Below are 72,089 nucleotides of genomic sequence, written 5' to 3'. Positions count from 1 at the left end.
AAACCACGGAAAAACATTTTCAGGGCTGCCGACAGTGGGACTCAAACCCACTATATCCTGGGTGGAAGCTCACAGCTGCGCGCGCCTAACCGCACATCCAAATCGCCCGGTCCTCAAACTTTTTGGTACTTTATAGAGTATTCTGGATGTTTGTAAAACTCTCTGGAGCCATCTAGGACAGTATTGAACTTTCTATAATTTAATATAAGTGTCTATATATTTCTAGAACAATTTTAAAATTATATAACTATATAAGCTTGTGCTTTTCTGAGTAAATCACTTGAAAAACTGAAGTAATTTTATTACCTCTCTTACGTAATAAACCAAACCCCATGGCACTACACACTACAGCCCTTGAAGGGCCTTGGCCTACCAAGCGACCGCTGCTCATCCCGAAGGCCTGCAGATTAAGAGGTGTCGTGTGGTCAGCACGACGAATCCTCTCGGTCGTTATTCTTGGCTTCCTAGACCAGGGCCGCTATCTCACCGTCAGATAGCTCCTCAGTTCTAATCACGTAGGCTGAGTGGACCTCGAACCAGCCCTCAGGTTCAGATAAAAATCCCTGACTTGCCCGGGAATCGAACCCGGATCCTCCGGGTAAGAGGCAGGCACGCTACCCCTACACCACGGGGCCTGCTTCTCTTACATAATACCAGATAGAATTTCCCAGCAATACTTTTTTTTTAACCAAAAAGAAGAACCTCATTGCTCAAGACCATTGGTTTACTCTCCAAATGTACAATGAAGATGATTATCAGAAGCTATGCAGCAACCTGCAGGGTCATGAAAAAGCATTAAATAGTGTGAAAAGATATTGAAATCAAGAATCTTGACGACTGAAAATTCCTAAATCAAATCAGTGTGCAGAACGGGCAGTCAGGTGTCTTCAAGATATTTATGACACCTGTAAAAAAAAAAAAAAAAAAAAAAAAAATCAATTCGGATTCATTTTGTCAAACAAAAATCAATGACTACATTGGTGCTGGTATTATGTTAAATACTCATTTTTAGTTATTACAGCTCAGTACAACTATTGGTACTTGTCGAGTCGATATGTTTTGTGATTCCTTAAAATTTTGAGTGTTATTCTATAACAATTAATTGTCATTTGCTTCAAAACTACGTGGTATACAATTAGTCTTTATCATTATAATTTAAACATACCACTCCTAAAAAGTTATTTTGATTTTACTACCTTATATGTGTTTCCGTATAGGGTAAAGCCAACTTTTTGTCTGCGGGGAATCTTTTCATTAATTAATTATATATAAATAATGTATTTTTCTTTACTTTAGAGCAAAGGTTCATCCATTTACGGCACAGGAAAATAGGGTCATAAAAAATCATAACGCTATTATAAAGGCTTCTTACTGTCCAATTTTGGTGCTTCCACAGCTGAAATCAAACAAAAGATCGAATCGGCGGAGCTAGAAATGATCCGCTTGATGAAACAAGAAGAAGCTTGTTTAATTTCTCGTCTTCCCCGTCTTTTTGTATGGCGCAGAATCGTCAACCATCCTAGAACGCGATCGTACACGAATAGAAGGCTTTGAAATGTGGTACTGGAGAAGATTATAAGAATTCATCGGACAGTTCATTGCACGAACATGTCGATTCTGAATCAACTTGGGATAAAAGTTCGTCAGTCATACAAAAGTCAATAGGTGGATCGTGCACTGTTTCGCCCAGAAGGTAACCTTCAAACATTTCTGTTGAGAGAAATTTTCGCGGAAAGAGACCGTGAGATTGAATGGCAATACGATAGATTGTCATGGAGAATGGGTCCTCAAGGGGAGTGAGAAAGCAATAAAAATGGCTTTTTCTAAATATAGCCTCATAAAATTATTTGAACTCAGCCGAATGAAATGTATAATTTATTATGATACGCTACTGGTAAACACAAAATATAATTTATAATAATAATACACAAGTGAGAAATTTTGCTACTTCGGGCATGTTTCTCTTTGAAGTTACCTATTTCTGTAACCGTTTGATCTAGAAGGCTGTGCTTTTTACTACTTACTAATTTGTTCCAGAACCGAGAACTTTGTGTGAAAATTTGCCGGCACTGTTATAACAAACAGTCAGATAATGCTGCCTATGGACCAGGCTGCTATTAGGTGCTGACCAGGGTAAATGTGTAAGTGAAATTTGAAATCAGTTTCTGAAAATAGACTTTTTTCACATGTCTGACCCATTATCTCAAGCAGTATACAAGCTAAGGATATCATTTTCAGGATTTCATGCCTTAATGCTGTTACTGAAGTAGAAAAAGGTATTTCGCTATATTGGTAACTAATTTCGAGCTATTTTAATGGCTTTTTGCTAAAATATGGAGCATTAAAAATTAATAAATGTACACTTCCACTTCATTCTAGTTGAGAGCCTAGAGGAAGGTTGTAATTATCAGTGGTAAAAATTTCAAAACTTTATAACCTTAATAGTTCCTAAGATTTTGGGATACCTTTCCTGTCAAATTAACATTGCCAAGATAGAGCTTTCTCACTCCCCTTAAAGAGTGTCTTCGAGTAACTACACTGAAGGCTAAGGCGGTGGAGTATGGTCAGTCAGCGAGATGACTGAATTATGATAGCCATAATACCTCGACCATACGGCAAAAAATAAGAAAAGAGAACTTCTAAGCCATGCCGTAAAAAAATTGACTAAATCCATACAAAGTACCGAACCTAGACAATTGAGATATGAGCAGAAAGAAGAAGAAATATTCCACTTATGACAGAATGGAGGGAAAAACATCGAATTCCGTCATAAACATGCAGCGGCGGTTGATCACATTACATAACAATTATAAAGGAAAGAAAATTTGGAACATAAATATAAATTTGGAATCGTAAAATCATATCATAAAATTACAATTAAACAAGGTAAAATTCACGGCAACTAACGGCAGGATGTGGACAGCAGAAGGAACCCTACGAGGTTATGGATCGAAGGACTTTTGTGGCCAAAACTTCGACCAAAGCATAATTTAATTAATTCCCACTTATAGTTAATACCTATTCATTATAGAAAACATCATGGAAAACGAAATACATTAAGGAACACTACCGGTAACATAAACACAAAACAGAAATACAAACCCTGATGTAATTAAGTTTCAGTCTTACGTACTTTCCGGTACTAGTCTTCATGGAAAATACCTCCATACCTCCACTGCGCAGAGTGGGTCGATATTCAAAGAAAATTACAAGATGAAAATATGAAGCGACCACCTTCACCAAAGAAATAAAATACTGGTCATAGTCAAACAATTTAAAGTGAATCAGCTTTACTTAGATCAAACTTAGTGAGAAATGTAACCTAAAGGTACCAAAACTGTTGGGAAAAGCTTGCTTCGAGCCAACGTGAAGATGGATGTAGAAACCTCTTTACACCATCGTAAATAACAATCGATTTCTGACAGAGATATCGACGGGTAAACTCCTGTGATGAATTAAAACGCGAAATAAAATAAAGTTACATTACGAAATTTAAGATTGCTTACCCCAAGAGAAACCAGAACTCCCGGACAACACGTCTGCTCCCAAATACAGAATATCAAGTTCACCTGTGACGGGAAATGGCACAGCACAATTGACCATTGACCGCACAGGAGTAACCTTCCGATTTATTTAAGCCAATCAAATTTAAAGTTTTAATTCGACGTTTGTTATCTTGTCCTTGGAAACTTGTCGAAGCTTGTATCTTGTGCAAGTCCCAGAAAATATCTACACATGCAGTGCAGGGTGTCCCCCAAAATTTGACGATCAAATTTAATATAATTTTAAAAGTTCCAAATTTTATCTGAACAAGGGCAAATGTACAAACTCTCTCAGCACACGTCACAAAACGTGTTAATATTATTCGAGATACAAACTGTTAGGTCGTTATTCCCAGACTGCTCGAAAAACAAGAGTCTATTTTTGACTGGAACTTTCTACGAACACTGTACTTCGGTGGTGCACCGAGATACGGAGTAGCAGACAGGAGTCTAGAACAAACGAACCAACTTTTGATTACTGTGGCCACACACACACTCTCTCACGACTTCTGCTGTATACTTCCTCGTTCAGCCAGCCAATCAATAGAGGGGCAGATGTCAGCACAGACGCTTATCGGATCTGGGATTACGATCATTAATTACATCAGTGTTCCGTCAACATTTTGATAGCATGGAAAATGAATTAAAGAGCTGTACGGTTAATTAAATTATAGCACGCTGAGCTCAGAAGAGAAAATATTTATCTTAACAGTAACAAGACCGTGCAATAAGGATTAATAAGAACACGGCCTTCCAGTAAAATAAATACTGTATATGAAGCATAGAATAAGGAATTTCACGCCCAGTTACTTTTCATCTTCATTCCTTCACTCAGAATCTAAGATACACGAGGGCAAATCATAAAAGTAGTTTTCCTGAACATATTTTTAAAGAATTTGCTCTACGTCGCACCGACACAAGTAGCATTTATGGCGATGATGTGATAAGGAATGGCTAGAAGTGAGAGGGAAGTGGCCGTAGCCTTAATCAAGATATAGACACATCATTTGGCTGATGTAAAAATGAAAAACAACGGAAAACCATCTTCAGGGATGCCGACAGTGGGATTCGAACCCACTGCCGCTTTCCTATCCCATCGTCTCCGTAAGACCTATCTGTGTCACTCCAACATGAAGCAGATTGTTAAAAAGAATGAAGATCTTCATTGGGGTAACCACATTACCGAGGTTCTTACGAAAGGTTTCAGATCTCTTCGCATAGTTATGAGGTTATTTATGGAGTTATAGCAGAGATGTAAAGGAGAGGGCGTATAATTCTCTGTTAAGACCCTACTTAGAGTATGGAAACCACTCCAGGACTACTTCATACGAGAACTAGAGAAGATCCAAAAGAAAGCAGCACGATGTGTTTCGGGTGATTTCCGACAAAGGAGCAAACTTTGGACTGGGGAGACTTTGGAGTAAGGAGACGCGATGATTGACTATGTAGTATGTCTCGAGCTGTCAGTGAAGAGATAGCGTGGAATGACATTAGTAGACGAATAAACTTGAGCGGAGTTTTGAAAAGTAGGAAACTCAGTAATATAAAGATAAAATGGGAATTCAAGAGGATGAATTCGGAGATAAAGATTCATTTATAGGACGAGTACGGGACTGGAATGATTTATCAAGGGAAATGATCGATAAATTTCTAAATTTTTGAAAAAGTTTAAAGAACAGTCCTAAATGCAGTTGATTGATTGATTGATTGATTGATTGATTGATTGATTGATTGATTGATTGATTGATTGATTGATTGATTGATTGATTGATTGATTGATTGATTGACTTCAGCCAGCCTGTACTAATACTTAGATTTACATCCTCATCGTATCCACCCAGTGTTTCAACCACGGAGTCCAGGTATTTAAAACTGCTGTATTTAGGGAGTGATTGGGATTCATACAAAATATCTAGCCTTCTCAAACATACATAACATTATCATTATAGACCATTATGCCTTTCAGCGTTCAGTCTGCAAGCCTCTGTGAATTTATTAAATGTCGCCACAATCCTCTATTTGCAACTAGTGCTGCGGCCTCATTTAGTTCTATACCATCGTCTAACCATCGTCGCCTTAGTCTACCTCTACTTCTCTTACCCTCCATAACAGAGTCCATTATCCTCCTAGGTAACCTATCCTCCTCCACTCGCGTACATGAGCCCACCACCGAAATCGGTTTATGCGTACAGCTTCATCCATCGAGTTAATTCCTAACTTAGCATTCATCTCCTCGTTCCGAGTAGCCTCCTGCCATTGTTACCACTTGTTTTTACCAGCAGTCATTCTCGATACTTTCATTGCTGTTACTTCTAAAATTATATCCTGAGTCCACCCAGCGTTCGCTCCCGTAAAGCAAAGTTGGTCTGAAAACAGACCGATGTAAAGATAGTTTCGTTCGGGAGCTGACTTCTTTCTTACAGAATACTGTTGATCGCAACTGCGAGCTCACTGTATTAGCCTTCTTTCTGAACAATAAAACAAGAAACATACTTTACTTTTTATCCTCGTAATTTTACGGTTTTTGTTCGGAACAGTGGCACAACAGCAGATTTTTTCACGTGACGTCGTACAACTCAACCAATCATGTTCGGAAAGTGAGCATCACGAAGTCTTGTTCTGAAATCCGTGGAAATTATTCTTCAAGAATAATCAGTACGTTTATAAATTCACCATTGAATAAGTCGGTCCTTGGACTGCTTGCTTCACAGATAATTTCACCGCGCTGACATTATTAGGCCGCGGAGGTCGGGTTTGAGCTGGGGAAGAGTAGTGCTTCGGAATGTCTTTTAAAACCAGCGTCTTCTATCACAAGTCTATTAGTCGTTATTAATTAGAAAAATATAATTTTGTATGAAGTAAGTTCTTAACTGCTCTAAACTTCCATCTCCGCTTCCTTTTCGCCCTCTCACTGACCCTGCCTTCGTTTGGCTTTGTTGCTCGGTCTGTCTGGACAGGGGCACGCCCAGCATCCTAATGAACTTGAAACCCACTCTTCACAGCCTTTATTGCTGTACTCACTTCTCTACTCCACAGAAAATGGCGAATATTTTCCAAATAAAATCCAAGTATATCTTGTTAAGTTGGCTGGCTACTCTTTTAATACACGCCAAGGGCCGATGACCTTAGATTTAGGCCCATTTAAACAACAAGCATCATCATCAATACAACCTAAGTCCTATTATATTAACTATCCACGTTGGTCTCGCCGGTAGGTTATACTCTACGCAACACCGATCTAAACAAAGCGTTGCATGCCTACCTTTCGTCCAGGCGTACTGCTCCTTGGAGGTTCAGAGAAGGAAGTGAATAAACAATATTATTGTCTAGTGGAGGAGATAGTTGATTGATGTTTTAAATGAACAGCCAAAAGAACGCAAGACAACTTCAATTTTTATGTGAGACTTCATAATATCATGAGTCTAACCACGAGTTACACGTGAAATCCGAACAAGGACGTGGCTACTCAAAAATCCCTCCTGCATGGTCATCAGACATAAACTCGATAAACGAAGAATTTTCGGGTTTGTTTATCAGTTAAGAAAAGAAAATATAACAAGGATGCTCTCCAAGTAAATGACGGTTTTCTAACCACTTGATTCCCAACCTGACTGTCCCGGTTTCGACTTCTGGGAATTCGGAAGAGATCAATGGAACCACCGGCGAGGTGACTGGCAGAAAACCTAGCCTTATATCCTGAGCCGAAGCGTAAGAGATTCTGGGAGATCCGTGACTCCTCAGAAACCACACGGCCAACTCGCCCGGACCCTCAGAAACGGATGTCTTCAGGTACTCCTTAAATCGGCTAATTCTGTCTCTCTGCTGTCCTGAAAGATAAGTGGTTAAGGCGATGTTGAATAATAATAATAATAATAATAATAATAATAATAATAATAATAATAATAATAATAATAATAATAATAATAATAACAATAATAATAATAATAATAATCGTATGGCCTGAGCTACCCTTGTGCCATCTATGCTGTCTGCTTTGCAATTTCGATATCCAGACTGTGCTGCTATCTAGCAATAAAAGTGGAATTCTACTGGAACAGTTACTATAGCTGAGTTTAGTCTGATGACAGTGAGTGCACCACCATAGAGCTTCAATATGCCGACAAGATTTGCGATCGTCCTTAAAACATCGACGACCTCAGCCGGGATCGAGTGTCACGAGCCGGACACGCTACCACTGATCTGCTAAGCTATCATAATGATAATATTTTAGTTATTTAATTCTTAAACTACAGTATACGTGACTAAATACACAATAAAACCGTGAAGTTCTTCATCATGCCGGCAGGCCGAAGTTTTGTGCAGGTTAAGAATGAGCCGTGGAAAATTCACACACTCGTGTTTTCTAAAGAGACACCCTCTTATACACAGTGAAATTGTTTGTTTGTTTGTTTGTTTGTTTGTTTGTTTCTTAGCTTGCTTGCTTGCTTGCATATTGGGAAAGTGTCATCCGTGAATAACTCAGTACGTATCTGTAAAGGTTGGCTCGCACTAGGCTGGTCATACAGTCCAGTGGCGAGTGATTTAATAACTAAAGGTGTCCGGGCAAAACTGTTTAGCCGAGTAGTTTAGTAAAAGTCCGCCTCTGTGGTGTAGTGGCTAGTGTGATTAGCTGTAACCCACGGAGGCCCAACGTTCGATTCCCGGCTCTGTCACGAAATGGTACGAGGGCTGGAACGGGGTCCACTCAGCCTCAGGAGGTCAGTTGAGTAGAGTGGTGTTCGATTCCTACCTCAGCCATCCTGGAAGTGGTTTTTCGTGGTTCCCCACTTCTTCTCCAGTCAAATGCCTGGATGGTACCTAACTTACGGCCATGACCGCTTCCCGGCCTCTTCCTTGTCTACCCCTTTCAATCTCTCCTCCCCCCACAAGTCCCCTGTTCAGCATAACAGGTGAGGCCGTCTGGGAGAGGTACTGGTCTTCCTGCCCAGTTACATCTCCGACTCTAAGTCTCAGGCTCCAGGACACAGTAAAATGGAACGTAGACGGTCGGGTAACACTCCCCACCCGCACCCTAACTCTTTTACCTCTAGCCCGCCACTGGTGTGGTCTGAACACAGTCTGTTCAGTAGGTCGTTAACACTCCGCATATCTCTCTGGATCAGCCATCTCTGCTCGTTGGAGTGATAATACGACCATTAGATTTGTTAACGTGGAACAGCAGTGCCTGTGGAATGTACAATCTCCTGCATAAAAATAAAGAAACCAAGGCAACCGCAATCGATGAGTTGGTTAAGGTGATGGGGACACCACAGTCTCCCGAGAACGAGATAAAACATAATTAAAAACATCGGGTTAATATTTTGTATTTGTAATCGGGAGATTGTGGGTTCGAACCCCACTGTCGGCAGCTCTGAAGATGGTTTTTCGTGGTTTCCCATTTTCACACCAGGCAAATGCTGGGGCTGTACCTTAATTAAGGCCACGGCCGCTTCCTTCCCATTCGTAGGCCTTTCCTATCCCATCGTCGCCATAAGACCTATCTGTGTCGATGCGACGTAAAGCAAATAGCGATATATATAGTGTTTTTGATAACATTTTAAATTTATTCTTCCACCTCTTCCAACATTATTGCTCGATTCACCCTTGCTCTCCGGATCATCTTGCAGTCCACAGTAATTGACACTTGATTTTCAACTAAACTGTGTCTGCACACACACACACACACACACACACACACACACACACACACACACACACACACGTCCCCCACATGCTACTTTCTCTTTTAGTAGAGCTACTAATTCACCCGCTACTGGACTAGTGCGAAGTAACTTTGAGTGACTACGTTCTCCACTCCCATTCAAAATATTCCAATATTCTAAGAATGTTTTTCATTAGTGCATCGTAGTCTTCCTCTCGAAGAAAATTGTTTCTCTGCCTTAGCTTTATATTCTTTAAATCCATGTAGTCCAAAATAACAGAAGGACTTAATGACTTAATTTCTTACTTATCATATATTGTATGTCTTAACCTTACTGGATTTGGTATCTTTATTTTTTATTTTTTTATGTTTCATGTTTAGTTTAATACTTTAATATTATAAAAATCTAGTTACTGTGATCATAAATCTGTATTGTATTATAAGAAGACGCTACATAAAGGGGCTTTTCAGCCTCAGTGGCATGTAAATCATGATCAATAAATTCAATTCAATTCAATTCAGTACCTTGATGCCTCCAATAGACTCCAGTCGGTTTCCACGACATATTCCCGAACCACCACAATTGACTCTATTTATTTGGTACTTTTGCAAATGGTTGAAATCCGGCTTCTTGGTAAAACAATCAGCGTAGTGAACTTGGATTCAGAGACACCTGTCTTATATTTCGTGCAGTGTCGAAGTTTTTGATTGTTTGAGTAATTGCTCTCGGAAAGGTATCAAGCCGTAAGACTAATCCAGGTTCTGATTTGCAGCACAGATCATACCCGCGACCCCATCAGGGTACAGGAAAAGTCGTGGAAAGAAGTAATAATAATGATATTAATAATCGAAAGAAGAATCAGTTACTCTTCACAATTCTTCGATGGACATTCCACTTCCCGAAGTGTACAAGCGGTAATTCTTGGACCTAAGACGAAACTTCAATAGGCTCGAAGACGAGACTAGTCCTGGTCTCATTCCATTTATGGCTTGCTCTTCCTAATGATTCACATTTCTAGTGTCTTTTAAATCACGCAATATATGCTCCTTTTCGGTCTGTATTTCATTGCGTACTTACCGATAAAATTGATTAATTGGTTTTGGCCGTGTATTTCTTAGCTTGTATTCGAGAGGTGGTAGGTCGGCAGTAGTAGTCTCGTCTTCCGGCAGCTTAAAGTTTCATCTTAGTTCCAAGATGTACTGTACAGTATGTACTCTTCAGGAAATGGTATGTCCAACGAAGAATTACGGAAAGTAACGCGTCATTCTCCTCCTCTTCTTCATCCGTTGCTCCCTATTTTCAAACCTGGCAAATACTGGGGTCATACCTTAATAAATGTCAGTCGGGAATAGTGCGCATTCGTATCCCTGAAATATCATTATAAAATTTGTCACAAATGGAACATAATAATTGTTTTTACACATATCAAGTGATGAATCTGCGGCAAATTAAGAAATATTTGAATTTTGGAGAATATTATGTATACGTACTTTACCACTTTACAAGTACATTTGGTGCTACACTCACGGTGACACACATATGTTTTTTGTCTTACACTTTCAACAATTTCATGTGTGATGTCTGTGTTCACTGAAGTTCTTTGCTTTCGTTTCATTGCTTCACTTGTCAATGACATCATTTCCTGAATTGTATCGCGATATGCAATATTTAATAGGCGACAAAATGGTATGGCCAATGTACGTAAAAATAATTCTGTGGACTAGTGATTTATAGGTCCAGGGATCATGCTATTTTTCTGTTGACCTCCATTTTGCTGTTTGAACTGGCCGCTCTAGTCATATGGACAAGGATCATGAGAATCTACAGACATAGCACTCCCATTCCACGGTGCTAGCCCTGGACCTGAAGAAAGTAACAAAAGACGGCGCCAGCAGCGGAGTACGACATAAACCAGTCCTGTCTACAAGCCTTAAGTATGTTTTCATATTTCTCAAATAACGACGGTATTTCTTAATTTGCCGCAGATTTTTCACTTGATATGTGCAAAAGCAATTATTATGTTTCATTTGTGACAAATTTTATAGTGATATTTCAGGGATACGAATGCGCATCGTACCCATGTCAGTCGCTTCATTTCCAAGTTCTAGCCCCGTTCTATCCCATCATCGCCTTAAAAAACTGTCTGGGTTGGTGCGACATAAAAACCAGTAGGAAAAGAAATGAACCTACATTTTACTAGCCGGACTGAGTGGCTCAGACAATTAAGGCGCTGGCCTTCTGACCCCAACTTGACAGGTTCGATCCTGGCTCAGTCTGGTGGTATTTGAAGGTGCTCAAATACGTCATCCTCGAGTCGGTAGATTTACTATCACGGGAAATAATTCCTGAGAAGCAAAATTCCAGCACCTCGGTGTCTCCGAAAACTGTTGAAAGTAGTTAGTGGGTCGTAGAAATAATACCATTATATGTCTCGACAACGGGAACATGGAAATAAAAATAGTAAGACGCTTTTAGTGTTTGGGTAGAATGCGTATATCGCTGAGAGTGTTTAATGTCTCAATTGACAGATGAAAGAGGAGGCGACCTGTTAGAATGAAAAATTGAAACTTAGTTTTCATGATACAGGGCTTCAAAGGAAGTAAAGCAAAATTTGTGCTAAATATGTGACGTCGTACGTATACTTTTTACAAGTTGGAGCAGTGTTGACTCGCGCGCCCAGTTGGAGGTTAATTGGAGTCGTGAATACATCGCACCGTGGTCAGTTGTATGGAATGTGTGTACTGTATGTTGGGTATTTAGCCCGAAGACTGGTTTGATCCTCCACAGGTACGCCAACAGCTGTCACTGAAGAGACATACTAGGGGAATGAGGAGTGAAGTAGTTTCCCGTTACTTTCCCCACTGAGCCAGAAGTTGCTGTTACTTATCAGTCTGCCAAGTCCACTGAAATGCATGCACCAACTGACCCTGCTGCATAAGGAATGGTATTACTAGCATCTCTCATACCTCGGTCACTTTCATATTGTCAAAGCCAAGGATGAGACTGAGACAGGTCAATGAAAGTAACAGATTTCTAACCCATATCAGAAGATATAATGCACTGTAAACATTACATCTTGCCAGCATAGGGTCCTTGTATAGAGTAACAACTTAAATAATGGAAAAGAAAGATTGACATCACACGCATACTCTGTTCTAAGATAGAGCTGTGTTGATTAGCGCACTCTGGTGGAGGTAAGCTGTCGTTGTGAAGACATCGTATTCAGTTTATAGAAAAACAAATTTAATAGTGGAAAATAAATATTTTATTAGGATTCAGCAAACACGCGCAAAAGAAACAGTAGAAAAGTGAATTCCAAGTGTAACATACAATGTTATATTGAATAAAATGTATTATCCACATAATATTTGTCTCTTATTTCTAATAAGTAAGTGTATGGAACCCTCAAAACCCTGCGGCCTTTACAGTAGCGACAGCCTACCGCCAATGTTGGTATTATTATTATTATTATTATTATTATTATTATTATTATTATTATTATTATTATTATTATTACACATTTTATTATTTCATATCTTGAAAAACCAGAACAATCAGGCTTGTTCGAAATTTAAAAGTAATTTTTCTGAGCGTCTGTTAATCAGATTGTTTTGTCATTAGAAAGTGCAATCATCACCGCTACCACAATCAATAGACGCCCGATTCCAGAACTGACTGTACAGAGTTAGCACCAGCAGATATGTATTCATATAAAACTCTGGCCTCGCTAAGCTTCTGCTCCATCTGCATCGTCAGCCTTGCCCAGATGACCCCACTGTTACTCCAGTTGAATACACAAACAGTCGCCGTTTAACTTGGAGGAAAGATGTGCCTTAATTAACGATAGTCTGCCCGAATGGCGCAGTGTCGTGTTCACGGCCTGGCATCTGCGGACTGTTTAGATAACAGCCAGTACGCTGGAGCCTCGTGCAATGTCAGAATCGACTGCACAATATTGGATTGTACCTAAAGAGAGAAGCACAGTTAACGCAATTCAACCGAGCGAGTTGGCCGTGCGGTTAGGGGCGCGCAGCTGTGAGCTTGCATTCGGGGGATGAGTGGGTTCATATCCCACCATTGACTGTCCTGAGAATGATTTTCTGTGGTTTCCCATTTTTACTTCAATCAATCGCTACTGAACTGCATTTAGGGCAGTCGTCCAGGTGGAGATTTCCTATCTGTTGTTTTCATAGCCTTTTCTTGAATGATTTGAAAGAAATTGGAAATGAATTGAACATCTCCCTTGGTAAGTTATTCCAATCCCTAACTCCCCTTCCTATAAACGAATATTTGCCCCAATTTGTCCTCTTGAATTCCAACTTTATCTTCATATTGTGATCTTTCCTACTTTTAAAGACACCGGGCGAGTTGGCCGTGCGCGTAGAGGCAGCCCTGAAGATGGTTTTCCGTGGTTTCCCATTTTCACACCAGGCAAATGCTGGGGCTGTACCTTAATTAAGGCCACGGCCGCTTCCTTCCAACTCCTAGGCCTTTCCCATCCTATCGTCGCCATAAGATCTATCTGTGTCGGTGCGACGTAAAGCCCCTAGCAAAAAAAAAAAAAAAAAAAAAAATTTTTAAAGACACCACCCAAGCTTAATCGTCTACTAATGTCATTCGACGCCGCCTCTCCACCGACAACTCGGAACATACCACTTAGTCGAGCAGCTAGTCTCCTTTCTCCCAAGTCTTCCCAGCCCAAAATTTTGCAACATTTTTGTAACGCTACTCTTTTGTCGGAAATCACCCAGAACAAATCGAGCTGTTTTTCTTTGGAGTTTTTCCAGTTCTTGAAACAAGTAATCCTGGTGAGGGTTCCATATACTGGAACCATACTCTAGTTGGTGTCTCCAGGCAAGTGCCGGGACAGTTCCTAATCATAGGTCAAAGTCAATTCTTTCCACCTCCTTACCCAATATCATTCACCATAATTAATTTCGTCTTCATTAGCTCCTCAACTGAGGTTCGTGACAGATGGGCATCCGATCGTACAGACATTTCGTCTTACCTCATCCACGCCTCCGTATAGTTAACAAAATAGTGCGTAGATAATAATATTTCATGGGTACTAGAATGTCCTTCAATTTCTCACAATTCTTTTGTGGAGTCACTCATTACTTCGATTTATTGGAACTCTATATCTCCCCTGTGGGTGGAGCCAAAGCATGTAATCTGTACCCCTGCATGTTGTAAAGCAAAGCAAAGTCACCTCCGTACAGGCCATGAAGGCCCTTGGAGGGCACGTAATGGGGTAGAGTGGTTGGCTCTACGCCCGGCCGCCTTTGCCCCCAGGAATTAACCTGGTACTCATTTTGGGTGTAGGCTGAGTGAACCTCAGGGCCATATGAACCTCCGGAAGTGGAAATCTCGTTTCTTAAATTTTACGACTTCCTGACGGGATTCGAACCCACGTCCTTCCGGGCGAAACGAGCACGCCTTTACCGCCTCGGCCAGGCAGCCCCTCTGCATGTTGTAAGACGCTACTAAAAGGGGATGAACCGAATAATCTGTACTTGCTCTCTCGTCTTCTAAGCCGGTCAACTTGCCCATGATTGTATGCTTTTCCGTGTAACGTAGGAAATGTACGAGATCAAAGTTTTTATTTATTTATTTATTTATTTATTTTGGCCATCTTTAGGACTACGTAAAATCACCCACTGCATTCATTTCGGTTTGTTTCGTGCTTCCTTTCTTGCTTTTCAATAGTTATTCATTATTTCACTGTACTTGTTCCTCGTCTTTTCTGTCCCGATGTTATTCCGTTCCTTCTTTTCTTTCTCGCGGAAATCCTTGAAAGTTTGTATCAATCCCCTAAAAATTGCTCCGTCCTATATTGTTCCTGGTGTTATTCCCATCTGTGCCATAGCTCTCTTTATATTTTCCATCCACTGATTACTATTCTTACTCTTATTTATTTATTTAGCTTGCTGGTACAAACGGGTGGGAACAATGGCAGGAGGGTATTCGGAATGCGGGAGATAAAGGCTAATTTAGGAGTGAACTCGATGGATGAAGCTGTACGCATAAACCGGCTTCGGTGGTGGGGTCAGAGGCTTGCAGACTGAACGCTGAAAGGCATGACAGTCTATAATGATAATGTGTGTATTTATTTATTTATTTATTTATTTATTTATTTATTTATTTATTTATTTATTTATTTATTTATTTATTTATTTATTTATTTATTTATTTATTTATTTATATTTGTGTGTTTGTTTGTTTATAACATCTATAGTAAGCTAAGGATAACATTGTTCGGACTAGTGACACAATTACATACTTGCAGTAACGCGAATTAATAGGAGTAACATGTTGTCTTAGACTATGTAACACTGTTAATGTATAGGAAAATAAACTCTTAGAAACTACAGTTTAGAGATCGGGTGTAATTAGTGAGTAAGCGTAATTGTATTATTTAATATAGTAATGGATACATGGCATAATTTTGTTACAATTAATTAATTTATCAATAATTTGGGTTGCAATAAATGTTTATTCTTTCCCCCAGTTCCTAGAGATATGAAACTAGGGGTTGAGAGTTATTCTACTCCATTCTGTTTAACTGCTAACAAAGTAGCTGTTTGTTTTAAGTTGCACCGACACAGATAGGTCTTATGGCGACGAGGGGGCAGGAAAGTCCTAGGAATTGGAAGGAAGCGTCCGTGGCCTTGATTAAGGTATCCCCAGAATTTTCCTGGTGTGATAATGGATAACCACAGAGAACCATTTTCAGGGCTGCCGACAGTGGGATTCGAATCCACTATCTCCCGGATGCGAGCTCACAGCTGCGCGCCCCTAACCGCACGGCCAACTCGCCCGGTAACAAAGTAGCAATGAAAAGAAATAAGTGATAGAAATTCATAAAACAACAATAAAAAAGACAACAAGAGACAACAACAATGAAAGTGGCAGGCAAAATAGGTATGGAAGTAGGAAGCAGGAAACTATACCAAGGTCAAATAGGGAATCGAAAACAAGGGTAAAAACTAAGTGAATGTTCTAATGAAGGGCGTCTCGAACGCCCAAAATCTCGCGCATGCAAATCGAGGCGCAAGAGCTCCGTGAACTGTGCATCGGTTCCACTCGGCTCTGCTCGGACCAACGCTTCGTTTCTGGGCTAGTCGGCTAAGCTCGGCTCGGATATGGAGCGCTACGGAGCAAGTGAGGAAGAGGGAGACAGGCGTAGCGAGCGAGACAGGCGTGGCGAAAGAGAGAGACAGCGCTATTGCTCCAAATCGAGGAGTGGGGGTCTGCACTCTCGGCAACCAAGCGAAGTCGTCTTTTGCACCGTGCACAGTGCATGCACCCTGAGAGGCCCTGTTATAATGTTATGCTTGAATATGGTGTAGGGAGAAAATATATCAATGTTTGCAAGGGAGACCGAGGGTTGTTTGTCGCATTTAGTATAGCCGTTCATTATGTTATGCAGGTAACAAATAGGACAAGTGTAAATGGTTCCTTAGGTCAAGAACAATGAGTCGGTTTAAGATGTCTAACTTGAACAGGTGCCTTAGAGAAAGAATACGAGCCTAAACAATCGAAATCAAGAAATTAAAAATCCGCACTTATAGCCCTTCAGGCAAGAAACTGAAATGAAATGAATGAAAACCCACAGCCTGTTTCCAGTCATTTGACCATGTCAGCAATGGAATGAATGAAGCCCCCATCTAGCGGTGAAGATAGGAAATGTGCCGGCTGCCGAAGCCTGTCGCACTCCTCTGGGGCAGTGATTAATGAAATGAAATTATTTTGGAGAGTGTTGCTTGAATGAAAGATGACAGGGAAAACCGCAATACCCGGAGAAAAACCTGTCCTATCTCCGTTTTGCCCAGCACAAATCTCACCTGGATTGACCGAGATTTGAACCACCGTATCCAGCGGTGAGAGGTCGGCGCGCTGCCGCCTGAGCCACAGAGGCTACTCAGGCAGGCAACTCAATGTTGAAATCATCCTAAGGGATATGAGCTACGAATTTTCGGTAAATAAAATATAATAAAGTATGATAATATATTCCTTATTTATTCCTAAAAGTTACTATAGAGCGTTCCAACCTTAAATTGCAGTACAGCGTAGATGGAGCGCGCTGTTGCGAAATCGACTCGTGAAGATCACGCTCGAGTGTGACTCAAACAGGGCGTCACAGTTCTCCCGCTTTGGATGAACCGGGTTCGGGAAATGAACTTGAGGATGATCCGGACGATGAGGAAAGTCGTATTAAAAACTTTTCATCGTCGACATCGTCCTGTAATTCGTCTGCTTTCCACAAATCTCTTTCATTTTTCTTTACTTCGTTCACGTAATTTGCCCAATTGTCTTATGCTTTTATAGCATAAAAATGTTAGTTCAGCATTTGGAACAAAACCATGTTCATTACACGCGTGGACTAAGGCAAATCACGGTCCTCGGCTTTTCGGTGGTCTAAGTCCCGAACTCAACCCTTCGGCCTGCCGTGCACTTTTCACTGTCGTATCCTTCCATTCTTTTGTCACTGTCTGCCCAGTATTTACTCACGATTCATCTGTGTAAATTATAGCTTTATTTTGTGCCCTCAAACGTTTTATCTCCCTGAGATATCTGTGCCTCCAATTAATAATTTCATCGGTTTCAATGAAAGCTGCTTTATTACCCCGTCTTAAATAACTGAAGTCTATATCATGTAAGAAGCGATACATCGTGGTTTAGGAAAATCGTGGCAAAGAATTTCCTCAATTTACCCGACTCAAAACCACGTTCAATGTCGGTGGTATGTTACCAAATAAAAGAGAGTGAACCACCCGACGTACTCCACTTCGCACAATTTCATCATATTTAATTTTCCTTGCATTTTTCTGCCGTCCTTCTCCTTTTTGCTTTTTTGCTTTTTTTGCGGGAGTTCGCAAAGGACCATGTGTGTGTTCCTTCCTTATAGCATAGATTGTTCTTTCGGAACAACCTGTAGCTTTAGCTGTTTCACTGACTGCGCTGCTCATATTCATAGTCTTTAAAAAATAGTCCAGGACACTCATTATAATATAGCGTTCTTTTCCCCTGAGTTTACCTACGGAACGTTTCTTTTTAATTTGACGATCCATTGTACATCCTTCTGCACTTTTTCTTCGAACTAAGAACCCCCCCGCATGAGCACGAACTGACAACTACACAGACTACATAAACACAACAAACACAATCCACTTGTCCTCAAGAACTATACATTTATCACTGATCTTGTCCGGCCCCATGGCTTAAATGATTAGCTTGCTGCCGTTTGGTCCAGAGGGCCCCGGGTTCGATTCCCGGCCGGATCGGGGATTTTAACCTTCACTGGTTAATTCCAATGGCTCGGGGGCTGGGTGTGTGTGCCATCTTCAGCATTAGAATTCATCACAAGTAGGGCCACATTCTTATAGATGCGCAGGTCGCCTGTTCGGCGTCAACTCGAAAGACCTGCACTCGGCCTCTTCGGAGGCCACATCCCATTAAATATTATATATTTATATATCACTGATCTTAATCAATCTTATAATACTGATTAAATGAACACCACTGCACACGGCTGTCAGTATATTTAACAGCTCAGCCAGCGAAGTCACTCGTGAAACGTAAACAAACGAGACGTTCTCCCTGTCATAAATTAAGAGATAAAAGGGTAAGGACTTGAGGTATGATTTAAAAATAACTTCCATATCCGAAGACCGTTTGTTTTGCTTTAACCACGCCATAATCCTTCTGCACTTTTTCTTCGAAAGTAGATCCCCACGCACGAGCACGAACTCACGAACCACACAAACGAAATACGCTTTCCCTCAAGAATTGTACATATGTCACTGATACGTTTTAATCACTATTACACACACTACTGACGAAATGAGCACTGAACTGCATGCGACTGTCTAGAAATGTTAAAAGTGCATGTTTGGGAGATCATTACCGGAACTTCAGCCAGCCAGACAGATAGCCAGCCGAGTCACGCACGAAACCAAAATTCAAGGAGATATTCTTCCTGTCACAAATTAAGAACTAAGCAAGATACGAACTTCGGGATTGTTTTAAAAATAACTTCCATATCTGAAGACCATTTGCCTCGCTTTGACCCCCCGTGCAAATTCAATACGAAAGACGCTGGTCAGCGACTGACTTTTTCGTGCCTGCACATACAATTCCCTGAACATGACTGAAAATAAACGCATATACTGCATTTTGTTATCATTTGAATTTAAAAATAAACTTATCTACATCGAGCTGAAATGTTTCTTTACCAGCAGTGAAAAAATTAGGAAAATTAAGAATATAAAATAGGAGTTATGACATGATAAGTTCTACGCAAGAAGATTTTGCATTTGGCGAAACTTTCTATTATATTACCATTTTCACACTAAATTATTATTTTTACATTTTTCTTGTTAACGGCATCAAATGCGCCTTGAAATTCTGTACATAACACGATATTCACCCATTTTAACCGATAACATTCTGATTTACGGATATTTGGCAAACCCGCTGCATTAGAGTAGGACAGCGCTACCCGCAAAACATGGGAGAAGGAAAGAGACGGAATTATCCCATTACCGCTGTACTGCAATTTAAGGTTGGAACGCTCTGTATCCTTTTCTAAAGCATCTTCATCCAGTCGATTAGATTAGCAGTTTGCCTTTTTCTACCACTGCGAGCGCTAACGTGAGTCAATGCAGAGTTTCACTTAAACCCTTATAACTACATTCGGTGTAGACATTTTTCAAAAATTAAAAAACCATGAGGGTATTGAACTAAGGAACACATTACAGAATGAATTGTGTAAATAACTTAATTTGGCTAGGATATGAAATACAAAGAATCCTAATAAAGAAACAAGCGATTTTAGGCTGTTTTTCCGGAACTGCATTTAGGCCGGAAGCGATTTTCGAATTTTTTTTTTTTTAGTTCGATAGAGATATCCAAGACTCACAATTTGAAATCCTCCGGGCCCTTTTGGCACTATTGAGGAAATAGCTTAATTTTACGTTTTTCGTAGTGCGGTGACTACTTTGTCGGCTAAGAAATGTTTTCAACATTAAAGTGCTGTTCAGTCCGCTTCTGTGGTGTAGTGGTTAGTGTGATTAGCCGCCACCCCCGGAGGCCCGGGTTTGATTTCCGGGCTCTGCCACGAAGTTTGAAAAAGTGGTACGAAGGCTGGAACGGGGTTCACTCAGCCTCGGAAGGTCAACTGAGTCGAGGTGGGTTCGATTCCCACCTCAGCCATCCTGGAAATGGTTTTCCGTGGTTCCCACTTCTTCTCCAGGCAAATGCCGGGATAGTACCTAACTTAGGGCCACGGCCGTTTCCCTCCCTCTTCCTTGTCTATCCCTTCCAAACTTTCCATCCCCCCGCAAGGCCCCTGTTCAGCATAGCAGGTGAAGCCACCTGGGCGAGGTACTGGTCATCCTCCCCAGTTGTTTCCCCCGACTCAATGTCTCACGCTCCAGGCCACTGCTCTTGAGGCGGTAGAGGTGGGATCCCATCTGACTCCGAGGAAAAAACCAGGCCTTGAGGGTAAACAGATTAAGAAAGAAAGAAAACTGCTGTTCAATTTAGAAAGGACAGATATGACACATGAGGGCCAAGTAGGGGAAGAGAAATCTAAGATGGAAAGAACATTGAAAGCACATGGACGAAAAGATGATAACAAATAATAGACTAAGTGAGTGTTGCCTCCTGTGTGCCCCAGGGCCTCTCTCTTCTCTGCGATATATGAGCAACTCAAATGAAGGTGTTCGGAGTAAGCTCTCCTTCTGTTATACACATCATTTCACTCCTCTAACACACTTTCCACTTACTCATCAGCAGGATCGTACGTGTTACATTTGCTGCTAACAAGTGTAGCGTGCACTCCCTAGGGACTGCTGCACATTTAGCAGCGTAGTTCCAGGATTCGCTGACAACTTACTACATTCGGTACAGGGTGGTTAGTTGATCACCATTCAAATGGAAAGGGATGTTCCAGAAAAATATATTGTTGCGCTTTGAGACGTCCAAGTTTTGTATGGATTAAGGGAGAAAGGCGATCCTCGGTTATGCCGAAGTACTCCGCCATTGTTCTTTACAAAGTATTTGAAGTTATTTTGCACCATTCATTCCAAGCCTATCAGTGAGACTCCTTGACTGAATGGTCAGCGTTGAGGCCTTCGGTTCAGAGCGTCTCGAGTTTGATTCCCAGCCGGGTCGGCGGTTTTAATCACGTCTGATTGATTCTTCTGGTTCCGGGACTGGGTGTTTGTGTTCATCCCATAACGTTCCTCTTCATATTCAGACAGCACGCCACACTACCAACCACCAAAGAAACATCCCTCCACATAGAGTTGGTGTCGGAAGCGGCATCCAGCCGTAAAACCGGACCAAATCCATATCAGTGACACCTCTATGGCTGAATGGTTAGCGGGCTGGCCTTTCGTCCAGAGGGTCCCGTGTTCGATTCCCGGCCGGGTCGGAGATTTTAACCTTCATTGGTTAACTCCAGTGGCTCGCGAGCTGGGTGTTCGTGCTGTCTCCAACATCCTTACAACTCACAAAGCACACATAACACTACGGTATCCTACACCACAATAACACGCAGTTACCTACACATGGCAGATGTCGCCCACCATCATCGGACAGTCTGCCTTACAAGGGCTGCACCCGGCTAGAAAAAGCCACACAAAATCAAACTGATACAGTTCACACCCGCGATCCCGCACGTATGGGAAAAGCGCTAGAAGAAGAAGAAGGAGAAGGAGAAGAAGGAGATGATGAAGATGATGATAATGATATGATGATTATTCATTCACTATTAGTGACTGCGCTTGGTATCAATCTTCCATACGAATTCCAGTCTAAATGTTAAACTCTAACTTGCGTTGACATTTCAGTCTTAGAATAAGGAAATCGAACATTAATACACTGCACTACATAGCACAAACATAAATTTAAACAATGTTTTAAAACAGTGTTTTTAGACGATCCTCGCTTTTGGAATATTCTGAAGTGAAAACGATACATTTTAAAATATTTTTCTCGTAGTAAATTTTATTTTTAATTTTGTCAGGCTGAGTAGTTCAGAGGGATGTGCACCGACTTTCTGGGTCCAAGTTGATAGGTTCGATTCCAGTGGTATTTGCAGGTGGCCAAATATGCCGACCTCCTGTCATTTAGATTTATCGGCAAGTTAAAAATCTCCTGCGAGATAGAATTCCCCTCGACGTCTCCGAAAACCATAAAATAGTAGTTGAACGTAAAACCAATAAAATTATTTTACATACATACATTATCATTATAGACCTTTATGTTTTCCAGTGTTCACTCTGCAAGCATCTGTGAATTTACTAAACGTGACCACAATCCTCTGTTTGAAACTAGTGCTTTAGCCTCATTTAATTCTATACCTCTTATCTTTAAATCGTTAAAAACTGAGTTTAACTATCGTCGTCTTGGTCTCCCTCTACGTTTCTTACTCTCCCTAACAAAGTCCGTTACTTTTAGGTAACCTACCCTCCTCCATTCGCCTCACATGACTCCACTACCAAAGCCGGTTTATGCGCACAGCTCCATCCATCGAGTTCATCCCTAACTTAGCCTTTATCTCCTCATTTCGAGTACCCTCCTGCCACTGTTCCCACCTGTTTGTAAAAGCAATCATTCTTGCTACGTTTATGTCCGTTACTTCTAACTTATGAATAATATATCCTGAATCAACCCAGATTTCGCTCCCGTAAAGCAAAGTTGGTATAAAAACAGACCGATGTAAAGAGCTTTTTTTTCTAGTTGCTTTACGTCTCACCGACACAGATAGGTCTTATGGCGGCGATGGGACAGGAAAGGGCTAGGAGTGGGAAGGAAGCGGCCGTGGCCTTGATTAAGGTACAGGCCCAACATTTGCCTGTGTGAAAATGGGAAACCACGGAAAACCAGTTTCAGGGCTGCCGACAGTGGGGAAAGATAGTTTCGTCCGGGGGCTGACTTCCTTCTTACAGAACACTGTTGATCGCAACTGCGAGCTCACCGCATTAGCTCTACCACACCTTGCTTCAATCTCACTTATAATATTACCATTCTGGGAGAACACACAACCTACTGTAAAAACTTAAAATTATCTACCTGTTCCAGCTTTCTATCACCAATCTGATCTTCAGTTCTGTTGAATATCCTACCTACAGACATCAATTTAGTCTTCGAAAGGCTAATTTTCATACCATACTCATTGCACCAATTTACACGTTCCAAGATGCATGGATCAAAAAATTAGGGGAACACGTTTTTGAACGTATGCCATGCTCCACAAAACAATACCTCACATCCAACATTTTCAGAAACAAAACGGAAATGTCCAAATAGGGGCGAAAACGAAGTGAGAACAGTCCTCCAGGTTGGATTTTTATCACCCTCCACGAGCATTCATCACAGCTTGGCACCTACGTGGCATGCTCCGTATAAGTTGACGGAGGTCACGTTGCGGTATGATGTCCCGTTCTTCAATGACAGCCTGTTCGAGGTCTTGGAGAGTCTGTGGTGGAACAGGACGTCCACGAACACTTCTGTCAAGCCTATCCCGCACATGCTCCATGGGATTAAGTACGGGACTCACTGCTGGCCATTCCATCTCTTGAATGTCCTGTTCTCGCAAGACAGCTCTGGTGATGCGCGCTACATGAGCCCTGGCATTGTCGTGCATGAGTACGAATTCAAGGCCAACGCCGTATGCAGCAACCAACACATGCTGTAGCAGTATCTGCTCGATTTACCCCGCAGCGGTAAGATTACCACGGACGACGACAAGATCCGTACGGCCATCAATACTGATCACACCCCACATCATCACAGAACCTTGTCCGAATCGGTCGCCTTTCTGGACAACATTTAGCATGTACTGGTCACTACGGCGTCTCCGTACATGTTGACGTACATCACGCTGTGCCAGGGGAAATCTGGACTCGTCTGTGAACAACACAGGTCTCCATTGGCGAACTGGTCAATTGACGTGTGTACGGGCAAACAGAAGGCGAGCTGCGCGATGTTGCTGCGTTAAACGGGGCACTCGAACAGTGTGTCTGAGTCGTAAGGCAACTTCTATTTACCCGTTCCTTACCGTCTGGTCAGACACTGTGACTCCAGTGACCCTTCTGAGGTCTTGTTGCAGTTCTCTGGCAGTTGCTGAACGACGTCGCAACCCACAGATGGTCAGATATCGGTCATCCTGTGGGGTTGTCATGCGTCCACGACCTTGCTCAACGCTCCTTGTGAACTGGCCTGTCTCACTGTGGCGATTCCACAAGCGTTGAATAACTGACGGAAAGACATTGAGATCAACAGCAACACGACGAAAAGTCCATCCTTCCTGGATCAAAGTGACGGCCCTCGTGACTTGAACCTCGTTCAGATGTCTCATGGGATGTGCTGGTTTACGTACAACGTGCTCAAATGACTACAGTAGTTTGTGTAGCTCACAAAGATACACGGACGCACCGCTATAAACTTGGTTTTGAGGGGTCACCTGACAGTTTAATGCATGGCTACGCCTACAGATGGAGTATAACTTCGATTTGACATACCCTGAGTATCTAAGGTCTCAGTGTATGCTGTACGACCATTGGAACCCCGTCTACCACATTAACGTTCTTATACCAGACGTTACAAGACATGTTCCCCTAATTCTTTTGAACTGTGTAGTAGACTGCAGGCTTTAGGCACAATCTGCCACTAAGACCAAGTCGTCAGCTTAGTCCAGACTGCTTACTACATTTCCCCCTGCCTGAATCCCTCCCTGCCACTTTATACCTTTCAGCAGATGATCCATGTAATCTACGAACAGCAAAGGTGAAAGATTACAGCCTTGTCTAACCAAGAACTCATTCTACCATCAATTCTCACTGCAGTCCAATTGTCAACATATATGCTTTGATTGATTTTAACAATCTACTCTTAATTCCATAGTCCCCCAGTATGGCGAACATCTTTTCCCTCGGTACCCTGTCATACGCTTAAACATAACTGTCTAATCCTCTCGTAACATTTTTCATTTACGTGGCGCATACTGAAAATCTGAACCTGACAGCCCCTTTGTGGTCTGAAACCACACTGGTTTTCATCCAACGCCCTCTCAACCACTGTTCGCACCCTTCCTTCCAAGATTCCAGTGAATACTTTGCCTGGTATACTAATCAATGAGATACCTCGATAGTTGTTGCAATCCTTCCTGTTCCCTTGCTTATACATAGGTGCAATTACTGCTTTTATGCAATCTGCAGGTATCTTACCAACCAAATCCAAACCAAACCCCATGACACTAAAGCCCTTGAAGGGTCTTGGCCTACGACGCGACCGCTGCTCAGCTCCAAGGCCTGCAGATTACGAGGTGTCTTGTGATCAGCACGATGAATCCTCTCGGCCGTTATTCTTGGCTTTCTAGACCGGGGCCGCTATCTCACCGTCAGATAGCTCCTCAATTCTAGTCACGTAGGCTGAGTGGACCTCTCACTAGCCTTCAGATCCAGGTAAAAATCCCTGACCTGGCCGAGAATCGAATCTGAGGCCTCCGGCTACGGAGCAGGCAGGCTACCCCTACACCACGGACCTTACCAACACTCCATGCAAGTCTTCATACTCTATAAAGCCATTTCATCCCTGCCTTCCCACCATACTTCACCATTTCAGGTCTGATTTCATCTATTCCTGCTACTTTACGACAAAGGAGTTTATTTGCCATCCTTTCACTTCCTCAAGCGTAATTTAACCAACAACATTTTCCTTCTCCGTATGAGCTTGGTTGTTCGCGACACCACCAGGAAGATTCACTCCACCTGTCCAGTGATTCCTTGGGATGTATTATGAGTTCAGCTTCCATATCTTCCCCACATTTATCCATCACCCTTTTCGTATCCTTCACTTCTATTTCCAACTCTCCCATTGAAATCACCCATTAGCACTGTTCTATCCTTGCTGTTGACCGTGACTACGATGTCACTCAATGCTTCATGAATCTTGACAACTCTATCCTCATCTGCACCCTCACATGGTGAATACACTGATACAATTCTCGTCCTAATTTCTCCACCCGCCAAATCTACCCACATCATTCGCTTATTTACGTACCTAACAGAAACTATGCTGCGTGCAATAGTATTCCTGGTGAACAGTTCTACCCCACACTCTGCCGTTCCATTTTTAACACCAGCCAAGTACATTTTATAATCGCCTATCTCTTTCTCGTTATCTCCCCTTACTCGAATATCATTAACTCCTAACACATCCAGACGCATGCTCTTTGCTGACTTTCTTTCTTCCATAAGCCCCATTAATATTGATAGTTCCCCATCGAATTCCATTTTGTTCGCCAAGTTGTTCCCACGAAATCCTTCGACTGTCAAATGGGAGTGAGACTCCATTACTCCCATAGGTCCGAGGCTTGCTTAAAATGTTCTGAACTCGGTAAATTCTTTGAAGCTGGATGCTACACTACTTACACATAGTCCAAGTGAGGATCTTTCCTCTAACAGGTTATGGACCACCGGTGGATTGTATAGTCCTAGCCGCCCGAACACAAGCAGGGCCATGACTCTGAATATGTCCGAGGTGCCCACTCTCATTCCATAGCAACTGATATCCTTACTCTCAGGACCACTTACTAGGCCACTCAGCCGTTGCCCATGGTTCACGAACTAGGACGTGACTACAGTAACTCACACCATGAACCAAACCGTAATTTTAATTTACTTTTAAATAACTAACTTTGCAATTTAGCAACCCATTATGCGTGTCTGTTCTAGTACAAAGCAAAGTCATCTCCATACACGCGATGAAGGTCGCGGGAGGGGTGGAAGGTAAAGACATCCACTATTCGAAATCTTGGCACTCTAAGTGAGGTAGAGTGGTTAGCTCTACGCTCGGCCACCTTTGCCCCAGTAATTAACCTGGTACTCATTTTTGGAGTAGGCTGAACGAACCTCAGGGCCATGTGCTCCTCCAGAATTGGAAATATCGTTTCTTAAATTATTCGACTTTCTTACGAGGAATCGAACCCACGTCCTTCCCGATGAACAGAGCACGCCTTTACAGCCTCTCCCAGGCAGCCACTGTCTTCTGGTACAGGGATATGTAATATGTGTAGTGTATTTGTTGGAATACCAAGAAGATGGATAAAATTTGTTCAGGTCATTTATTTTACCCGAAACTTCTAATTCTGTTGTAAATTGGAGGTGAAGTGAAATGAATATTCAATTTTAACGTAACATGCAATGTTCTATTTAATGCATGCGATGTTATGTACCTGAAACTTTCTTAAATATATAATCCATTTCCTAACTTGTCCTCTGTTTGCAGGTCGTGATACGTGCAAATGGACATCACAGATGTAGGCGGCATACCAAGGTATGTACAAGTTTGCTAGATAGAATTAAAATGCTTGACTGTTGAAAAATAACAGGTGCTGTTTAACACTGTTCTATTTCATTTAATTTATTTATTTATTCATTAGTTCCTATTTCAGTGGCAAGGTTTGGGCTGTACGCTCTCGTACACTTACGAGATTTGCGTTAATAATCTAAAATATATTAATAGAATAAATTTAAATAGCATTCTAAATTCATATATACAAGAAGTGACGTAATTTGAGTAACATTTAAGAAAAGACTTTCTCTTTGGCCATAGGTACAAACATGCAAAATATGTTTAAATATACAATATCTCTGGAAGAATTGCTTATCCTCACCGTGGATGATCAAAATGACCACCTCCTTCCTGTAAACACACACGCACCCGTCGTTGCATGTTTTGGGCAGTGGATGTCTATATCATCAATTTCTTCTTGGCCGATTATGATAAACTCGATTTTTAAGGTAACTACACAAAGGAAAATCTGATGGCATGAGGTCAGGTGATACAGGAGGCCATAATGTCTATGAAATTATTTAGTCATGAAAGAAATTTTCGATTAGGACGAGAAGCTCATGTGATGCAGGATTAATCTGTCTTCTGAGACGAACGGCATAATAGTTTACGAGAAGACTACTTTAGACGGGTCCGTGTTTTGCAAACGAGATGTGCGATGCGTGGGAGTAATGCTTACCGAAAATACCTGTTGTTTAAAACTTCGCAACTAAAGCCAGGATTGTGTGTCTATTCAGAGGAATGCGTGCAATATATTCTCTTCGGAATGCCCTTTGTGTAGGAGTGATAGAGTTCGATATCGAAATGGAGGATGAATAAGTGAAACGTATAGACCAGGGCCTCTCAGGGTGCATGCACCAGTGCGTTGCGCTGTGCACGGTGCAAAAGACGACTTCCCTTGGTTGACCAGAGTCAGACCCCCCACTCCTCGATTTGGAGCAATAGCGCTGTCTCTTTCTTTCCCCACGCCTATCTCCGCCTGTCTCTCTCTTCCTCACTTGTTCCGTAGCGCTCCACATCCGAGCCGAGTTGAGCCGAGCTTAGCCGTCTTTTTCAGGTCAGTAAATGTCGTATATGTGACGAAGAGTAAGTAGGCCTATTGGTTCGCGTATTCCTAGAAGGCAAACTGGGCATCTCATCGTGGATAATTTAAAATTGTACCTACTCTCTGAGTATCCGGAAGCCATTACTGTCCTCGTGTGTAAGCCTAGTGTCCGGCCATTTCACTGGCTGCCACTTCTATAACCGCCATTACTGTCCCTGTGTGCAGACTTGTGGGTTTATGTATATTTCATTGAATAATACAGTTCTATACCACGACGTTACTTGCGACTAGTTCTACCATGCGAAGAAAACCATGGGCCTACGTTATATACAGGCAGTAATATTATGTGAGGAACCTATGTGTCCGAGTGTTGCTTATGATAGAGGTCATCATGTGTATTCCACTGGTCGGTTGCACTGTCTTCAGAATGGGTCTGTGTTACCTATGAGTAGTACCACTTTATGAGAAACACCATGGGTTTACGTTGCCTGTGGTTAGTACTACTATGTGAGAAACACCCGTGATTAGTACCCCTGTTTGAGGAGAACCGTTGGTCTGCGTACCTGAGAGTAGTACCACGATGTGAGCGACACCGTGAGTATACTTGGCCTCTACCACTGTAGGAGAAACCATGGTGGTTCTGCTTTACTAGTGGTTAGTACCATTGTGGAACTGGTGGGAACGGGTCTGTCTACGATAGTCAAAGATGAATTAAAACATTTTAAATAGGGGTTATATTTCTTTACAGATATTAAATTTCAACAAAACTCTTCACTTGGTGAAAGAACAAGGTTTCAGGTACATAGCAATTTCGATACACAAATAGAAAACCCAAGGATTGGTAATTTACAAATTTTGAGCTTCAAGCTCCTAATTTACATGTTTCCAACGTCGCTAATATTGCAGTTAGTTAGACAGATAAGGAGAGATATCCCCAAAACAAAATTTTCAATAGCACTTTGCTCCAACGGTTACAAATAAGGCCCCACTCAATAGTACACAGATACCTATTACATAACCACAAAAGAGCTTACACGCTCTACAAATTCTACCAAGGAGACAGCGCTCCCGAACTCTTACGGCCTACTCAAGGCAACCATTAACTATTATATTTGCCCAGTACATTACAATTTCTGGCCTCTGTAGCCACAACCTACATTTGACAAGATTGTAGCAATACATGGGTATCGAGTACCCATACTACCGGGCCTTCGTCAAAAGAACAGGTTAAATTACTGGCCCAAACGCGAAAGCTATGGAGGCGTACACTTGCGCTCCTAGAAATAAAGGTTAAAACCCTACTTGGGCTTGCTGCCCGACGATGTAGAGGCTAATCCCACACTACTGAGGTGACTAGAAGGACAATTTAATTAATGATTTACAGGAGAAAAACAGTTACAAAATCGTAGTCACCTCGAAGGGGAATTCGAGAGGGTAACGCACTCCCTATGACTGATTTACAGTTTAAGTCCTTAGGACTTACATGAAATTATAAATGAGAAAGAAGAAATATTACATTTTAGGAAATTGACGGTTACATAGTTAGAGATTGGAACCTTCCCCTCGGGTCAGCTTGCGGAGATAGATGGAAAAACTGTTAGCCATTACCTTAGCTGATGTTCTGCCCGCCGATAAATGAGGCCCCCGCCTCCTGTCTTAACACATACACTCAGTAATAAGACGATCAGTAAGACAAGTTAACTTGAAAAAGCAACAGCTTTTATACCCGAGAGGAGGGTTCGAGAAGGCTCTGGACTAACCGGACACACCCTCTCATTTTTATTGGTGGATGAAATAGGTACACACACCGAGCTTGATAGCTGCAGTCGCTTAAGTGCGGCCAGTATCCAGTATTCGGGAGATAGTAGGTTCGAACCCCACTATCGGCAGCCCTGAAAATAGCTTTCCGTGGTTTCCTATTTTCACACCAGGCAAATGCTGGGACTGTGCCTTAATTAAGGCCCCTTCCTGTCCCATCGTCGCAATAAGACCTATCTATGTCGGTGCGACGTAAAGCAACCAGCAAAAAAAGAAAAGTACAAGAAACGTTTGATTGGCTGAAAAATAAATACATGAAATTTCTGATTGGTTAGAAACCAACGCTGGCGGGATGAGTAAGAAGCGTTGCAAACCTTGAGGTACCAAAAATAAGAAAAGTCAATTCAGTTTAGAAAACCTACATAGCCTACACAAAATTTCTTCAAATCTACATCTGTGGAGAAAAGTTCAAATTTCTTGAAACAGTTGTTGCAACCAGTGACGCACCAAAACAAAACAAAGAAATCCAGTCAGTTTAGGAAACTTTAAAATAACATATTACTCTGCCATTTAGTAGTGACATCTTCTGATCAACGTCCCAACTTCTTGTACTAGATATTTCAATTTTTATATGACAGATAGCGTTCTTCAAGGCGCTTCATTTAAATGTACGGGATGAGGTGTACCTCTCGGTACAGGATCCACTGATTGTTTTTGTTTCACGAGCATGTTCTCATCACCATTCGTTTTAGATTAGACAGTGGATATATTTCGAAGTTTAAATTTGCGTTTCTTTACACCTCGTACCATTAGGGGTCGATGACCCAGCTGTTAGGCCCCTTTAAACAACTATCACCCGGATCATGAATTCCTCCCCCCTTCACCAAGTCTACCATGAAAAGTTTCACTTCCTTAAGTACAATAAATTCGAATCGAAACAGACTTTCAACGTATTAGGTCGTGTTACGTACATGTAGTACGTGTTGAAGAGAACTTAAACGCACTCTACAGTGTGCTAACAGCAATGCCAGACCTGTAGCTCAGATCCTTTCAAACAGAACAAAGATGGCCTAGGCCACCATAGCTCAATTGGTAGAGCAACCGACGCGAAATCGGGAGGTTGTGGGTTCGGATCCCACTGGTGTCCGGATGGCCATTTTTGTTCTGTACTTAACATCTCTTCAACACGTACTACATGTACGTAACACGACCTAATACGTTGAAAGTCTGTTTCGATTACAATGCGGTCGTGAAAATTCAATATTCATTGACAATAAATTCGATTTCAACTGTCTTTTCCCCAACTAAATTATACAACAAACACCAGATGAAGCGCTGGTACCGAAACAAGGTACGGTGCGACCCATAAGCCGATAACTACGCAGCTTTTAAAAGTTACATCCGCACACTCACAGTAAATATAAACTACCGTTTATTAAATGTGTTAGTCCCTGCGAAATCACCGCTAAATGCCCTGTAACCAACCTCAGGTAACAAACGGGTGTGGTCAGTAGTTAAATGGGTTACCCCAACAACACTACCACAAATCAGGTTATCATTAAATCTGTGTCAGCCATACTGTCTGAATCAACTAAATACTTCATCCTTCCATTAAAAATCACGCAATATCAATAATATTCATTAAAAAGTAACAAACTCATCTAATTAAGGATTAACTTTAAATAACCGGGCGAGTTGGGGGAGCGCGGCTGTGAGCTTGCATCCGGGAGATAAAGATTCGAATCCCACTGTCAGCATCCCTGAAGATGTTTTTCAGTGGTTTCCCATTTTCACACCAGGAAAATGCTGGGGCAGTACCTTAAGACTGCGGCAGCTTCCTTCCCGTTCCTAGGCCTTTTCTATCCCATCGTCGCCATAAGACCTATCTGTGTCGGTGTGACGTAAAGCCACTAGAAAAAAATTAAATAACGCTAAATATCAATGTAACATACTAAATCTAGTTGTTTTCGTAAAAACAGCACTCTAATCCATTACAACTAATAAATAAAATTTACTTTCCTAATTAGCTTCTTACACAAATTAAATTGTGTACAACTAGACTGGATGAGGAGCAGCTAGACTGTACCGGTATCAGTAATCAATTAAACCTGCCCCTCCCCCTCCCCCTCCCCCGGCCTAAATGATTAATGAACTATCTTTCACTTCTTACGCTGTAGTCCACGTTCATTTGTGAAGATGGGAGGACAGTTACTTTTAGAACAGCGTATTTTTGTATATACTTGATGTTACAAATAAGAATCGGCTCGTCGCGTTCTTCCGGGGGGTTATCAGGAGGTTCCCTGGGCAATTGCCGCCTTTCAGAACTTCAGTTAACAATCTTGTGAATAAGTTTCAGACTCCTGGTTCACTTCTAAACCAGAAATACAGGCGAAGACTTACAGTTTTAATAGAAGGAAAGCGAGACGGAATTGACGCAAAACTTCAATGTCCATCGCACAAATCACTACCGAAATTAGCACAGCAAGTTGAGGTTTCAGCGACTTCATTGCATATAGCTACAAAATTGTTAAAACTGAAACCCTAAACAAATACACTCCTGGTCGTAATTTAAGACTAGCTGATCCCGCAGCACGTATGTGTTTTTGTAAGTATTTTCTGTCATGGGGCAATCGAAATGTGTTAGCCGGTGCAATGACTGTTTATCTGCGGCGGGACGACATTTACAGCACTTGCTATGAAGTAAGAGTTTAAATTTAATTTCATATATTTTATAAACAGTAGGGGCTGCCTGGCCGAGGCGGTAAAGGCGTGCTCGGTTCGCCCGGAAGGACGTGGGTTCGGATCCTCGTCAGGAAGTCGTAAAAATTTAAGAAACGAGATTTCCACTTCCGGAGGTGCATACGGCCCTGAGGTTCACTCAGCCTACACCAAAAATGAGTACCAGGTTAATTCCTGGGGGCAAAGGCGGCCGGGCGTAGAGCTAACCACTCTACCCCATCACGTGCCGAGGTTAACAATGGTGGAAGCCTTTACCTTCCACTCCTCCAAGGGCCTTCATGGCCTGTACGGAGGTGACTTTGCTTTTTTTATAAACAGTGTGCTGCGTCCTTCCCATCATGAACGTCAAGTTTTATTTTGGTGCCCTGGTCATCCGTATCAATTATCTATCTCCGAAGGGATAGGTGGTTTGAGTGCTACCGATAACGGTGCGCTTTATCGCGCTCCTCTGTCAGTCATCATTTGAAACAGAAATTTTAAGAAGGTAGAGAATTTTTTTTTTTTGCTTTACGTTGCACCGACACAGATAGGTCTTATGGCGACGATGGGATAGGAAAGGCTTAGGAGTGGGAAAGAAGCGGCCGTGGCCTTAATTAAGGTACAGCCCCAGCATTTGCCTGGTGTGAAAATGAGAAACCACGGAAAACCATTTTCAGGGCTGCCGACAGTGGGGTTCGAACCTACTATCTCCCGAATACTGGATACTGGCCGTACTTACGCGACTGCAGCTATCGAGCTCGGTGAAAATGTTATTTGCTTAGTTTATGATCTAAATGATATTTTCAGATTAAATTATAATTTAGTCAATTAAGTTTGAGTTATTGACCAGAGGGTCCGACGCGTATCCTCTCAGGCATTTGCTGACACGAGTTTTCTTTATAATACAGCATGTGTCGATACTTAGGCGGTTATTCGTTCAGTACCAACTTAGCCTGATATTGCTTAGTACGTAGCAATTGGCTAATTTAATGTAAATTAAATTTTTAGCAGATGTTGGAAATTTGGCAGCGTTTTGTTAGCGGTGCACCTTACTTCGGCTTCGAGAACCAATGCTTCTTCTGTTATTTGTGCTGAAGGCATACTTGCCGTGGGTGAAGTTTAAGGAAGTGAGATTTTCGTAGATTGTATTAACTTGGTAATCAATTGCCGGGAATTATTTTAAGAGGAGGAGTTTTACTGGTTAGGTTTTCCAGGTTCTCGGCTACTCGATCCACCGAAAGGGCCCTGGGTTCGGTTGAATTTGGTTTTGTAGGAGACTGAGGATGAGTAATACTAGGATATTGGTTTGGATATTGTTGGGGGTGGTGAGGAGGGGCGCCAGTGGTGTTGGGGGGGTGGGGTTCGATTTTGTGTGTGTATGCAAATGTGAGTAGAGATGAGGAGAAAGTAACGTCACTGTTACTCTAGCACGGTGATACTCCTGTCACCGTCACGGGCTGTTACTGGAATCTGAAAGTAACAGTTTTCAGTATTTTGTCACGAACATATAACTAGTAACGGTTTAACGGAGGAGCTACGTTCGCTGTGCGCTGATTGTTGTTTCTTGCTGTCACTGTATTTGCACTTTGCAGTCACGGCTTTGTCACGAACATATAACTAGTAACGGTTTAACGGAGGCGTTACGTTCGCTTGGCGCTGATTGTTGTTTCTTCTTGTCACTGTATTTGCACTTTGCAGTCACGGCTTAGCCACGATCTGTTTTTGTCTCGCGTCACATTCAACCAAATCGTGCCCTCGTGTTATTCCTCTTGTGACTGACGGTGGAAATTGTGAATATTTTAGTTCTATGATCGTTTGCAGAGTTTATTTCATGGTGTTTAAAGTCTTAGTTATTGGTTTTGAAGTGGCTTATTGGTGTAAAACACGTGTAACATGGAAAAGCGTACGAAGACTACAACAAGCAAACAAGGATAATGTGGCAAAGTGCGATGTGTGACAGAAAAAAAAAAATCATACAAGACATCAACCTCTAATTTAAGGAAACACATGGAAAGAAAGCAGGCGACTATAACATTGAATTTGTCGGGACCTGCAGTTGTAGCCAAGGCAGATATTGTTTCCGTCTCAACAGGAGTCCATGACGAGGATATCCCTGACTCTATAATGGAATCTAATGGAAACAAGAGAGGTCCACCTATTCAGTACCATATAATGTTATAAGAAAAATTATAACATTTTATTATACTCGGTACCGGTTTCGATGCTGGTGTGCATCATCATCATCAGCCAAAAATAAGAAAAATATGCATAGACAAAGTTACAATAAACAATGCATAAAGTACATACAAATTTTACAAAACCGACAAGACCAAATTAAAAACGGGATCAATAAACATTAACCTATGAGCTAAACTTAAAAAATAGCACCAACTGTCTTAAAACTATGAATATACGTCCTCTTGATAAAAGTCCTCTGGCGAGTTGGCCGTGCGCGTAGAGGCGCGCGGCTGTGAGCTTGCATCCGGGAGATAGTAGGTTCGAATCCCACTATCGGCAGCCCTGAAGATGGTTTTCCGTGGTTTCCCATTTTCACACCAGGCAAATGCTGGGGCTGTACCTTAATTAAGGCCACGGCCGCTTCCTTCAAACTCCTAGGCCTTTCCTATCCCATCGTCGCCTTAAGACCTATCTGTGTCGGTGCGACGTAAAGCCCCTAGCAAAAAAAAGTCCTCTGAATCTAAAAAACATTAAACCATGTGTGAGCAGATTAAATTTGAGGACAAAACCAATGCTTCACTATCATAAAAGTCCAAGGGCATAATTTCATTTTGTAAGAACATATGTATAAAAGGTTTTCTTGCTAAACATTCACTGAGTATTAGAGTAACCGGTGCAAGAATTAAGAAACCATTTTTCTATTGGTTAAAAATGGCTGTCATTAAACTAACACAACCAGTCAAAAGACGTAACAACTTCCTATTTTGCGTGATAAAACATATGTCTTCTCTAACTTAGCCGCTTTCTTTAAGTATTAGATAACAAGATCTTTTTAATGAAAATTGGCGGACGCCGTGTTTCCAGGGTACTGTTCTCGGTTCAAATTAGGACCTCTGGGAGCGTATATATTATGTGTTATTAGACGTTAGGGAAGATAGTGGAAGGTAAGTTCTAGTATTATTTATTGTGAGAGGAAGACATTTTACTAAAAGACCTCGTTGCCCCCACCCATCACTTTTCTTTCTTTCTTTCTTTCTTTCTTTCATTTGAAAGTAATACGTATCGTGGTACCTGTTTCAGGTCCATCTACATAACATGGTACTGTTACCCAGGCTGCCTCATCTAAAATACCGGTACACACATCTCATCACCTCCAACAATCCAGTATATCATCATTCATTCCTAGAAGTGGAAAAGTGAACCCTAACGCTCTACACAAAAATAAATTGTTCACATTAGACTTTCAGCCTTTCAGCATTGTTGAAGACAAGGGTTTTGTTAGCTATACTAATACTCTGGACCCGTCGTATCAGATACCAAATAGAAAAACTTTGTCGACGTCAATGCTACCTGCTTTGTATGAGCACACCTTCAATGCCGTGCAAAACAAGCTGAAAAATGTGTCTAGCGTGTGTTTGACCACCCACGGACTGTTGGACATCAACCATTAATGAAAGCTATATTGCTATAACAGCTCACTACATTAACGATGAGTTTTATCCCCGCTTCAAAATGGTTGGATTTTCTAATAAGCGAATCGCCGAAAACGTAAAGAAACGCGTTATCGATTTGGTTTCGGCCGAAATAAGCAAGGACACGCAAAAATCCGTTTGACAGAGATACTACGCTGATCCGGTGGTTCCTGAAAGAACTGAAGAATTCTAAGTCTGGGAAGTATTTGATAAAGAGGTCGCTTCATTACAACCAAGTGGCACTGCCACATCCAGGTCAATTATAAAAGTTCAGCGCTATTTGGAAGATCCGATTTTACCTAGAAATAAGGACCCACTGAAATTATTCATTTCCGACAGTGGCCAAGTCAGTAAAAAAAACAAAAAACAATGTAATGTTTTAGCAATATCAGTGCCATATGAGCGTGTGTTCTCCAAAGCTGGGAACTTGATAAGTGACAGACGTAGTCCTCTGAATTCCGGGAAAGTGAAACAACTCATGTTTTTAGACGTAATTTTTTTTTGTTAGTTGCTTTACGTCGCACTGACACAGATAGGTCTTATGGCGACGATGGGACGGGGAAGGGCTAGGAGTGGGAAGGAAGCGGCCGTGGCCTTAATTAAGGTACAGCCCCAGCATTTGCCTGGTTTGAAAATGGGAAACCACGGAAAACCATTTTCAGGGCTGCCGACAGTGGTGTTCGAACCTACTATCTCCCGAATACTGGCCGCACTTAAGCGATTGCAGCTATCGAGCTCGGTAGACGTAAATTCTTCCGATGTCAGTCCATGATGGTTGACTGAGAGTTTCATTTCCAGTTAGACAAAAGTTCATAAGTAGTTCTGTTCCTAAATTTCATACTACATATTGTATGTTAATCATAAATTGTACAAATGGGCTCTATTGTATGTTTTTTGTTTGTTTGTTAATTATAATTTTGCATAAATGGGCTGTAGTGTATGCTTTTATTTGTTTGTTAATAATAATTTTGTATAAGTTGGCTGTACTGTATATGTTTCTACATTCATCATAATTTTATATAATTGGGTTACCTTGTGTGTTTTTGTTTGTTCATTATCATTTTGTATAAGTGCGCTCTAGTGTACGTGTTGTTTGCCATAAATTTGTACAACTAGGCTATATTGTATGATTATGTCTATTTTAGTTTTGAGGAATTCTAGGGCATGTGCGTTCGTGTTTTATTGTTGTATACATATTCTGAGTAATATACTGTATTTTAATACATTTCACTTGACGCCAATGTCTGTAATTTCACATGTATTTAAGTTAGCATGACGATATCTTCATTTTTCTATGAATAGATGTTAAGGGCTCTCATTGAAGGAAAGTAAGAGTTACTATAAGATTTGTTTACAATATGGAGGAAACGTGTTATTTTAAGGCAATACATTTCACTGGGCGTGTTTGTGTTATTAAATGAATAAATCAGTGGGTGACAGATATGATAGGCCTTGGCCATTGGTTGCACATTGACCTGATCGCGTAAGTCCTCCCGTTTTAGCAATAACAGATCGTGTTTTTTTTTCTAAAGAACAACAGCATGATGAAACGTTTTGTCACGAAACTTTGGAGCTGTTACATATGTGTCGCTGTCACGATTGTCACTGATACATGAAAGTCACGATTTTTCCCACCTCTAAATGTGAGCTCTAAGGATCTCAGATTCTATTGACTTTTTGAAACTTTCATTTTGGATTTTTGCTTATTGCCATTTAATCAAAAATGTTATGTCTCTGTTTGTCGAGAAATACCCAAAAACATGTAATCAGTAAAAACGATTTAGGTATTCCAAATTAATAACTATATGTTCCCTGTCTCAAATAATTTCCTTAGTCTATTAACCTTGCATTAGTTCGATAGACTGGATCCACACTCTTTCCAGTCATTCGACCCGGTCAGGAATGGAATGAATGATGCCTCCATCTAGCGGCGAGGGTAGGAATTGTGCCGGCTGCCGAAGCCTGTCGCACTCCCGTGGGGCAATGATTAATGACTGATAGATGGAATGATACTGGAGAGTGTTGCTGAAATGAAAGATGACTGGGGAAACCGGAGTACCTGGAGAGAAACCTGTCCCGCCTCCGCTTTGTCCAGCACAAATCTCACATGGAGTGACCGGGATTTGAACCACGGAACCCAGCGGTGAGAGGCCGACGCGCTGCTGCCTGAACTACGGAGGAATATCTTGAAGATTATGTATACATTTTTCACCTTACGTTATGTGACAGCATCTCCTCCAGAATGGATTTGACTACGTAGTGATATTATGGAAATCCAGCAATATCAAATTCACCATAATATATAGACTCAACCAGAACGCGGTAACCGCACAGTTACGCAAGACGTAACATTTTAGTAAGACTTCGTGCTGCGTGAGGAGGATTCCAACTCCGTGTGTTAATCTCGGTAATGTGTGAAGTGCAGCGCTTGGCACGTCTTTAACACAGATGGTTCTTACCTGTTAACCTCTTAACAAGAGTAGTTGTCGACGTGCTCCAGCTGAGTCTTGCTCTCACACGTAACTCTGTTACAAGCTCTGAAATCTACAAGAAGACTCTTATCAATAACCATACAAGATATTACCTGCTCTCTTAGACGACATGTATTTGTAAATATATATTTTATACTACAGTGTACTGGTGTTCTTTAATTTCCATGCTAAATTGTGATTTTAGCTGCGGAGTATGGGGTGTATAACTGTATACTCGTATTTGGCGGATAGTGGATTCGAATGTCATGAATATTGTGTTCTTTATTTTCCCAATATCACGCTAGGAAAATACTAGGTCTGCACCTTAATTATGGGTACGGTCGTTTCACTCCTAGTCCAAGTCCAACTTTTTCAGTTCGTACTTAAAAACAGAGTACAATACGTCACTTTTAGAAGAAACACATCTAAAGAATTTTTCTGCTTCTCAGGAATTCCAAATGGTTAGAATGTGAGACCAATTCTGTTTTTGAATTTAATTGCTGATCTCCCAAATTCTCTAAGACATAAATGCTTACTTTATGTTGATGACCTGAAATTATACAACAAGAAAGGATTGCCATCTTCTACAGCGCGATGTAGAAAACATCTGCGAATAGAGAATTAAAAAAATAAAATTTTATATTTCTTTCTCAAGTGCCGGTAAATTTCACCTACTCAATGTTCAGGGAGATCTTGAAGAAAATCATAGAGTACAATGACCCCGGCATGTTATTCGACGTCAAGTTAACATTCCGAAGAACAACAGTGCCAGGCTTAGTAGCTCAGACGGTTGAGGCGCTGGTCTTCCGACCCCAACTTGGCAGGTTCGATCCTGGAGTCCGTTGGTATCTGAAGGTGCTCGAAAACGTAATCCTCGTGTCAGTAGATTTACTGGCACGTAAAAGAACTATTGCGAGTCTAAATTCCGGCACCTCGGCGTCTCCAAAAACCTTAAAAATAATGACGTGACGTAAATCAAATAACATTATTATTATTATTATTATTATTATTATTATTATTATTATTATTATTATTATTATTATTATTATTATTATTATTATTATTATTATTATTATTATTATTATTGAAAGTCAGCTAACAGCGCTTATAAAATGCTAGGATTTATCACGCGGAATGTAAAACCATTTAATGGAATAACAACGATTATTACACTCTGCAATATATTAGTACGTTCTAGACTTGCATACGCTACTGTTATATGGAACCCATGTAACAATAAAGGTATCGAAGTAACACTAAAAGTCCAGAAACATTTCCTAAATTTCTATACATGAGCAAAAGGTGATGAATTTCCTTTGAATATGAGCTACAAGTGTCTCCTCATAGATGCTCATTTTAAATCTCTTAAATCACGTAGATATTTATGCGATATAATATTTATGTACAAAGTTGTAAATGGCATCCTTGGTAATTCGTATTTTCTTTCATTATTAAAATTCAATGCCTCAAGGCGAAGACACGAGTTTTATTTACGTTCTAGTATGAAAATTTGAAAGAAGCCAGTCACCCTACTCACCACTTCACAGAATATGCCATGAGTATAATAGAATGGCCTTGAACAATATGGAGCTAGATATGGATTGCAACAAGGAAACTTTTTTTTATCAGCTCAGGCTCATGGTTTAGGCACTAAACCTTTTTATAGTAATTACTGTAAGATAGTAGTGATTATCACACGACGTTGTTACCAGCCTTGTCATCGTTACGCTCATTTCTTTATTTCTCATTATCATTAACCCAATCTCATTATGATCATTATTAATGCAATTATTTAGTAGATGTACAGATATATGTAAAATATACTTTAATTGGAGAAATGTTATCTGCTGTATGCTTTTCAATTAAAATAAATACCAACATATCAAATGGATATTTGAGATATTTTAGAAATGTTTATAAGCGTTAAATGTAAAAACGTAGGCCATCCAGAAATGAGGTTTCCCTATTTCATTTCTTGTGTAAAGTAAACGAATTTAGCCGGGAAATATGAGCTTGCGCGACAGACCTATGACGTAGCAATCATATATTGGTCAGACTCAAGTCCCGCCAGGTGTCAGTAGCGCAGCAGTAGTGGTTCGAAATGGCGGCTCGTATTCTTTCACCCGCCATCTGCGAGGTTGGGTCTGTGATAAAGTTTCTACGGAAATTGCGATGGGCCATTCAAAACAAGAGGCGTGGAATGCTCAGTGAAGCTGCTGTGCTTTCTCACCCACATACTGCTCGGCGCTCAGCAACTGTTCTGGGAGGTGTTTGATCGTCTACTGTACAGTCCTGATCTTGTTCCCAGTGTTTCTTCTTTTCTTGCACCTCAAGAAATTCCCCTCCTCCTGTCATAATTTTCGCGCGGATGAAGACCTGAAGACGAATGTCACACGCTGGTTCCATTTCCAGGCGCCGGACTGAGTGGCTCAGGCGGTTGAGGCGACGGTTCTCTGACCCCAACTTGGCAGGTTCGATCCTGGCACAGTCCGGTGGTATTTGAAGGTGCTCAAATACGTCAGCCTCATGTCGGTAGATGTACTGGCATGTAAAGGAAGTCCTGCGGGACTAATTTTCGGCGCCTTGTTGACTCCAAAAAACCGTAAAATTGGTATGTGGGACGTAAAGCAAATCAAATACTACTACTAATAATAATAATAATATGATGTGGTCTCCGGAGAGGCTGGGTACAGGCCATTCGAATTGACGCCTATGGGCGACCCGCAGGACTGTGAGAATAGATCCGTTGTTGTTGTTGTTGTTTAGGTCGTCAGTCCATAGACCGGTTTGATGCAATCATCCATGTCCCCTTAGCTTGTGTTAACCTTTTCATTTCTACGTAACTAATACATCCTACGTCTACTCTAATCTGTTTGTCATATACATGCGTTGGTCTTCCCCTGCCGTTCTTACCGCCTACACTTCACTCAAAAACCAACTGAACAAGTCCTGGGTGTCTCAACATGTGTCCTATAATTCTATCTCCTCTACTGGTCAAATTTCGCTAAATCGTTCTCCTCACACTAATTCAACTCATTATCTCTTCATTCGTAATTCGATCTACCCATATCACCTTCAGCATGCTTCTGTAACACCACATTTCAAAGGCTTCAATTTTATTTCTGAGCTAGTTATTTTCCATGTTTCACTTCCATTCGCTCTAGACGAAAATCTTCAATTCCTACATCAATGTTCGAAGTGAGCAAATTTATTTTCTTAGAAAAGGCCTTCGTTGCTTGTGCTAGTCTGCATTTTATGTCCTCCTTACTTGTGCCATCTTTAGTTATTCCACTATCCAAGTAACAATATTCATCTAAATTCTTTAAGACTTCATTTTCTGAGCTAATATTTTCTGCATCACCTGACTTCATTTGACTGTACTCCATTTAATTTTGTTTTGGATTTATATATTTTCATCTTGTTCTCATGGGCGCCCGCAAGGGGGGGCAAGGGGGGGCACTTGCCCCCCCCCTGGAATTCTAAAATGTTGATGTTCAATTGTTTAATATCATGCCAGATTATTTCATAAACTGCAATTACTGACAGTCACCTAGCATCTGTTATAACCGGAAATTTCTGTAAACAATTTAATGTTGCTGACGTTATATTGGTTTTTATATTCAAGAAAATTGTTAATGTGCCCCTCCCTAGAAAAGATCCTGTGGGCGCCCATGCTTGTTCTCTTTCTCCAAGATTGTGTCCGTACCATTCATCAATTTCTCCTGATCTTCTGCAGGCTCAATAAAACAACATTATCATCGGCAAATCTCCGAGTTTTGATTTCCTCTCCTAGAATAAAACATAATGTTGACGATGGTACAAACAGCCAGAGGAAGTAACCAATGGAGGTACCCTATCAGTCCCAATGTTTTGCTTTAGGTTAACATGATATTCAGTAAATACAAACACTAAGATTACTTTCCCTAAAGTCCCAATGTTGCTGTGAATTAACTACAGGCGTAAGCTTCTATTATCAGCCAAGAGATGGCAGAAAAGTCGAACACAACTTCTGGTAGACAAAATGTTGTCAGTGGTGCACTCCATGGTCATAGAGGATTATGTCTTGGTGTTTACTTTCTGCATTTTATAAATGAGAGTGTGTTGAATTAGGAGTATATTTATTTTGTTTTGTGTAAAAACTTTTCAAAATACCGCGTGTATCACATATACTTCAATTTAGAAATATTATTTTGTTATAAATAGATTTGACTTTGTTGTTAATATAAAACAACATCGAGACTGAAGGGGTTAAGTTTGAGAGAGTCTAATACCACTGACTGTCGTGAAAACGCTGTATCTTTTATGAGAAAGAAGAAAGGAAGTTAATTACGTCAATAGTATGAAACAGAATACTCTTAATACTTTATAGTCTACACATTTTCACGGTGTTATACGATAACAATGAGATGGAAAAAATCCACGAGAAGTATTACGTCCCTTGAATTTATTCTACTCACCACGTGAAGAAACCATACCTAACGTGAGCTATGAGGTCTCATTATTTTAATAACAGCAGTTCACGTAAATCCTGAAGTGATAAATTTAAAGAACGAACATACAATATACTTAAATATAAATGTATGTCTTTCAACAGTCACAATTATCCAAAGAATACCCCTAATCCTTATGAATTACATTCACAAGTACAATTTGTAACATTCGCCTGGCTCGCCTCAATTGATCAGCTGATGGGCTCGGCGCGTTTCCTACAGTACGGCCCTGTATATTACGAAGGCAGTGGTTCGAATCCCACTGTCGGCAGCCCTGAAGATGGTTTTCCGTAGTTTCCCATTTTCACACCAGGCAAATGCTGGAGCTGTACCTTAATTAAGGCCACGGCCGCTTCCTTCCTATTCCTAGGCCTTTCCTGTCCCATCTTAGCCATAAGACCTATCTGTGTCAGTGCGGTCAAGAGTATGAAATAGAATACTCTTAAAACATTATAGTCTACACATTTTCACGGTGCTACAATGGTAACAATTATATCTGAACGGTCCTCCTTTTCAGTACTTTTATTATGTAATGATTACATTACAATTGTTGTGATAGTGGGACTCTATCCACTGCACCAACTGTACAACACGACTAATTCGTGCTGACAGAGGTAGTTACCCTACATGTGGTTACAGTGTTGCCAGATTGCCACTCTTCAACGATCTTTTTCTCCCGGATATACAGTACTCGCAGGACGAACTTTTGTGAGAGACATTTTTTTATTGCTGGCATGTGAAGAGTTGCGCTGCGACACCCGAGTGAGCGAATTTCGCTTCACCATGTATAATATCGTCGCTGAGCAAAGAAAAACCTCGTAACTCCTTCGGAGTATAGTTTACAGAAGAAGTCCAAAACTGAGCGGTCAGCAATGGCCGGAGAACTGTTCTTGGCATTTTCGTTGCTTGATGATAGCCCAATTAATCGACCATTGGAGTCTTCTGTTCCCTTCTCAAGCAACGCGGCAAGCCTTCACAAAGCAGATGAAGAAACGTGGTTTTCTCCTGGTTGGAATTACGAGGTTTGCATTGCCTAGCAACCATATACCGTATATATACACGATTATAAAAATGAAATGGCGTATGGCTTTTAGTGCCGGGAGTGTCCGAGGACAGTTCGGCTCGCCAGATGCAGGTCTTTTGATTTGACACCTATAGGCGACCTGCGCGTCATGGTGAAGATGAGATGATGATGATGATGAAGACGACACATACACCCAGCCCCCGTGCCACCGAGTTAACCAATTATGGTTAAAATTCCCCACCCTGCCTGGAATCGAACCCGCGACCCCTGTGACCAAAGGCCAGCACGCTAACCATTTAAACATGGAGCCGGACACACTGTTATAATTATTATTGCAACAGTTATTGCTACACTGCTACAGAAAAATAATTGAAGTGAATGAGTGGATTTCAAATGAAACAAATTAAAAATAGAAATGCAGCATACGTAATTTTAGTATAGCTAATGAACGGGAGGTTCAAACTGACACATATTTTAGAATGAATAGTTCAGAAAGGAGGCTCTGTGTAGTGGTAAACAAAAACACTAAATCAAAACAAGATTTCATTGAAAATGTGTAGGTTCAAGTCATTTCTGAACTGTTCACTGGAAACAGAAGATACCATAAATTTGCGTACCCCTTGAGAGGACTCCGCGTACCCCTAGCGATATGCGCACCACACTTTGAATATCACTGCTATAGACTTACGTCTTTCAACTTTCAGTCTGCCAGCCCCTCTGAAATAACCAAGCGCCTCCAAAATTTCCTATTTGCAACTTAGTTACCAGATCTCTTACCTTCAAGTCGTTTCCGCCTCCGTAACGTAACGGTTAGTGTTATTGGCTGCCGTTCTCGGGGGCCCGGGTTCGATTCCCGGTAGTGCCAGAAATTTAAGAACGGCAGGAGGGCTGGTGTGTGGTTGAAATGGTACATACAGCTTACCTCCATTGGGGGTGTGTCTGAAAAGAGTTGCACCACATCGGAATGAGGACTCGAGTTTTCTTTACCTTCAAGTCGTTAAAACTGAGTCTAACCACTAACGCGTTCATCTCTCTCTGCTTATCTTACCCTTCAATGGCTAGTCATTTTTCACCTAGGTAAATAAATCATTGTCCTCCCTTCACCCCACATAATACCACCACCGGAGTCGGTTTATGTTTCTGATCTCATGCCCGTTACTTCCAACTTATGAATAAGGTATCCTAAGTGCATGCAGCTATCTCTCCCGTACAGAAAATCAGTCTGAGAAGAAGTCAAACTCCTTACTTACTTACTTCTCTGATGCTGTTCAAAACTCATCTCTTCCACCAAGATTCCAATTCTCCAAAACAGCAATCGTACCCATGCTAACCAAGAGGTAAGTAAGTAGGAATGTATAGTTGAAGCCCCCCCCCCCCCAAAAAAAACACCGAGCGAGTTGGCAGTGCGATTAGTGTCGCTTAGCTGCGTGTTTTCATTCGGAAGATGGCGGCAGTCCTGAAGATGATTTTCCGTGGTTTCCCAATTCAACATGAGGTTAAATGCATGAGGCTGTACCTTAATTAAGGCCACGGCCACTTACTTCCGAATCCTAGCCCTTTCCCATCATTGCGCCACCGTAAGTCGTCAATGAGTTAGTACGACGTCAAATAATAATAATAATAATAATAATAATAATAATAATAACCACCGAGTAGACGATTCTCTATGCTCAGCATTATATGCTGCTTGTTGCGCTGTTCACGTAGCTTGGCTATCGACCTGTTAGGCCCTCCTACACACAACGGAGTTCACCTCCCACCCACAAACTGCTGAGAATTAACCCGCAATTTGCAGCATCATACGAAACATCATAAGACTTCCAACTCGAGGCAACTGACCGACTACGTTGCTAAATTAATTTTTTTTAACGAAATTGGTGTTTCCCCTGTCGTTGGCGGATTGGATTTTGTACTTTGAAAAGTCTTCGTAATTCCTTCAGCAGTGACGGCGTCTAGTTGAAATGATCTGGAGCAGAAGAGACAGCGAGTACCTGGGCTAACAATAGTTGGTTTGTACACTTGTGTGTGACGAAACCTGTCTGATAAGCAGTGTTGTTCTGACTCTAGTTGTGTATACTGTAACTATAATAATTAAGTTTAGGTTTCGGATAGATGTTTCGAGGCTTGAAATAAGGTACTATTCCAGCATTTTAATGGAGCGATTGTAATATTCCGGCAATGGAAACAAATATCCGTACTGATACCTGGAACTCCTGTTCTTTCATACTTTGCGTTCTCTGTAGGTCAGGATTTTAGGTCACCCAGATCGATCACCATTGTCACAATGTTCATGCACATTCCACTTACGCATAGAACGTCACAGTTGATTTGAGCATATTTATTTATTTATTTATTTATTTATTTATTTATTTATTTATTTATTTATTTATTTATTTTTACAATTTGCTTTACGTCGCACCGACACAGACAGGTCTTAAGGCGGCGATTGGACGGAAAAAGCGACCTTGGCCTTACAGTCATTAAGGTACAGCACCAGCATTTGCCTGGTGTGAAAATGGGAAACCACGCAAAACCATCTTCAGGGCTGCAGACAGTGGGATTCAAACTCACTATCTCCCGAATGCAAGCTGATAACTACGTGACCCAAAGCACGTGGCAGCTTGCTCGGTGAGCCTGTAAAAGTTCGCAACGGACAATGGACAACGGACTGTTTTAGGATGTAGTAGAACTGGGCAAACAACCTCTCTTCAGAAGAAGAATTGAAGTGGTCCCGCCCTACGAAGATGAGGGTATCGTCAAAGGAAACGGAAAGGCCACGAAGAGAATGAAAATGAAAGAATCCCTAGACCTCGCAAATTTAATATCGTCAAACAGACTGAATTCGCAGCCCTTCTTACGTCTGTTCCGAGCTGTCAGTGGAAAAATAGCGTGAAATGACATTAGTAAAAGTTAAGCTTCAGTGAAGCTTTTGAAGGTAGAAAAGATGAAGATTAAATCTTGAAATTCAAGAAGATATTTGAGCAAATATTCGTTTATAGGAAGTGGAATTAGCGAAGGGAATAATTTTTCAAGGGAAATGTACGATACATTTCTAAGTTCTTTGAAATATTTTATAGAAAAGAATTGGTAAACAATTGATAGGAAGTCTGACACCTGGACGAAGTCCTAAATGTAGGTCAGTGATCATGATGATACCTATCCTTATGAAGTGTGACAACTCTCCAACATGTGTCATCTCCTTTTCATCAAGATTTCTTGGTCACTAAAGGCCGCGTTGGTCTCATTGCCTACCACAAAAATCATGTTACCTATTGAATTACCAATAATAATAATAATAATAATAATAATAAGAGAAAGGGGAGGAAGAAGAAGAATACCACCGGGAGGTACACCTCAACCCCGTACATTTAAATGAAGCACCTTAAAGAACGCTATCTATCATATAAAAATTGAAACATCTAGTACAAGAAGTTGAGACGTTGATCAAAAGATGTCACTACTAAATTATGGAGTAATATGTGATTTTAACGTTTCCTAAACTGACTGGATTTTTTGTTTTGTTTTGGTGTATCATTGATTGCAACAACTATATCAATAAATTTGGACTTTTCTCCATAGATGTCTCTATTAAACAACTGAGGTCATGCACTCTGGTGCAAAGTGAAATAACTAGAAATTTAAAGAAGTTTTGTGTTTATAGGTTTTCTGAACTGAATTGACCTTCCTTATTTTTGATACTTGAAGGTTTGCAACTCTTCCTTCTCATCCCGCCAGCGTTGGAGTCTGGCGAATTAACAAAATTTCTGTATTTATTTTTCAGCCAATCATAGGCTTCTTTTAACTTTTTGTCTGTCCGATAAAATGAGAGGGTGTGTCCGGATTTAGTCCATAGCCTTCTCGAAGCTTCCTCTCGGGTATAAAAGCTGTCGCTTTTTCGAGTAAACTTGTCTTTCTGATCGTCGCGTTATTGACTGTATGTGCTAAGAGAGGAGACGGGGGTCCTTATTCTTCGGCAGGCAGAACATCAGCCCAGGTAATGGCCACCAATTTTCTATCTCTGTAGTTATCTTCGCAAGCTGAACTCGAGGGGAATGTTCCAAACTTTACCTATGTAACAGTCAACTTCCTAAAATGTAAACCTTCTTCCTTCTCATGTAAAATTTCATATAAGTCCTAAGGGCTTAAACTGTAAATTGGGGATAGAGAGTGCGTTACCCTCTCGAATTACCCTTAAATTAATCTTGAGGTGATTACGATTTTGTAACTGCTCTTCTCTTGTAAATTGTAAATTAACTTGTCCATCTAGTCACTTCAGTAGTTCGGGATTAGCCTCTGCATCATCGGGCCGCAAGCCCAAGTAGGGTTTTAAAACTTGGTTTTCAAGGAGCGCAAGTGTACGTCTCCATACATGTTTGAGTTTGGGCCAATAATTTAACCTGTACTTTTCCACGAAGGCGCAGTAGAATGGGTTCTAGACACCCCTGTGTAAACTAAAAGATAATTACTATGGTATTGTAAATTGTAGGTTGTGCCTAGAGAGGCCTGTATTGAGCAGAGACGCTCTTGTAATAGTTAGTGGTTGCCTTGAGTAGGCCGTAAGAGTTCGAGAGCGCTGTCTCCTTGGTAGAAGTTGTAGAGCATGGAAACTCTTTTCTGGTAATGTAATAGATATTTGTTTAATTTAATTTCCGGGTTGAACCGTGTTGTACTTGTACGCACATCACGTACAGTTTGCCGACGTTTTGAATACGTTGCAGTATTCTTTGTCAAGGCGACTGAAATACCCCTACTCGATCCGAGGTAATCAGTCTCCCAGGCAGAAATTACACTACTAGAGTAGCCTTGGTCTTGGCCTTTTATATCCTAGCCTTTCTGGCTGACGTAAGCCCTGGCTGTCCGCGAGGCTATCGAAATCAAGAAACATCCGAACAACATAAATTTAGAAGAAGGATATAAAATCAGTAATTCTTGGATGCCTATCATTCATAGTTTAAGACATACAGACCACAACATAAACACACGGGCCGCAACGCCATTACATAACAGCGCGGTCAAGCCCCCACTACCTGGCTGTGACACATACTTTCCAGAATTCTCACGAGACAGCCAGGGCTTACGTCAGCCAGAAAGGCTAGGATATAAAAGGCCAAGACCAAGGCCACTCTAGTAGTGTAATTTCTGCCTGGGAGACTGATTACCTCGGATCGAGTAGGGGTATTTCAGTCGCCTTGACAAAGAATACTGCAATGTATTCGAAACGTCGGTAAACTGTGCGTGATGTGCGTACAAGTACAACACGGTTCAACCCGGAAATTAAATTAAATAATAGATATTTGTGTAATATCGAGTGGTGCCTTTGGAAGGCCGTAAAGTGTAACCGCTGAAGCAAAGTGCTCTTGAAAATTGTGTTTTGGGAGATATCTCTCCTTACCTATCTAACTAAACGCAACATTAGCGATGTTGGGACCTTTATAAATTACGAGCTTGAAGCTCAAGATTGTAAATGACCTATTCTTTGTTTTTCTGTTTTGTACCAAAATTGCTCTGTACCTGAAATTTTGTTCTTTCACCAAGTGAAGTGTTTTGTTAAAATTTAAGATCTGAAAAGAAATATAACCTTTATTTTAAAATTTTAAATTCATATTTGACTATTGCAGATAGACCCATTCCAGCTCGCACCTTCTTTCACCTCTGTGATACACAGAAACTCGGTAACAACAACGACAACAACAACAACAACAACAACAACAACAACAACAACCTGCTTGCTCGTCAATTTCGACGTGCCGTTTTACTCTAGGCCTACTAGATGGCAGAGCAAACCGATTCTCCCTTGACCGTCTATGGCTGAGTTTTAATGCATTTTGTCGAACAAACACTAAATGTGTCACCAGAGAGGGATCTTTTACATACTGACATCGTACGACATTGAGTGTCGAATAGAATTTTTTCACCCTTCAAAAATTCAGACTACCTCTGCCGGGTTTGAACCCGCTATCTTGAGAGCCGGAGGCTGACACACTACCACTGACCGACAGTCATTGATACTTAATTACTCTTCGATACGCAGTGCACTTCAGCTGTAAACCTTGTCCCAGTTCCACGGCTTCAGCACTAGAGTTCATGTCAGATACCTGCCTTAAGAATCACAGATAATTTTAGTTTCCGCGACGACAAATAAGAAAATATAAAACATCCATGGAAAGGAAACCACTTTTCCCTTTACGAAAATCAAATCATCATAAATAGGCCTATGTCTCCCGATCATGGCCATCCATCAACGGCTGCTAATTTCAGACGACCACATATACATAGCCTGCACGGTTGCTAGGTAACATTGTTTTACCATTCATCCATACCTTACATCATCACTGCTTGCACAGTTGCTATGGTTACACTTCTGTCACACATTTTATCGCGTTAAGTTGCACATATTTTCCGATGACCCCCAGCCACAAGACATAGTCTACTATTTATGCCAGAATATCAGATAGATTTCTTTGAAACACTCATGACGCTGAGCAACCTACCTTATTTCTGTGATTGTGTGTGTAAGTAGGCACGTGCAGGAACCAAGCAAAGTAACACAATTCCAAGAAAATAAGTTATTTCCTCCGGCTTTACTTTTACGGAATTAATGAAATCGAAACCATGCCTCCCCGAGCGAGATGATGAAATGTATTGGTTCACAGCCGACTTAATTAGAAATACTTGTGGCAGTGATTGAGTTTCGTTGCCTAAAAAAAAAAGGCAATTCGACCAGATTCTAAACATTAATTTACGAGGTAATTCCAGTATATTCCCTTGCATAAAAAGCGAGTTCCTTTTTAAAAAAATATTAAGTCGCAGTTTCTTTTTGCAGCCAGTTCCTGCTATGAATGATTGTAAATGTCACTCATAGGGTGGGTTAGAGTATGCATTTCATTGGGGTTGGCAGACTGATATGTAATAACAAATTTGCTTGGCGAGGAAAACAACGAGAAACTACCTCACTCCTCATTTACCTTATAAGCCTCTTCATTGATGCCTAGGTCATCTATGACAGCTGATGACAAAGCTGTTGAGAATCCAGGCTGAGTATTCTCCATGTATACATGTTGGTATATAACTCTTCCGCTGTTTTCACATGTATAGAACTGGCCAGTTTCCTAATAATGCAGGTCATAGTTTATTTAGAAGAAGACTATCATGCGCCATTCTAAGATAAATGAACACCAGATGAGTTTCCCGATTCCGGGTCATTATTGTATCTAAGAGCCGTTGTCACGTTAATTCTTTCAGTACCAATTCATTATCAATTGTAATCTTAATATTATCAAACATTTTTGTTAAGTTGTCTTAGCTATCATGAAAGGGCCTATGTGACAACAAATTTTGAACTCAGAAAGTTGAAAAAGGAAGACTTTATTGAGTGAATTAAGTTTGGTACTTAAAAGTACCGTCAGACCTATAGGATTTCTGAGCCTAAGTTGGCAGGTTCGATTCTGGCTCAGTCAGGTGATATTCGAAGGTGCTCAAATATGTTAGCCCAGTGTTGGTAGATTTACAGGCACGTAAAAGAACTCTTGTAGGACAAAATTCCGGGCCCTCAGCGACTCCGGAAACCGTAAAAGTACTTAGAGGAACGTAAAAATGATAACATTATTATTATCATCATCCATTTCATTCATTCATTTTCATCAAATGTAGTTGGCATCAGGAAGAGCATGCGGCTGTAAAAACATGCCATATACATTAATTTCACCTCATCCCCGGTCCCGTAGCGAGAAACGGGACTAAATGGTAGACACATTATTATTATTATTATTATTATTATTATTATTATTATTATTATTATTATTATTATTATTATTATTATTATTATTATTATTATTATTGTTACGATGTTTTGTGGATTTGCAGAGGTGAAAGAAGGTGCTGGCTGGAATAGGTCTCAGCTACAGAATTAAAGTTAATTTAAAACTTTAACAAAGGTTATATTTTCTTTTCAAAAACAACAGATAACAACAACAGAGTCACAGGTACCAGGTAGCAGGAAAACAAGAAATTACAATAGTTCGAGCCCCAAGATTAATTTCTGAGCTCTCAGCTCACCACCACAATAGCTAAAGGGCAGAAAACCCCTAAGTACGAGGAGCACTTGCTCCTAATTACAATGTTAAGAAAAAGAGCAGACCCGCTCTCAATTTGACAAGCCTATCAAAGGCTACAACAAACTTCATTTCTATCTGCCCTTAAGGCACACCAAGAAACAGGGGTATTTGATACCCAACCTACAGGGCCTTCACATGAGGAAAATAATACATCAGGTTAAGTTACTGGCCCATAATACAAAATAAAATGGAGGCGAAGCTTGCACTCCTAATACACTTTTGAAACCTACTTGGCACTAGGCCGCTTACGCAAGGGCTAATCCCATACTAAGGAGGTGACGCGATAAGAAAACTTTATTACATTACGAAGAGAAGAAAAACGGTTATGAAAACGTAGTCACCTCAAAACAATATGAGTGGGAGCTCGAGAGGGTTAGGCACTCTCTATCCCAATCTATAGTTAAAGAGACGAAATTTTAATAAATGTCTATTACATTTTAAAGATAGGTTACATGAGAAAAGTTTCGAACCTGCCCCGAGGGTTAAACTGCTGAGCTAGCAAGAAATAAAGTTATTAAACGGCCATTACCTTGAGGATGAACTGCTGCCCGAAGGAAGAGGCGCTTCCCGCCCCCTGCTACATAATCACACACTAAGCAAGATGTCGATGAAGTGGCACCGAGACAAGAAAATCAGCAGTTTAAATACCCTCGTGGAACATTCGAGACCTTTCAAGAATGAGTACCCACACCCCCCTCAACTTTATTGGATAGCTTAAAGCAACATCTCCATATCGGAGAAGACATACGTTATTGGTCAGAAATTAATTAGGGAAATTCGGGATTGGCTAAATTCAAAACAAGCGGAAAGAGAAGGGTTATACTGCCAACCCAAAAATGATTGATAGAAATTTAACAAAGAACAAATTTATGAATACCAAATTTCTTCAGAAAAACAGTTCCTTCACTTCGCACTAGGGTGCACAATTATAGTTCTTAAGTAGTGCCATCTAGAAGAGAATGTCCACACTTCTTGCTACAGGGCAAACAAATACAAATCGAAATAGACATCGTTCAGAACACTTCAAAATTTACAGTAGAGACATCTTCCGAGAAACCTTTGATTTAATACAGTTTTTAAAGTTCAGAGTTTCTCCTGTAGAGAGGTTTCAACTGGCGCAATATTTGAATTCGGGGCGTGGAGGTGTACCGCCCGGTACAATTATTATTATTATTATTATTATTATTATTATTATTATTATTATTATTATTATTATTATTATTATTATTATTATTATTATTTAGATTTATATTGTATAGTACCGAGGAAGTTGACTACGCATTTCAGGTCAAGTACACTATGTGATCAAAAGTATCCGGACATCTGGCTGAACATGACGTACAAGTTCGTGGCGCCCCCCCCCCCCCCTCGGTAATGCTGGAATTCAATATGGTGTTGGCCCACCCTTAGCCTTGATGACAGCTTCCACTCTCGCAGGCATACGTTCAATCAGGTGCTGGAAGGTTGCTTGGGGAATGGCAACCAATCTTCACGGAGCGCTGCACTGAGGAGAGGTCGGTGAGGCTTGGCACAAAGTCGGCGTTTTAAAACATCCCAAAGGTGTTCTATAGGATTCAGGTCGGGACTCTGTGTAGGCCAGTCCATTACAGGGATGTTATTGCCGTGTAACCACTCCGCCACAGGCCGTGCATTATGAACACGTGCTCGATCGTGTTGAAAGATGCAATCGCTGTTATTCAACAGTGGGAAGCAAGAAGGTGCTTAAAACATCAATGTAGGCCTGTGCTGTGATAGTGCAACGCAAAACAACAAGGGGTGCAAGCCCCCTTCAGGGAGATAGTGGGTTCGAGCCCCACTGTCCGCTGCCCTGAAGATGGTTTTCCGTAGTTTCCCATTCTCACACCAGGCAAATGCCGGGGCTGTACCTTAATTAAGGCCACGGCCGCTTCCTTCCAATTCCTAGGCCTTTCCTATCCTATCGTCGCCGTAAGACCTATCTGTGTCGGTGCGACGTAAAACAAATAGCAAGCCCCCTCCATGAAAAGCACGACCACACCGTAACACCATCGCCTCCGAAGTTTACTGTTGGCACTACACATGCTGGCAGATGACGTTCACCGGGCATTCGCCATACCCACACCCCGCCATCGGATCGCCACATTGTGTACCGTGATTCGTTACTCCACACAACGTTTTTCCACTGTTCAATCGTCCAATGTTTACGGTCGTTACACCAAGCGAGGCGTCGTTTGGCATTGACCTCCTGCGTGATGTGTGGCTTATGGGCAGCCGCTCGACCATGAAATCCAAGTTTTCTCACCTCCCGCCGAACTGTCATAGTACTTGGAGTGGATCCTGATGCTGTTTGGAATTCCTGTGTGATGGTCTGGATAGATGCCTGCCTATTACACTTGACGACCCTCGTCGACTGTCTGTAGTCTCTGTCAGTCAACAGACGAGGTCGGTCTGTACGCTATCGTGCTGTACGGGTCCCTTCACGTTTCCATTTCACTATCGCATCAGAAAGAGTGGACCTAGGGATGTTTAGGAGTGTGGAAATCACGCGTACAGACCTCTGACACAAGTGACACCCAACCACCTGACAATGTTCGAAGTCCGTGAATTCCGGGGAGCGCCCCACTCTGCTCTCTCACGATGTCGAATGACTGCTGAGGTCGCTGCTGTGGAGTACCAGTCAGTGGGTGGCAGAACAATTCCCTAAGATGAAAAACGTATGTTTAGGGGGGTGTCCGTATACTTTTGATCACATAGTGTAACTGTTAATTTGCTTTCGGGAGACGGCATGTTCGAACTGTCAGAAGCCCTGAATATGGTTTTCCGTGATTTTACCATTTTCACGACAGGCTAATGTTGAGGTGGAGTTGTTTGAGTCATCACTTCATAGACTGATTTGATGCAGAACTCCATGCAACCCTATCCTGTGCTAACCTTTCCATTTCTACGAAACTATTGCATCCTACATCTGCTCTAATCTGCCTGTCATATTCATACCTTGGTCTACCCGTACCGTTCTTACCACCTACACTTCCTTCAATAACCAACTGAACAAGTCCTGGGTGTCTTAAGATGTGTCCTATCATTCTACAGTATCTCTTCTTCTTGTCAAATTTAGCCAAATCGATCTCCTCTCGCCAATTCGATTCAGTATCTCTTCATTCGTGATCCGATCTATCCATCTCACCTTCAGCATTCTTCTGTAACACCACATTTCAAAAGCTTCTATTCTCTTTCTTTCTGAGCTAGTTATCGTCCATGCTTCACTTCCATACAATGCCACGCACCACACGGAAGTCTTTAAAAACATCTTCCTAGTTCCTATATCAATGTTTGAAGTGAGCAAATTTCTTTTCTTAAGAAAGCTCTTCCTTGCTTGTGCTAGTCTGCATTTTATGTCCTCCTTACTTCTGCCATCGTCAGTAATTGTACTACCCAAGTAACAATATTCATTTACTTCCTTTAAGACTTCATTTCCTAATTTAATACTTCCTGCATCACCTGCCTTCGTTCGACTGCACTCCATTACTTTTGTTTTGGACTTATTTATTTTCATCTTGTACTCCTTAACCAAGACTTCGTCCATACAATTCAGCAGCTTCTCAAGATCTTCTGCAGTCTCGGATAAAATAACCATATCATCGGCAAATCTCAAGGTTTTGATTTCCTCTCCTTGGATTGTGATTCCCTTTCCAAATTCCTCTTTGATTTTCTTTACTGCCTGTTCTATGTAAACATTGAAAAGGAGGGGTCACAAACTGCAGCCTTGCCTCACTCCTTTCTGGATTGCTGCTTCTTTTTCAAAGCCCTCGATTCTTATTACTGCAGACTGATTTTTATAAACATTGTAGACTATTCTTCGTTCTCGGTATCTGATCCCAATCACCTTCAAAATCTGAAATAGCTTGGTCCAATCAACATTATCGAATGCCTTTTCTAGATCTACGAATGCCATGTACATGGGCTTGTCCTTCTTGATTCGATCCTCTAAGATCAGACGTAAAGTCAGGATTGCTTCAAGTGTTCCTACATTTCTTCTGAAACCAAATTGATCTTCTCCCAACTCAGCTTCAACTTGTTTTTCCATTCTTTTGTAAATAATACGTGTTAAAATTTTGCAGGCATGAGATACTAAACTAATCGTGCGGTAGTTTTCACACCTGTCAGCACCTTCTTTCTTGGGAATAGGTATAACAACATTCTGACGAAAATCAGATGGGACTTCTCCTGTCTCATACATCTTACACACTAAATGGAATAACCTTGCCATGCTGGTTTCTCCTAAGGCAGTCAGTAATTCAGAGCGAATTTCATCAATTCCAAGTGCATTGTTCCTATTTAGGTCGCTCACAGCTCTGTCAAACTCTGACCTCAAAATTGGGTCTCCCATTTCATCAGCATCAACAGCCTCTTCTTGTTCCAGAACCAAATTATCTACATCTTTACCTTGATACAACTGTTGGATATGTTCCTGCCATCTTTCTGCTTTGTCTTCTTTCCCTAGAAGTGGCTTTCCATCTGAGCTCCTAATATTAATACACCTAGATTTCCTTTCTCCAAAGGTTTCCTTGATTTTCCTGTATGCAGCATCTATCTTTCCTAGAACCATACAACCTTCGACATCCTTGCACTTTTCCTTCAGCCATTCTTCCTTAGCTACTTTACACTTTCTATCCACTTCATTCTTTAATCGCCTGTATTCTTTTCTGCCCTCTTCATTTCTAGCATTCTTGTATTTTCGTCGTTCATCAATCAGGTCTAGTATCTCCTGAGTTATCCACTGATTCTTAGTTGATCTTTCCTTCTTTCCTAACATTTCTTCAGCAGCCGTACTGACTTCATTTTTCATGACTATCCACTCTTCCTCTATTATGTTTCCTTCAGCCTTTTCATTTAGTCCTTGTGCAACATGTTCCTTGAAACAATCCCTCACACTCTCTTCTTTCAACTTGTCCAGATCCGAGCATTTTGCATTCTTTCCTTTCTTCAATTTCTTCAGCTTCAGATGGCATTTCATGACCAACAAGTTGTGGTCAGAGTCCACATCTACTCCTGGGAAAGTTTTGCAATCCAACACCTGGTCTAATCTCTGCCTAATCATAATGAAGTCTATTTGATACCTTCCAATGTCTCCAGGTCTCGTCCACGTATACAGCCGTCGTTTGTGGTGTTTGAACCAAGTATTCGCAAGGACTAAATTATGATCAGTGCAGAATTCAACCAGCCGACTTCCTCTTTCGTTCCTTTGTCCCAGTCCGAATTCTCCTACTGTATTACCTTCTCTTCCTTGGCCTACCACTGCATTCCAGGCTCCCATCACAATTAGATTCTCGTCACCTTTTGCATATTGTTGTTGAGGCACCTGTACTAATTAGAGTACAACACCAACATTGCACGTATAGATGCAAACGCGAGTAGGTGGATTTCAATCTGAAATATTCTAGAATGTGTTAGTAACGATCTATTGGTACTTTTCAGTACCAGTCTACATTTTATAACCTGAGATTGTAATTGTCAACTATAAACGCAATAATACTGTACAGAAGTAATCTCTGGACTCTTAACTACCGAGATAAACATATGCTGGACACTTACCAGGTGAAAAGGACATTAAATTGCACTCATTGTGTGACTATGTCGTCTTAGGATCAAATAACGCTGTAACCAAGATACACAGATGTTTATCAAACCTCCATGGAATAACAAACCACGCTTGCACTCTCTTCTGGCTATTGTATAGACTACAGAGAAGCGGTACTGCCAAGTGCCATCAGATTTCAAAGCCTGAATGACATTCCTAGTGTCAAATTAGACCTTGGTACTTTAAAGTACCGTCAAGCCCGCCTGGTGGCCATGATCGTTAAGGCGCTGAAGTCTAAACGGTCTTACACCGAGGTTAGCCGGTTCGAGTCCCGTTGGTCGAAAAACTTTCACCATCAGAATGTTGGTCGGCAGGGTAGGGGAGGTATACAATTTCTAATCGCTAGATTGTGTGCCAAAGGCCTGGATTAAATTCCAAACCTCTCCGCAGTGCTCCTATGGAGTGAGGGCATATGACGCTGTTGATGGTGATTCGTCCGTGGAGACGTTAAGCCTTGAGCAGACCCCTTGGTGCTATTCGACAGGAGGAGGCTATGTGCCGGCACCAGGTTTCACCCTCTCCCTACTATCATACATCACGTCATTCATTTCATCTCGTTAACTTCTCTGATGAGGTTGACGTCAGGAAGGGCATCCGGTCATAAAAACCTGCCACGACAGATTCACCTCACCTCATACCCGACCCCGTAGAGAAACGGGACAAGGCTTGGACAAACAACAAACTTTAAAGTGCCGTCAATATGAAAAGCGTTAAGGAACCCGTTTTCATTAAGAACATTCTGCTATGTCTCAAAGCACACAGTATTAATTGGCTAGCAAGTATAATCTAAGTGTGATTAGCTGCCACGCCCGGAGGCCCGGGTTCGATTCCCGGCTGTGCCACGAAATTTGAAAAGTGCTACGAGGGCTGGAACGGGGTACACTCAGCCTCGGAAGGTCAACTTAGTAGAGAGGGGTTCGATTCCAATCACAGACATCCTCGAAGTTGTTTTCCTGGCAAATGCCAGGGTGGTACCTAAATTAAGGCCACGGCCACTTCCTTCCCTCTTCCTTGTCTGTCCCTTCCGAACTTACCATCTCCCCACAAGGCGCCTGTTCAGCATAGGAGGTGAGGCCGCCTGAGCGAGATAGTGGTCCTCCTTCCCAGTTGTACTCCTTCGACCAGAAGTCTCACGCTCCATGACACTGCCCTTGAAGCGGTAGAGGCGGATTCCCTCGCTAAGCCCGAGCGACAAACCAACTCTGGAGGGTAAACTGATTGAGAAAGAAGTCTAATCTAAAATCACAAGAACATGCACAAGACTAATGACTGAACTGTTATATCTTCGTTTTCTACACGAACAATGCGCAGTGAATCACAGTTCTCCCAATTTAATCGTCGAGAATTGTCAATTTATGAATCTGCATGTCACTCACATTTTAACATCCTTTTAGTCAAATTGAGGTTTCCATTAGCACAGAGTGTTAAATGTGCGGAAAGTTAACGAACGCTCACATCGCAGTGTAGTCACAGCTTTCAATCACGATATTAGTTTGCATTTCATTTCCATGTCGGAGCAACAGAATTCAGCCATTAGACTTCGGAGTATTTCGGGTCATGCACATGCATGACTTTCAAGATGCCTGAAAACCTACCGCATTCGTTTGGACATCAAATCAAGTAACATTTTAATCCTGACAGTGAGCGTTAGTTGTCCTCGCATATTCACTCGATGGGCACTCTTAATGGAAATACGCATACCTACGAGCGGTGGTGTACTGTCATGCTCAGTGGCATCTGAAACTGTATCCGACTCCTTGGCTGACTGGTCAGCATAATCACCTTCAGTTTAGAGGATCCCGGGTTCGCCTCCCGGCCGGGTCGGAGATGTTAACCTTAAATGGTTATTTCACTTGTCTGCGGGACTGGATGTTTGTACTGTTACCCAACTAGTGTTGGCTACTGAGTGAATGATTCGAAGCAGTGTATCGATTTATTCAACTGTCCGAGTGAATCCAATCGCAGCAACGGCGAGCTCATGACACACAATTCAGCTGACTCGCAGCGGACGGTGCTGAGTGGCTCACTCACGGATTAGTAACACACAACACACACACGGTTCCAGTGGCGACACGTCACGTTTTGAAAAGAGTTACACACACTCCTTCTGTGAGTATATTATCTATCTAAATCGTCCACACCGTCTTTATTCCAAGCCTTCTTTATGAGGAAAATAGAATACTTGGCCAACAGCACAGTTTTTTTTCACAACCACATTGACTGGATTTTCATTTACAGAACCAGTCCAGATTTATGTACCACGAGTCATGAAAATATCGTACTATTCTTTTCGATTCCTTGACTAAATTTTTAGGAGAAGGCGTGGGTCTACCTTTTAAAATTATGTTGTTCTTTTCTTTAAAATTTCTTAACGAAAATGGCTTTCTATTATACATGAATATTCTGGGCCCGCTAACTCACTAATTTTCGAGATGGAGGTGACAGCACTCATTTTAATGTTTAATACGTTGTGCAGTCCGCACCGACGTTGTAAGCTACAGTAACGTTTCCATTTTCCATTGTGGTAACACGACAAGAGAACGTAGCAGGATACATCTCAGTGTCGATGGGAGAGGGGCCTTGCTTGGCGCAGGCGCAGTAATACTCGCCTAGCTGTTAACAAGAGTTTCAAAGCGTAACCACTGCATGGAGTTGATAACAGCCTCTCGCTCAGCTTTGACGGTGACGATCTACTGCAATAGAGTTCTCGCGGCACGTCCAGGCGAAGAAACAAGAATATTAAGTATTAGTATTAAAGAATATTCGATTTTTATATTTTCAAACTGTTACCAGTGGTAACAGTGGATACCAGCACGCTTCGCCACTGCACGGTTCATTAGCGGAACAGTGGACATTGTCGGGGAGCCGAACTTCCCCTGCGGGGGAGACATACAGAACCATGGCTCACTGAAAGAATGATATGCTATAACGGACTCTCGTTCTCAGCTCATTTGAAAATAATATCCACCTACATTGACTGTCCTATTCTAACAGGGAGATTCACAATAATATTTGAATTTATTTGCAATGTTAAAAAGGTAGTGAAAACATAATTATAACTTAGTTGACATGTTGACATTCGATCATGAATTCAATTCAACTCAGCTCTGGAGCCTACACTACGACTATGAGTCATGCTCATGATCACTCAGAATAATCTGTTTTATATTCGGAAGAACCGTTCAGTATTCTCTCAGTTCGTATATAGTATCTTTGCACAAGACTTCAATAATCGAGTGACGAGATCACCGGTGTACAATCGCGATCACAAGAATTCCGGGTGGAAAAGGAAACGGGTAACGTTTGGGCGAAGATTTTGGCCAACCGCGAGGATGAAGGAGAAGTAAGGAAGGCTACGTCACATGTTTTCCTCTTCCAGGAGGTGTGGCTTGCGATGTTGCGCACTCACAAGGAAACATCGGCAATGAGTAAGTCGCCGATCGCGATGAAACTTGGAAAACACATTGAGGTACACGTAAAAATGATGTCGGCATCAATTTTGGGCGCCAACATTCATTAGGGACTTAACTACGGGGCCTAAAAATTACGACATTTCAAATTCCGCGCGATCAGCGATGAATACCTGCTGGCCAATGCTAAGCCAGCACACTGCGTGCTTGGAGACACGCCTCTGCACCTCCTCCCCTCCACGCTCCAATTGGTTCGCCACCGCACGTTTCCCTTCACTCCTCGCCGGCCCGTTTTCTTAGCTGTCGAAGAGAACCGGTGCTACACTTTGGGTACTCTATCAGCCTTCCTCATATCTCTCCTTTGTAATTTCCACATTGTATTAGTCAGTTTACGTTTTCTGAAATGTTTATGAAAACGTTTGCACCTGGCGAGTTGGCCGTGCGGTTAGAGGCGCACGACTGTGAGCTTGCAACCGGGAGATTATGGGTTCGAATCCCACTGTCGGCAGCCCTCAAGATGGTTTTGCGTGGTTTCCCATTTTCACACCTGGCAAATGCTGGGGTTGTACCTTAATTAAGGCCACGGTCGCTTCCTTCCGACTCCTAGGCCATTCCTATCCCATCGTCGCCATAAAACCTATCTGTGTCGGTGCGACGTAAAGCAATTAACAAAAAAAGAAGTATGGTGCCTGTTGTTAATTGTGTTTTGTTTCGGTTTTCTTTTCACTATTTTTTAATGTTTCGAATAGACCAAAGATTGCTTTTGTTTACTATCAGTTACTGGCGGGGAGTTTGCCCGATGTAATGTATACGGAGTCATTTATTGTGTTGCCTTGTAATTGTTTGTTGTTCTACCAGTTCGTACAATAGCCATTTAACTTTTTGCGTATATAAGTGCCATTATACCCAGAAGACTGTAGTGTGATACTTTAATATCGGTACTTGTTGAATACATAGACCTTCGTCAGCTATAACGCAAAAGTACCGGTACAGTAAGACTTACAGGCCTGCCTGTGATTACTGTATATTTACTGCATATATAAATGCACATCTTTTTTTAATTTTTCAAGGCTTTTCATATTACGTCAAACTTTACTACATTCCATGTCATACTCATATCAAAGTTGCCTATGCATTAAATTTATTTATATTCGACAACCATTGCTGCAATTGAAATGTGTTGTGCCTGCCACTGCAAAACATAAATAAATCGTTCAGTACAAGCACAAATAAAAACATTCTACCTATAGGCCTATTCCTTATACCAGAGTACGCAATACGGAAAATACCAGTAGTTTCAAACTCGGAGTTTATAATGTTGTTGTTGTCGTCCGCGATGTCGTTTCGTTATGACACAACTGATAGCGTACACAAAATGGGTGGGGGGAAGGGGTCATAAAAAGAAGATCTCGACCTATAACCAGGTTTTGATATCCCGAGGTATCGAATCTCATTACATTCAATGAGATCCTCTACCCGGGCACGTAATTTCTTTACATAAAAAGGTATTTAACGTTGTTTAAAGGTGGGAGGTTTATTTCGTGGCGGGCGATTTAATTTAATTCTTTTTATATGTATCTCAAATCTAAAGGAGACTACCGACAGCTTTAAGGCGTTTTAGAAGTAAATAGTAATTTAAGCGTGGGTAGGACGCAGTACCCCATCCCACGTTTGACCACGCCCGGTGGTACATAACTCGGAGTTGTACCCACGAATGTGACAACTCACCGGAATTTGCAGGAATGAAAATATGATATTTGAATAAAATACGGGTATATTAGTGTGTGTTGTTTATTATCATTATGTGTGAAACGGAACGTTATTTAAAGGATTTCAATAATTATAGTACGAAAAGAAGCAAAGTATAGAGCCGGTCCCGTTGAACAGCTAAGCAGCCGGCAAGCGCGGTAAGGTAAACGTGCGGCTGCGAACCAATTGGAGCGGGAGGGGAGGAGGTGCAGAGGCGTGTCTCCAAGCACGCAGTGTGCTGGCTTAGCATTGGCCAGCAGGTATTCATCGCTGATCGCGCGGAATTTGAAATGTCGCAACTTTTAGGCCCCGTAGTTAACTCCCTAATGAATGTTGGCACCCAGAATTGATGCCGACATCGTTTTTACGTGTACCTCAATGTGTTTTCCAAGTTTCATCGCGATTGGCAACTTGACCATTGTCGATGCTCCCTTGTCAGAGGTCGCTCCCAACTATATTTTTTCTGGAACTGATTAGGATGTTTCTATGGTTAAACGTTCTGGCTATGCTAGCTTTCCCTAATCAAGGAAAACAATTAATTAATTGTAATTTAATTGCGATGAAATGTGCACGATGTGATCCCACCCCAATATATGGCATTTAATTATTTTATCAGCGCTGACAATAACTTCATAGGAACGGTTTTCCAAACGCCCTTGCGTCTCTGATAATCATAATTATTTAATGCCAGGTTGTTTTTACTTTGGTTTTTGAGGATAAGAATTATTTTTTATGGGGATACCGTGGTTTACAGAGGTGAAAGAAGGTGCGGGCATGAATGAGTGGATATACGAAAATTGAAAAATTGATTTAAAAATTTAAAATTGGCAGTTTTGTTTCTTCCCCCCTTTTTCCTCTCTTTTCAGACATTAACTTTTGACAAAAACAATTCGCTAAGCGAATAACAGAATCACAGGTACATCAATAATTTTGAGAAGTAATATTGTTAATTCATAGAACAATTAAAAAACATTAATTAACAATACGAGCTTGAAGCTCCTACCTTGCCAATGTGACGAGCGACCACTGCTCCATTCAATAATATTTCTCCTTTGCTCCACAAAATTATCTGGGAGACTACTCTCCGAACATTATAACATCCCAGCCTTCCAAAGGCACCATTCAACCTTTACATCAATAAGAAGAGCGTCTTTTATCTATACATTTGCAGTTAGGACTCTATTTTCTAAAGTTCGCAACTTAAAGACCTATCCAAGGCGCAACCTACATACATTTAACAAAATCAAACAGTGCTCAACAATCTGGTATCTTTTAACGTGAAAAGGAATGACATTGATTGTAACAGGGGTAGCACGTACCCATTCTACAATACCATTGGTAAAAACAAAAGGTTATCTTACTGGTCCAAAAACCAAAATGTAAAGGAAGCGATTTCTTGCACTCCTAGAAATTTACAATTGAATGCATAAAGTCCTATTCGGGCTTATGGCCCGACGTTACAAAGGCTAAGCCTATACTACTGAGGTGACTAGATGGAGGGAATATTTATGTTACGGAAGTTACAACATAGAAAAGGTCACAAAATCATAAGTCACCTCAAAAGCTATTTGAAAGGGAATTCGAGAGGGTACCTCACTCTCTATTCCCTGATTTCAGTTAAGTTCTTTCGACTAGTTTGACATTTACATTTAAGGTTTGAAATTTACACTCGAGAAAAGAAAAGTTACATTACTAAGACTGGCAACCTTCCCCTCGAGCTAGTTATCAAAGGCTATCACATGGTTATACTGAATCTGCCATTACCTCAAACAGGTGGATCTCTCGAAGATGGACGAGGCGCCCTTGCCTCCTTCACTAACACTCTGTAAACTGGAGCGATCACTAAGACAACCTGGTCCGAAAACGTGCCAGCTTTTATAGCCGAAGGGAAAGTTCCAGAAAACTCTGGGCTAAGGCCCTGACACCCCATCAATTCTTAGTGGATAATCCAATAAGTACCAGAAAATTTTGGTTCGTAGAAAAATAAATGTATAAAATTTCTTATTGGCTAACATCTTAAGTTGGCGGGAAGAGACAGAAGTGTTGTAAACTTTAACACACCGAAAACAAAGAATAAACAATTCAGTTTAGTAAACCAAAATTACTCTATAATTTTAATAGTTCATCTTCACACCAGAGGGCATAACATAAGTTTATAGCAGCGACATCTGTTGAGAAATGTTCAGACTTCTTGCGCTTGTTGTTGCGAGTTTTAGATTTTAGATGGCATTCTCCAAGGCGCTTAATTTCATTGCACGGGGCGGGTGTACCTCCGGTACAATCATTATTATTATTATTATTAGTATTTAACAGGGCCTATTTTGACGAAAATAAGGGCCATTCTTTCTTACAGTGGTTGAGCACAATGCCATTTGATAATGAAGTCATAGTCGAGACCGCTAACATTTCAGCCAGACCTCGCACACAAGAATGACAAGGAAACTGGAGAATTTGACCCTCAGCGAGTTGTCATACACATTACGTCTGTTGCCTTGAAGGAGGCGTGTGGTTCCTCCCTTCATTGTCGAGCCAGTGTGAAGTGTCGGCAGGTGGGGAAGCAAGTACCTTCCCCTCCGCGTGTGTTTCGTTCATCCTAGATATCCTCGTAATTCTGTTTTCTCCACCTCCCCTCACTATTCAGATGTGTGCATGTGTTAACGCGTCTGATGGATGTGACCAATGAGAGAGAGAGTGTGTGTAAGCAGGTACTGGGTGGTTCTGAGGGCTGTACTGATTCCTTGCCTGAAATGAATATTTCTGGCCACGAGATACTTAATATTTTGAGTGTACGTGGACAGTAAATGAGCCTACTGACGCAATAACTTAACTAACAAAAGACGTTGGACGTTGAATCAGACAACCGTGAATACAGTAGTTTGTCCAAATTATTTGAAATCATTTAAGAAAAGACTAGCAAACAATTAATAGGGAATCTGCCACCTGGGCGATCATTGATGATCGTGTGTACAGATATTTTGTCATCTAATTATATTTATTTGTTTAATTGTGTTGTCACTGGGTGGGAGTGTGTGTGTGGGGGCGGGGGGAGAGGGAAGGCTTTGTAACATCAAAACTTCATGTGAAGAGGTGGATGCAGGAGAAACCTGAAACTGAAAGCTGGATGACGCATAAGAAAACAGTTCATAGAATGACGACCAGATGGCAGCAGTGAGCGTTGAATGTTGTTGCTGCTATCAGTACACAGATGTACAATAATAGGAACGGTGACTCTAATGTGCCGTGAATCGGACCACTGTATCGATTCAGTAATGTGAACGTAATCAAATGAATCAATTTAATAAAATGATTCAAATATCCCATCTCAATCCCCAACATCCCTGCAACTCACATATAACACTATCCTCCACTACAATAACATGCAGTTCCCATATTATCTAAATGAATAACACAACATAATCGCCGATTCTGAGAAAATTTATACCACAATAATATTATGTAGTTAACTGAACGTAGTTGAAGTTCATTTTACACTGGACTGGTGTAAAGGTCTGCTTGTTAATGTTAATTTCATTATCCTGGAATCGTCATGTGTCTAGGCTTGTGCCACCGCCGTCTCAATCTCTATATACTGCCTGCTCTGTGCCGCGAGGATTGCGTTTACACCGACATTGCAGATGGCAGCACTTACCGCACCCACAGCACATGTTGGTTAAATGAGAGTTGGTCCGTAACACCAATATAAATTGAAAAATAATCCTTAACATGTTACTAATTGAGAAGATAATGCACATACAGAAACTAACATTTCACATTTGAGCTTGGCTTAAGATATAGAAACGTAAAATATATAAAATCTTACCATTTACAGTAGATATATTAGGATCATCCCATGCTGCATGGTACATACAAATTTCAGAATTTTTCGACACGAGTAACGGAGCACCTTTTCAGTCCTTTTCTTATTGTTATTTACCAGCAGTGGACACAAAAAGTTTCTATTACTATTTTGCTGACCCTTTGTTCATGAACAGATTTCAAGATACGTTTTGTAGCACATAATGCAGTGCGTTCGTCATGTCTTTAAATCCACCACCCAATCTCACTGAACTAAACAGAGATTCTATTGCGTCTCCAGAAAATCATCTAGTGAGAACATAATATAACTTAATATAACCGATTTTGCAACAGATAAGACACACATTCCACTATAGATTTCACAGTTAGCGAGACAGCGTCTGCCGTCTCATTAGTCGGACACTTCAGTTTTTCACGTTTGATTCCTACCGAATTATTTTAACGTACTCGATGAAATCATCATTCAACCATTGTAAGTATTTCATCTGCTGGTGAATAGAAATGCACACAATCTGAATTGTTTTGCCGAAAGGCATTACAGTAATCACTTCTGAACTAAAAGGGATAGATCGGAGACTGCTAAGCCTTTAACGAGGAAGTAGTCAGCAGGACTAGAGAACTTCTTTGAAAGTCGGATTACAAGAAAACACAACAATTTATTCGCGAGAGCAGGAGATTTTACAATATCTGTGCCTCATTCAACATTGACCACGCAAACGAAATTGTCACTGGTTCGGTCGTAGAGGAGCCGTACCTAATTAGCCATTTAATCGGCGATCACTGTTATATTTCTCTCTGTTGGTATGAGAGTTTTACTTCAGCTCTATTTCCTTCACTAATTGGGAAATCTCGACAAACACTATCAACATTTTCCATTTAGCTACCTGTCCAGAGTACTTTGTGACGCAGCTGACACTAGACCAGGAGTCCTGCCATATTCGTAACCGTTTGGAATACTATTCCCCGCGCCACATAGTACCACGTGATTTGTTCTGACTGCCCGGATTTTGTCTTGCGAAAATTATGGATTTGATTTAAAAAACTGTTGTTTTCCCTTTATATTTGGCTGCTTCCTTTACTTTATTCAGACGGTCGATTTCTGTGTTGTCTTCGAATTTTCTCTTCATTATGGTTAGTCATCAGCTGTTATCGCAGTCTCAAAATTCTTGATCGGAGCCTCTAATGTCTTATTTTCTGATCACTGCTGTCATTCTTACTCGTTAGAATACTGACTTGTATTGAAACATCGTTGTTCAAATGAATTTCGTACTCGTCATCCAATGTATTTCCTACGGTTGAAGAGCTTGTTTCATCACATATTTCTTCCGAAGAAATATCTTGTCGTTGTCTGGTCTTTCGTAGAGCTATTTTTCTGGTTTGAAGGTAATGGGGATAATTCGAAGACCGACTAGGCACGTTCTCTGGCTTCAGTATATTTTTCTGTTAGTTTTATCTTTTATCTCCATCTCTAAAATTCAGGCTACAAACACGAGAATAATCGGATGGAATCCTTTGATAACCATTGGTTGAACCTTGCCTTGATATAGCATTAAGCCAATTTTCCTAAAGTTCTTTACTTGGGGGGGATAACAGGAATCCTCACACCTAAAGAATTTGGATTTCCTGCTTTGATATACATATAGGAACACAACAATTAATCATTTTACAATCACGGACACACACATAAATGCTGGATGCAAACGCACAATAACGTGGCTACGGAGATAAATTGGGTGTGTTAGCTGGCGCCCCTAGCGCAGGTCCGTGACACTAAGAGCTCACGCTGAGAAGCATGTTAATCGCATAGCATAGAGTAGGCAGTATATAGGATTGAGACGGCGGTGGCTTGTGCAATATCCACTGTCCTATCTGTCAGTGTGTGACCGAACATTCAACATTTTTTGATGGCTTGCTTAATATACATTAAGTAAATGAGAGTGTTGACCGTTATGTCCTAACATATTACTTAAAGCAATGAAAACAACTCGCAGAGCAAACTGTCTTTTAACTATTGCTCATCGTATTGTTTGTTCCGATGTGCGGGTCTCTGATTGTAAACAAAGAGGCCGAAGATCTCGAAGATCCTCTTACGTAAATTTCCAGATTAGCGTACTTTACCAGAAATTACATATCTTTTGTAATACGTGATGCATCTGCCTGTCCATTGCCTAGCTTAAAGCTGAAGGCACAGATTTAAAACAAATAAACACTCTTGAACATGTTTATAGTAGTAAATGGGCCGGACTGAGTGGCTCAAACGGTTCAGGCGCTGGCCTTCTGGTCCCAGCTTAGCAGGTTCGATCCTGGCTCAGTCCAGTGTTATTTGAAGGTGCTCAAATGCGTCAGCCTCGTCTCGATGGATTTACTGACACGTAAAAGAACTCCTGTGGGACTAAATTCCGGCACCTCGGCGCGCCTCCGAAAACTGTAAAAGTAGTTAGTGGGACGTAAACACAATAACATTATTAGTAGTAAATGGTTCTAAGAATTCCAGGTCCGCTGACTGGTTAGGATTCTGGTCGATTCCCAGCCAGGTTGGGGATTTTAACCTTCACTAGTTACTTCCTTCGGGTTCGATTCCCCACGGGATTGAGGATTTTAACCCTCTCAGTCCCAAATTATTATTTTTCGGAGAACATTTTTTTCTTGTTTAGAATAGTTGTTTTAGAAAACAGCGATCATGTTTATTAACAATTTTGGAAATTTTTCAGATTAATTTAGAAAATTCAGCATTTTGCTCTAGGTTAACTTTGGGAGCCTGTGGTAACATTCAAATGCGACAAACATGTTTCACAGAGCAATTTACAATTTATATTTACACAAAATTACATCTAGCAAACAAAATAAGCTATATGTAACATTGTCTCAAATATAATTCTACAAAGGTGAATAGAACAATAAATTATGCCTCAAAAAGTAATGTTTCTTCAATTACTTGTTATGAAATTAGAAGAAGCAGTACTTAGCTCCTGTCAAACACAAACTGACTCTGCATTTAGAGCAGGTCAGCTGGGTGATTCCACTAGGACATTTTTTTGCTATTTGTTTTTACGTCGCACCTACACAGATAGGTCTTTGGCGACGATGTGATAGGAAAGGCCTAGGAAGTGGAAGGAAGTGGCCGTGGCCTTAATTAAGGTACAGCCCCGGCATTTGCCTGGTGTGAAAATGGGAAACCACGGAAATCCATCTTCAGGGCTGCGGATAGTGGGGGTCGAACCCACAATCTCTCGATTACTGGATACTGGCCGCACTTAAGCGACTGCAGCTATCGAGGACAAAATATACATCGGCCTTTCTTAGTTTCATACTGAGACCAGTGTCCATATGCATCGTACCTTACATCACCGACTGGTCTTGGAGCAAATTTTTTCCACTGGATTCTGGAATTGCACTGTCACTTGGTCGGCCACGCTTTCGATTCAGGACTTTCCCTGCTCTAATCAGTGCTTGAGATATTTCTAACTGAAATTGTACAAGGGAATACATGCATTTTTCTCCTCGCTGTTTTTTTGTGTTTGTGGTATAGTAGCCAGCCATTGACTACTGCAACACTAACACACCAAAACACAATTGTCACATACCACTTGACCGGTCTAATGTCTATTCTGTATAGCTCAAGCAATATATCTGCGGGATCTACTTCCCCCATGAATTGATTATATTCTTACACCACTTGGAGACACTCTATTTCCACAGTTTTCTTTTCCGACTGGCTCCATCGTTGGCATTAATCTTCTGGATCTACACCGATATATGTAGAAATGAAGTTGATTGCCTTCCTTTCGAATCACCGAATGAGGACAATGTTGTGTTCCTCTTCCACTCTGTAATCATAGCTGCCTCTTCCCTTCTTCTTTAGGTCATTTTGTCCGACTCGTTGGCTGAATGGTCAGCGTACTGGCCTTCCGTTCAGAGGGTCCCGGGTTCGATTCCCGGCCGGGTCGGGGATTTTGACCTTCATCGGTTAATTCCAATGGCGCGAGGGCTGGGTGTTTGTGCTGTCCCCAACATCCCTGCAACTCACACACCACACATAACACTATCCTCCACCACAATAACACGCAGTTACCTACACATGGCAGATGCCGCCCACCCTCATCGGAGGGTCTGCCTTACAAGGGCTGCACTCGGCTAGAAATAGCCATACGAAATTATTATTGTACCGGGCGGTACACCTCCACGCCGCGAATTCAAATATTGCGCCAGTTGAAACTTCTCTACAGGAGAAAGCCTGAACTTTAACAAACTGTATTAACTCAACGGTTTCTCGGAAGATGTCACTACTGTAAATTTGGTAATTTTGAAGTGTTCTGAACTGTGTCTATTTTGATTTGTGTTTGTTTGTTCCGTATCAAGAAGTTTGAACATTCTCTAACAGATGTCGCTACTCAAAACTTTGATAACGCACTCTGGTGTAAAGGAATGAACTTTCTTGAAGAAATTTAGCATTCATAAGTTTTGTTTTCACTAAATTTTGTTCTGTGGTTTGGGGGTTGGCAATATAAACCCTTCCTTTCCGCCTGTTTTGAATTTAACCAATCCCAAATTTCTTTAATTTATTTCCAACCAATCATGTATGTCTTCTCCGACATAGATATGTTGCTCTAAGCTATCCAATAAAGGTGAGGGGGGGGGGGTGTATACTCATTCCTG

The sequence above is a fragment of the Anabrus simplex genome, chromosome 6 (genome assembly GCF_040414725.1).
Source record: "Anabrus simplex isolate iqAnaSimp1 chromosome 6, ASM4041472v1, whole genome shotgun sequence".
NCBI lineage: Eukaryota > Metazoa > Arthropoda > Insecta > Orthoptera > Tettigoniidae > Anabrus > Anabrus simplex.
This window is presented reverse-complemented; position numbering follows the sequence as displayed.